The 72,089-nt window shown below is 42.0% G+C and overlaps 1 protein-coding gene across 1 annotated transcript; it reads left to right on the top strand.

The window, feature by feature from the left end:
• The first annotated feature begins 35,537 nt into the window (after positions 1-35,537).
• Positions 35,538-55,208, top strand: LOC126482729 (uncharacterized). Its single transcript, XM_050106561.1, has 4 exons — positions 35,538-35,613; positions 44,649-45,635; positions 45,730-45,930; positions 55,111-55,208. Exons 1-4 carry the CDS (start codon positions 35,538-35,540, stop codon positions 55,206-55,208), a joined length of 1,362 nt encoding a protein of 453 aa, XP_049962518.1.
• The last annotated feature ends 16,881 nt before the right edge of the window (positions 55,209-72,089 follow it).

The following is a 72,089-nucleotide window of genomic DNA, read 5'->3' as shown; positions in this document are numbered from 1 at the left end:
GGAAACCTGTGTTCCCACAGCGGTAAGGGCGGTGGCAATTCTAATATTACGTGGAGTTAACTTTCACACAAACAGTTCTCATCTTCCGCGCGTGTGGGGGTAAGAAACATTTATCTATCATATTTCAGAAGATATGACATCGTAAACAATGAGATGCGTGAAAAACTGCTGCATCATAGATAACATCTGAAATCATTACTCTTCTGCTATTAACCCTATTCGCAGTAAGTTTCGCAGACAGTATCCCCTTGTACCGCTGAATGTGCCTGCTCAAACACACAATTCTCCGACACGTAGTTCAAGAGATGTGACGTAATTAATACTGAGATACGTGGCAAAAATGCCGGGTCTTGCATACCATTTTAATTTATTACGTCTTTGCTAGTAACATTATTCGCATTAAATTCTGCAGACAGTATCCTAAGGAGATAGATTCATGTAGGTGGAGGAGAAGGAGCACAGAGAGAGGGGGAGGAAGAAATGGTCGAGGAGATGAGCGGAGGGGAGAGGATGAGATGAACATAGAGGGGAGGGGGGATGAGAAGATGAAGAGAGGGGGAGGACGTAGACTAACAGTATTGGAACACATACCCAGACAACAATGGGTACGCAACTAGTTTATATACACAGCATGATTCCATGATTTTGTTACAAACTTTCAAGCATGATGGAAATGGTAAATGTATCACTTTGAGGTAACAGACGCTGGTCCGGAAATGACTGAGTTGAAAGTTCGAAAACTGTTCTGATTCCTTCGATAGCGGAATACATGTGCTGGTCCTGCCGTTGTTAAGATTTTAGTGCAAGCAACTTTCAGAAATGGCAGTTTAAATGAAAATAAGAAAAAGTCTATTAAAATGGGCTCTAAAACGCGCACGTTAAGGACAATGAGTACTTGTTCTTGACACTATGAAATAGGTCTCTTCTACTAAGGTAAAAAATGACCAGTAAATAAGGACTCTAAATGTATTACGTTAAGAGCTATGAGCACTTATTCATCTTCGATGTGTGAAACACATCTCTTCTACTGAACAAGTGTCCGTAGCTCTTAAGGTATGCTAATGTACCTTCCACGGATCCAAAGGGAAATAACCATAATAGATGTGGACTGAATAAAAAAAATTGAACTTGTTTTCATTTAAAAGGCAAAAAATAACTTGTCACAAAACATGTAAGTGTCCGCTACACTCAGAACCATATGATAATTCTTAGACTATTGTAGCCATGCATCATAAAATAGAAAAATTATTTTATATCACATATTTATACTGATCTCATTACTGCACTGAACTGTACAGAAGTCTGGTTGTAATAATGCATTATTTGAACTTATGAGTAACGTGTACATTTCGGTTAGTTCTATTCAGAAATTCATCAAAGGAATAGAGGACGTTGACCACCAAAAAATTCCTTAGGCTCATCGTGAACCGAAATTTGTTAGTAGTTTAACTTTTTATGGTGCTGGCAAATCGCTCGAAATGTTTGTTCCTGCATAATGAACACCAAAATGTCTTTAAATCTTTGTGAAGAACATTCTCATTTCTAGTACAAATTCCATGAACTGAGCTGTTGGTTTGAAAAAGAGATCTATCTTTAATGACAAATTTCATTGAGGAATAAAAATACAGGGAAGCAGTAGTTAGTATCCCAAGTTCCCTACACAGGCCTCTGCAGGATGTTCTTGAGTTCACACCACACACAATTCTTGTGACACGTTTTTGGAAACGGAAACATTTAGCTCGGTTTGTTGAGTTACCCCAAAAAATAATTCCATATGACATTACTGAATGAAACTATGCATAGTATAATAGTGTTTTCAATTTTTATTCCACCTATGTCTGACAACAATCAAGTTACAAATAGAGATTTCCGAGACGCTGACAGTGCCTTCTCTGGGCGATAGCACTGGAAATACTATGGACGACAGCGTTGCCAACGCGGAGTTGCTAAACACAGCTTTTCGAAATTGCTTCGACAAAGAAGACTAAGTAAATATTCCAGAATTCGAATCTAGAACAGCTGGCAACATGAGTAACTTAGAAGTAGGTATCCTCGGAGTAGTGAAGCAACTCAAATCACTTAATAAAACAAGTCTTTTGGTTCAGACTGTATACGAGTTAGGGTCTTTTCAGAGTATGCTGATGCAGTAGCAACATACTTAACAGTCATATACAACCGCTCGTTCGACGAGAGTTCCGTACCCAAAGACTGAAAAGTAATACAGATCATGGCAATATTCAAGAAAGGTTGTAGGTTTAATCCACTAAATTACAGGCCCATATCATTAACGTCGATATGCATCAGGGTTTTCGAATATATATTGCGTTCGAACATTATAAATTACCTCGAAGAAAACGGTCAATTCACACACAAAAAAATGTTCAAATGTGTGTGAAATCTTATGGGACTTAACTGCTATGGTCATCAGTCCCTAAGCTTACAGACTACTAAACCTAAATTATCCTAAGGATAAACACACACACCCATGCCCGAGGGAGGACTCGAACCTCCGCCGGGACCAGCCGCACAGTACATGACTGCAGCGCCTCAGACCGCTCGACTAATCCCGAGCGGCAATTGACAAACAGTCAACACGAATTTAGAAAATATCGTTCTTGTGAAACACAACTGGCTCTTTACACACTCGAAGTGTTGAGTGGTAAGGACAACGGATTTCCAATTGATTCCGTATTTCTTATTTTACAGATATGTACTACACAAGCAGCTTCTAATGAAATTGTGTGCTTGTGGAATATCGCCTCATTTATGTGACTGGATTCGTGATTTGCTGCCAGAGAGGTCACAGTTCGTAGTAACTGACTGTCATCGAGTAAAACAGGTGCGATTTCTGGCGTTCCTCGAGGTAATTTTATAGGCCCTCTGCTGTTCCTTATCTATATAAACGATTGAGGAGACAATCTGAGCAGCCGTCTTAGGTTGTTTGAGATGATGCTGTCGTATATCGTCTAGCAAAGTCATCAGAATATCAAGACAAATTTCAAAACGATTTATAAAACATATCTGTATGGTGCGAAACCTGGTAACCGACACTAAATAAAAAAGTGTGAGGCCATACATATGAGTGCTAAAAGAAATCCGCTAAACTTTGCATGGTAAATTCAACTCAATGCCGAGGAATTAGAATTGCGAACAACTTAAATGGGAAAGAACACACAGGAAATTTTATGGGGGAGGCAAACCAAAAACAGCGTTTTATTGACGGAATACTTGGAAAATATAGCAGATCTACTCTTGTCAGTCCTCTTTTGGAGTACTGGAAGTACTGCCGCGCGGTCTGGGATCCTTACCAGGTAGGATTAACGGAGTACATCGAGAAAGGTCAAAGAAGAGCAGTACGTTTTGTTCAAATGGTTCAAGTGGCTCTAAGCACTATGGGACTTAACTTCTGAGGTCATCACTCCCCTAGACTTAGAACTACTTAAACCTAACTATCCTAAGGACATCACACACATCCATGCCCGAGGCAGGATTAGAACCTGCGACCGTAGCAGCAGCGCGGTTTCGGTCTGAAGCGCCTAGAGCCGCTCAGCCACAGCGGCCAGCAGTACGTTTTGTACTATCGCGAAATAGAGGAAACAGTGTCACTGACATGATTCAGGATTTGGGGTGGACACCACTAAAACAAAAACAATTTTCGTTGCGCCGGAATCTTCACGCGAAAGTCCAATCACCAACTTTCTCCTGCGAAAGTGAAAATATCTTAATCGCGCCGACCTACATAGGGAGAAATGATCATCATGATAAAATGAGGGAAATCAGAGATCGCACAGGAAGATGTAGGTGTTCGTTTTTTCTGAGCGCTGTTCGATTGGAATAATAGAGAGTTATTGTGAAGGTGGTTCAATGAACCCTCTGTCAGGCACTTAAGTGTGATTTTCAAAGTATACTTGTAAATGTAGATGTAGATGTAGATGTTTAGGCGATTCAAAAATTCTGATCGAGATCTTAAAAACATTTGCAGTATTTTCTTTAAATCTCGATCTCAGTACCTTATTATATGATATTTCGATAAGCTGCTGATTTTTGGAGATGTTTAACTTTTGCTTTGAATACGTTTTCCTGTCAGATGCAATCAACCATTAACAACCATTAGTCGGGATCGAGGGGAATTATTAAAATATTCCTCCTTGCAACTCAGGCAGCTGCTCCTTTGTGTGTACTATTAACTGATTTTTCCTCTTGTGTCCACCTCAACTGATGCAGTAGCCGTGTCATGAAAAGCAGTTACATCGTTGTCTCCTGTGACTGAGACGCAAAGGACGAGTTTTTTCCGAAGATACGCTGCTGTAAAGAAAATTAGTACACCCTTTCAGAGGTTTTCAATTCACTCAACGTTTATTGTTGCAACATTGCATATGGAGTATATGAAACGGCTCCATTTACATACGAGTAGCACAGGTCTTTCTGAGGTACACGATACCCATATTAGTACGTGGTGTAGACTAAACCGGCAGCAACGCAGGAGTTGACTGTGCTTTCTAGTCGATTGTACAGGTGGCGAATACTGTCCTAGGATACGTTACGGCATACCTGCTCGACCTGTTCACGTTTTCTGTTTGAGTTGTTGGCTGTTGAGTCACTTTTCATACCATCATATCCAGCAAGGCTCATTTGGAAACAAGTACAGAGAATGCTCCAGCCAGGGAGACGTCACCTGCCTGCAGGCAGAATCTGATTTCATCGCTAAAGACCACGGCGCGCCATTTCATCTTCCAAGTGATCATCTGACGGCACCAGTCGAGCTGTGTGCGTCGATGCTGTGGCGTGAGTGGAAGTCGAGCTCGAGAAATGCGTCCCCTTAGTCCCACTGGCTCGCAATAGATCGTGTTGACACGTCTGGTCCCTACTAACAGTTCTGTGGTAGCTGTACGATGTGCCATTGCTGCCTTTACATTACGACGATACTGGTGGCCATCTGTGATGTGTGGGGACCCAGAAACTCGTCTACAGGTGGGAAAACGTCTTCACACAACTGACGCAGCACGTCCAACTTATGTGGCATTTCTTCGAAAGGACCGTCCCGCCAGTCAGAAGCCCACAATATGACCCTTTGAAACTCGCCCAGATGGCTGTAGGAAGCACGAGTGCTTCTCCACATCATGGTTGCCTGCTTGCTTCATGTGTTTCCACCACAGTGGTCCTTCTTTCTTTCCCGACATGAGCGAGGTGTGGGCTTTCAGCGGATACAATTCACCGCTCCACAGCCATATGAGGGTAAAAATTCTAAAACATAGCATATAATTGGACATGGGGGCTGACAAAATGAATGTTTGACCCAATAAAAAGAAAGATAGACAGCCGCATAAGCTAATTATTGACACATATGAAATGGTAAATGTTTCATGAATTATAGAAGACGTATGTCGTCATCGGATCAAAATCTACTTTGTCTTTACAGGTCTACTAATCCATCCCGTCCCTACCTGAATTCAAAACATTGAGTTTGTTGAAAATATCGGAAAGATTCACCGGCTCGTGACACCACACGGGGCTTTAGGTATTCACAGCAATGAAAGAAATTAGTATTATTAGTTTCAAAAAATTCAAATATTGTAGTTCGTCTTTAAATTCTACAACCTTGGTAAGCACTTTTCCTCTGGAAATCCTACGGATATTGCTGTGGAGTAACAGTACATTACTTTGAATGTCAACTGATATGTCCATAATACGCTGATAAACTGTATCATTTGTCACAGATACTTGGAAATCTGTTCAACTGTTCTCGGTCCCAACATAGTAACAACCTCTTCTTTACATGGCGATAAAATAAGCTCTTCACCGATGTTATGAAGTTTGTTTCTTGACAATAATTTCAGAAATTGTTGCCAAAACAGCTTTATCTTACAGCGTTATTCGCTTTCCCATCATGACAGAAGATGGATGAATGGAAGTACATAGAAGTTGAAAATACTTTCTTGATCTTTGAGAGACGCGTTGGTAGTTTTCCAGGTACCATAGACTCATCTGACAACACTGTGCCACACAACAAACATTTCGACGTAAGCCTGCCCTATTCAACTGTCCATGTAGATCCGAAATTTATATATTCTTCTTTATAGTCACGGTCATGGTGAACCTTGCCTGATTCCGGTTTTCTGGTTTCCTGGTTAGTGGATTACGAAGGTGGGGAAGTTTTTGATCTCTTTCGAATATTAATATCTTAGGTTGGTGTTTAGCATGGTGGTACTCCGGTTGCTCTAGGTTCATGCATCGACAGTTATTTTTCATTTGTAGTTCACTATTGGTATTTGACTTTATATATTGTCATTTTGTGATTTGTAGATACTAAAATGGAGTTCCAAATGGAGAAATCGGAACATTTATGACGTATTCTTCTGTCTGAGTTCCGTAGGAGTGTGACAGCAGCGGAGGCAGCCAGAAATGTTTTCGACGTGTATGAAGGTAACTCTACTGGACACAGCACGGCAAGAAAATAGTTTTCTCGTTTTAAGGAGAATCGCTTTGATATTAGTGACTCTCCACGTTCAGGAAGACTCCGGAGTTTGATGATCCTTTAAATGGTTCTCATGGCTCTAAGCACTAAGGGACTTAAAATCTGAGGTCATCAGTCCCCTAGACGTAGAACTACTTAAACCTAAGTAACCTAATGACATCACACACATCCATGCCCGAGGCAGGATTCGAATCTCCGACCGTAGTGGTCATGCGGCTCTGGACTGGAGCGCCTAGAACCACTCGACAGCAGCCGGCGATCCTTTAAGTAAATTAATCCACAACGATCCACGTCATTGTACTAGAGAACTGGCAGCTGTGATGAACTGTGATCATTCCACCATCGTACAACATTTTAATGAAATGGGGGATTTTCAGAAATCGGATGCATGGAAACCGCATGCTCTAAGCCAAAATCACAAAAATCTGTGGTTGGCCGTAAGTGTAAGACTGCTTGCTCGTCATCAGTTGGCTCGTGAACAACTCCGACTATTCTGTATCGTTATTGGTGATGAGAACCGGTGTACTTATGCTAACGTAAGGAAAAGAAGAAAATGGCTAAGTCCAAACAAAGCAGCAATTCCCCGAAAAAAGAACTGCGCACATCAAAGAAAGATAATGTTATGCATCTACTGGAACAGCGACGGTGCGAATTGCTTCCCCGAGGGATAACCATCACTGCTGACATTTATTGTCAACAACTGAGACGTCTTGCAGGCGCACTCCGAGAACAATGACGAGGAATACTGCGTCAAGTGACGCCCATCCCAATTCTGCTAGACTGACAAAAAACTCATTGGATTGGGAAGTCATTCCGCAAATATATTACTCATATGATCTTGCTACCCAAGATTTTCACCTTTTCCGCTACCTGTCGAACAAATTCAAGAAACTTCCTTTCTAGATGAAAATGCTCTCCAAATACGACTCAACGAATTCTCGTCAAAATCAAGCGGTTTCTGCAGTCGCGTAATCGGAAAGTTACCTTAGCGTTGGCAGACAGTTGTAAAGAGTGAAGGAGAATATACTATTGGTGACTAAAGTCTCTTTTTGTGTTGTTGTTTGTTAAGCGTATGGTTAAACGCTGCGAACTTATGCACCGGCATCATATTAGTCTCCATTCTACTAAGATGTAGGAGAGCTATCAACGACCCAGGCCTTATTTTTTATGACGTCCTTGATGAAAAGGGCGCACTAGCAACCAGCAAACGCACGTCACTGCTGAAACTAATGGTAAAATTGTACCGAGCAGAGGAACAAAAGACACGCGACGACCGATTACCAAAAAATAAAATGACTGAGAAGATACGTATGTAGGATCTTAAACCAGAATAATCCAGAAACCCAATTTGAGTATCCGCTGACATTTTTTATTGACCCAGGCGACAACGCCGTTAAACCCCAAAGAAAACTGTGAACACACTGACAAAGGATGCCAACCGCCGTAAAAAATGATAATATTTTTGTTGGAGATAATTCATGGGGGCCTGGGAGATCACATAGGGGAGTCGCTGCTGAGATGCGAATACAAGAACTCAACAAGAGAGTTCTCTTAGCCTCTCTCACCTCAATTCTCCACAATCCTACCTACACATGGTGCCCCCGTTAAAGTAAGCAACCCAGTGGAAGGTTGGCTACCCTACCCCAGCGGGAAACTGGGTCAGCGAGCCGACAGCATCTACATCTACATCTACATTTACATGAATACTCTGCAAATCACATTTAAGTGCCTGGCAGAGGGTTCATCGAACCACCTTCACAATTCTCTATTATTCCAATCTCATATAGCGCGCGGAAAGAATTGACACTTATATCTTTCCGTATGAGCTCTGATTTCCCTTATTTTATTGTAGTGATCGTTCCGCCCTATGTAAGTCGGTGTCAAAAAATATTTTCGCATTCGGTGGAGAAAGTTGTTGATTGGAATTTCGTGAGAAGATTCCGTCGCAACGAAACACGCCTTTCTTTTAATGATTTCCAGCACAATTCCTGTATCATTTCTGTGACACTCTGTTCCATATTTCGCGACGATACAAAACGTGCTGCCCTTCTTCGAACTTTTTCGTCGTACTCCGTCAGTCCTACCTGGTAAGGATCCCTCACCGCGCAGCAGTATTCTAAAAGACGACGGACAAGCGTAGTGTAGGCAGTCTCCTTAGTAGGTCTGTTACATTTTCTAAGTGTCCTGCCAATAAAACGCAGCCTCTGGTTAGCCTTCCCCGCAACATTTTCTATGTGTTCTTTCCAATTTAAGTTGCTCGTAATTGTAATACCAAGGTATTTAGTTGAATTTACGGCTTTTAGTTTAGACTGATTTATCGTGTAACCGAAGTTTAACGAGTTCCTTTTAGCACTCACGTAGATGACCTCACACTTTTCGTTACTTAGGGTCAACTGTCAGTTTTCGAACCATTCAGTTATTTTTTCTAAATCGTTTTGCAGTTTGTTTTGATCTTCTGATGACTTTATTAGTCGATAAACGACAGCGTCATCTCCAAACAACCGAAGACGGCTGCTCAGATTGTCTCCCAAATCGTTTATATAGATGAGGAACAGCAAAGGGGGTACAACACTACCATGGAGAACGACAGAAATCACTTCTGTTTTACTCGATGACTTTCAGTCTACTACGAACTGTGACCCCTCTGACAGGAAATCGCAAATCCAGTCACATAACTGAGACGATATTCCATAAGCACGCAATTTCACTACGAGCCGCTTGTGTGGTACAGTGTCAAAAGCCTCCCGGAAATCCAGGAATACGGAATCGATCTGAAATCCCTTGTCAATAGCACTCAACACTTCATGTGAATAAAGAGCTAGTTGTGTTTCACAGGAACGATGTGCCGGCCAAAGTGGCCGTGCGGTTAAAGGCGCTGCAGCCTGGAACCGCAAGACCGCTACGGTCGCAGGTTCGAATCCTGCCTCGGGCATGGATGTTTGTGATGTCCTTAGGTTAGTTATGTTTAACTAGTTCTAAGTTCTAGGGGACTAATGACCTCAGCAGTTGAGTCCCATAGTGCTCAGAGCCATTTGAACCATTTGAACCAGGAACGATGTTTTCTAAACCCATGTTGGCAGTGTGTCAATAGACCGTTTCCTTCGAGGTAATTCATAATGTTCGAACACATTATATGTTCTAAAATCCTGCTGCATATCGACGTTAACGATATGGGCCTGTAATTTATTGGATTACTCCTACTACCTTTCTTGAATATTGGTGTGACCTGTGCAACTTTTCAGTCTTTGGGTATGGATCTTTCGTCGAGCGAACGGTTGTATATGGTTGTTAAGTATGGAGCTAATGCATCAACATACTCCGAAAGGAACGTAATTGGTATACAGCATGGACCAGAAGACTTGCTTTTATTAAGTGATTTGAGTTGCCTCACTATTCCGAAGATATTTAGTTCTACGTTACTCATGTTGGCAGCTGTTCTCGACTCGCATTCTGGAATATTTACTTCGTCTTCTTATGCGAAGGCATTTCCGAAGGCTGTGTTTAGGAAATCTGCTTTGGCAGCACTGTCTTCGATAGTATCTCCATTGTTATCGCGCAGAGAAGACACTGATTGTTTCTTGCCGCTAACATACTTCACATATGACCAGAATCTCTTTGGATTTTCTGCCAGGTTTAGAGACAAAGTTTCGTTGTGGAAACTATTATAGGCGTCTTGCATTGACCTCCGCGCTAAATTTCGAGCTTCTGTAAAAGGTCGCCAATCTTGGAAATTCTGGTCTGTTTAAATTTAGCATGTTTGTTTCGTTGTTTCTGCAACAGTGTACTAATGATCAGTTCCGTCGTTTGTTAGTTTCAAATGGTTCAAATGGCTCTGAGCACTATGGGACTTCACTTCTGAGGTCATCAGTCCCCTAGAACTTAGAACTACTTAAACCTAACCAACCTAAGGACATCACACACATCCATGCCCGAGGCAGGATTCGAACCTGCGACCGTAGCGGTCGTGCGGTTCCAGACTGTAGCGCCTAGAACCGCTCGACCACTCCGGCCGGCGTTTGTTAGTTTATTTGGTATAAACCTCTCAATTGCTGCCGATACTAGTTCTTTGAATTTAAGCCACATCTGATCTACACTTATATTATTAATTTGGAATGAGTGGAGATTTTCTGTGAGGAAGGCGTCAAGTGAGTTTTTATCTGTTTTTTTTTTTTTTTTTTTTTTTTGAATAGCTATATTTTTCGTGGATTTGGGGATTACAATATTCAATCTCGCTACGACAACCCCGTGTTCACTAATTCCTATATCGGTTTTGATGCTGGTTATTAACTCAGGATTATTTGTTGCTAAGAGGTCAAGTGTGTTTTCACAACCGTTTACTATTCTCGTGGGCTCATGAACTAACTGCCCGAAATAATATTCAGAGAATGCGTTTAGCACAATTTCGGATGATATTTTATGCGTACCTCCGGAATTAAACATGTATTTTCGCCAACATATCGAAGGTAAATTAATGTCACCACCAACTATTATCGTATGAATCGGGTACGTGTTTGAAATCAAACTCAATTTTTCTTTGAACCTTTCAGCAACTGTATCATCTGAACTGGGAGGTCGGTAAAAATTGTTATTTTATTCCGGTTGCCAACAATGACCTCTGCCCATACTAAATGACAGGAAGTATCCAATTTCGCGACAAGTTAAACTACTTCTAACAGCAACAAATACGCCACCGACAACCGTGTTTAGCCTGCCTATCCTTTCGGAACACCGTTAGGTTCTTCGCAAAAATGTAGGCTGATCTTCTATCTGGCTTTAGCCAGCTTTCAGTGCCTATAACGATTTGAGCATCAGTGCTTTCTATTAGCGATTGGAGCTCTGGTACTTTACCAACACAGCTACGACAATTTACAACTGTTATACCAATGGTTCCTGTATCTATGTTCTTCCTATGTTCAGCTTGCACCCTTTGTGACTGAAGCCCTTCTTGTGTTTTCCCGAGACCCTCTAACCTAAAAAACCGCCCAGCCCACTCCACACAGCCCCTGCTACCCGTGTAGCCGCCTCCTGCGTATAGTGGACACCTGACCCATTCAGCGGAAACTGAAACCCAATCACCCCTGTCAACTAGTCTGCAGCCTACATGGTCGCGGAACCGTCTGAGCGTCTGATTCAGATCGTCCACTCGGCTCTGCAGCAGAGGTCCGCAATCGGTCCTGTCGACTACGCTGCAAAATGTCAGCTCTGCTTTCATCTTGCAAGCAAGACTGGCAGCCTTTACCACTTCTGTTAGCCGCTCGAAACCAGAGAGAATCTCTTCTGATCCAAAGCGACATACATCGTTGGTACCGACGTGAGCAGCCACCTACAGTTGGCTGTACCCAGGCGTTCTAGGTCCTAGATCGTCCTCCACAGACCTCATTAGCTCTCGTAATTTTGCTGGGTGCCTGAACTCAGAAGACATGTTGTGTCTCCTTAGGAGCCGTTTAATCTTTCCCGTCACTGTACCACAAAAAGGGAAAAACGCAACATCTTTATTCTCCTCTTCGGTGGTTTTCCGAAATTTGGTTAGTGCCAAGACTGTCGGTCCCCGATCGAAAGAACATCCCGTGCAGCTGAAGAAACTTTACGTTGAACGACCAATATGTACCGTTGCTGGAAGTAACTGCTACTACAGAGAATTTCAGGTAGGGCACATGCAGGCGTACTCTCGTGCTCGTTCCGATGATGACGATGATTTTTGGGTTGTGGGGCACTAAGTGCGCGGGCATCAGCGACCGTACAAAGTTCCAATTTTTACACAGTACAAGTTGTTGACAATCCAATCTATCCACTGTCACGAATGATGATGATGAAATGATGAGAACAACACAAACACCCAGTCCTCGGGCAGAGAAAATTCACAACCCGGCCGGGATTCGAACCCAGGACCGCGTGATCCAGAGGCAGCAACGCTAGCCACTAAACCACCAGCTGCGGAATGCTCGTTCCGAGGTGACAACTTATGGACAGTAGCGCCTTCGTCATGCCCATGATCCGTCGTATTTTGTCTTAGATGTGTTCTTTAAGGCATGCATTGAGTGATATGTCATTGCCAGACATTCACGGTCTTCACCAATGAGACTGGATGGTCATTTCTGGAGAGCTCTGCTCCGATTTTGGAGGTAAAATAGATATCGGTGCATTTCTGGGGGTTTAGTTGCACTTTGTTCTCCTACACCACCTTGGTTAGAAATCTTCGAACGTTCCCTGTATTGTAGCGGCCACTGGTGGTATATTGTCAGTAAATTGGATAAACATCACATTCCAGAATGAGATTTTCACTCTGCAGCGGAGTGTGCGGTGATATGAAACTTCCTGGCAGATTAAAACTGTCTGCCCGAACGAGACTCGAACTCGGGACCTTTGCCTTTCGAGGGCAAGTGCTCTACCAAGTGAGCTACCGAAGCACGACTCACGCCCGGTACTCACAGCTTTACTTCTGCCAGTACCTCGTCTCCTACCTTCCAAACTTTACAGAAGCTCTCCTGCGAACCTTGCAGAACTAGCACTCCTGAAAGAAAGGATATTGCGGAGACATGGCTTAGCCACAGCCTGGGGGATGTTTCCAGAACGAACATCACATTGTCCATGGTCGCAATGTCGTTCATATAAAAGTTGTGGAGTATAGTGGATAAGACTGATCACTGGGGTGTTACTGCAGATCTCATCTTCAGTTCCGACCTCTGTCCCTTTACTTTCACCATAATTTGACGTTGGAGAACGAGTGTCATGATCATTCTTCTTTAACAATCTGTGCTTATAGTTCTGACGCGAAGTTTGACTGTAATCTAATGCTTTGTCTCTACACCTTATCGTAGGGCTTTTCCACACCAAGGAAATGCCCCACCGTGTATTTAACCGAGATTTTTAGGTATTTTTTTTTTAGTTTTTTGACTGCAGTTGTATTGCAGCCTAAAGTTTTCGCTGGAGCCCCATCTTATCCTATCGGAATCGTTTCACCCATCTCCAGGAGTTCTTTGATACGTTTGTGCATCTCCCTTTCAAATATTTTGTCGTGAGTGCTGAGTAAACTGATGGGGTGGTAAATGCTAGCATGAATCAGGTCTTATCGGGTTTCAGAATGGTTACAATTTGACCGATCCGCCATTTTCCCGTAAGCAGCTGTTGAAAATACTCATCGATAAGCCCAATTCTTTTGTTAGAAGTTTTATTTGTTGCTTTATCACTTCAGCAATACCCCGTGCTTTGTGTGGTCCTGGTACTACATTATGCCATTGATTTACCTGATGTCTGTCAGTTCCGGTTCGGTTGTCACAGGGTGTGTCACAATCTTTTCCATCAAGAATTTAATGCGCTGATGGTCTACCTCATCACGTTTGTTTTGACAGGGAAGTGTCAATGAACTTTGTTCTTTATAAACGGAGATAAATTTCTCTGCTTCGGCTATCACATCGTATACCAGTCCTTGGGGCAAATCCAGTGACTGTTTCGGCGTTTTTGGTTATCGAAGGCTATTTACTAGTTGCCACTTGTTCCTATATACAAGATGAATGACGATTTCGTGCGTCATTCGTGGAGTCGCCTTGTAAATTCCTGTTCCTCCCGTTTCATTTGGTGGTTTTTACGCGTGTCACTCAGTTCCTGTCATCGTTTCTAAGCTGTTTGGTTAGTGTACTGCAGTTCTTGGAAAAGCGGTGGTCAGTGGAGCTGACGGTCGTCCGATTTAGTTCTAGCAGTAGTTGGTAGTTAAGGTGCCTTTGTTAAATGGTCCACTGTGAAGACGTGCCGAGTTGGATCTACATTGTTACTTAAGTAATGGGCGAATTTCGTGGAGTCGAACTCTGTAGAGCTTGCCGCTAGGGACGATGCGAATAGCCTAGACAGTGGCAGCAGCATGGGATTGTGGTTTGATGACTTCTCCTGAAGAATAGTTAGGTCTGGTGGCTGGGCAATATTTTTCTTCGTAGCACTTCTGGCTGGTGATGTGCAGGTTTCGGGAAGTGTGTCGGTTCATTGGGCCCATACAGCCACGTTTAGCCTTCCTTCCAGCTCGAATAGTTTGATTCCCTTGGGGCTCACCATTCGTGCCATACAAAGGGCTTCTCATCTGGGTCGCCGTCGTAGAATATTTTACTATCGCCTTGAAACATGGCCTCGAAATAGTCCTATAGGAGTTGTGCTGTACGTATGTCTGAGATAGAGAGCGATAAACTTGATTTCTCCTTGCGTTGTGCTTATCGTTACTTCCGACGTTTCAAAGGTTTAGGCAGCTCTTCTTCCTTGTGGTGCACATGTTCACTAACAAAGATTTCAGTCCCTGCTCCTCCGCACCTCCTATCTGCCTCTCCTGTCACCTCTACAACTAATCAAGTTTTAAGCTGTCTTGAGGCTCTAGTCTTGTTTCTTATATGAGCAGTAGAAAGGGCTACTTATTCTTCCTTATTGGGAATTCCATACAGCTATCCGTAGGCCTTTTACCATGAACACCTTTTATTCGACTAGAAGGGCCACTCCTTCCGCCAGAGCCAGTAATTTAATTTTTTTGTCGAGTGCTTCCCTGATTTTCACGTAATTTCTACAATTCGAGTTAAAGTATTTGTCTATTTTAAACCGTCCCAGAAATCCTTGATATCTGTAATTGCATCTTCAACTTTTGTTGCGTCAGATTTTTGTAGTTGTTCCTCGCCTGGGACGTTTTCCAGTGTCCGCTGGCGTCTACCGTTTGTCCATCAGGTGTTCCGATTTGTTTCCATTGTTATCGTTTGCACTTTTTTGTATCTTTGACGGTGGGTTCTCACAGGTCAGTACCTGTTGGCTGTGCCTGTGGGTGCATCGTTGTTGGTATTGGTGCTGGTCTGACTGCAATGCATGCTTTGATGGCCCGCTGGCATTCTTTGCAGCCAAGCCACGATGCTACATGATCCCCTCGACGTAAGGAACACCTTGCTTTTGAGTCTCATGGATGGGGTGGGGGGCAAAGTCCTTGGCATCCACAGGACCTTGTCAGTGGTGCAGAGTAAATTTTCGTGTGGTCCAGCCATTTCTGGTATTTAGCCGGTACATTCTTCAGTGTGTAGCCTTCTATCAGGATTTGTGGGTATAGTAGGTAGAGTAGTTCCCATATTTCGTCAGTGTTTTTGTTCTATAGACTGACTGCATAGACCGGTAGTGGTGTTATGTTTCCAGTGTCTTTATCTTTTCTTGAGTTGGTACACATACTTTACTGTAAAGCATTCTCCTGGACAGTTGCTTTGCATTCTTTTTCTGGAATTTCACTTTGTAGCCAATTAATTATTATCTTCAGTGCTCTTGAGTTCTGGTCCTGGTGGCTGTAGAAAAGAACGTTGCTCTCATAGCAGAATTTGAACGCTATCATATGGTTTTCTAGGAACCAAATAAATACTTCTAATTATCGCCACGTTATATCGCTCTCAGACCTTCTCTGTGCACTTCCTGATTCAAAGTATTCCCGAATGATGGGTCATTATTGCTGGTACCAAGGGGCACTTTCATTATCTGATTGTTTCAGTTTCTGCCTAGTAGTGAGAAGTTCATAGTAGGTTTTTCCCCTCTTGTAGGAGAACATATATGTTACTTACTAATAAAAAGTTTCTCAGGCTTCCAGCCGTGTCAAGTGGTTTAAAATCTACGAGCTTTCAGCAGAGAAGTCCTCGGGCATTATCAAGTGGTGAATGTCTTCTGGTTGCTGCTGCCGTCCTTATGTAGCTGCGCTGCTTCCCGTGAGATCACTGGTACCCACACCGGCACCATATATGGTAATGTTTACGTTGTGCAGCCACCTTCTGATGGCCGGATCCCACGCTGTGCTTAGCTGCAGGCCACCATCTTTATTGAACGTGTTGTCACAAAGTTTTATTTCGGCTGCTTCTTTTATTATGCTGTCCCAAAAACTGTTAGTCCATGTGATAATAGACGTCTTGTCGAATGCAATATGATGACCGTTTTCTAATGCATTTCATTTTTTACTATTTAAAAATGTCATTGCACAAATTAATTCTAAGTTTAAAACTAGTATGGGAAAGGAAATGCTTAAAAACAACAGTTTTAAGATAGGAAAGTTAGGAGGTTAGGAAGGAGTTTATATTTGTTGCGTGCCACCATCGATGCTGTCCAGAAGGAGTACAATACCGCAGAAAGGCACTGAGTCTGTCGCTGCTGGGCAACTACCAGTCAATCTGCTCCTACTTGCCATCTGAGGCCGAATACCTAAATAATACTTTGAACCTCTCGCTCTCAGATGACGCGATCCTACATCTAGGTTAGATTACTCTACACCGCGTTGTGCGCTTTCCTCTATTTTTACACTTTAGTTACAATCTAGGCTTACTATTTAATGAACAATTTTTTTTCTTTACACGGCAATGACTATACATTTTGTCCTTCATCTACACTGCAATTCACTCTTAAGTGCTTCGCAGAGGGTTCATCTTCAGACTATTTCGCTGTCGGTCTCCATCATTCTCCACTGTTCTACGCTTATCCGTCTTATAAACCTGTGCCACTGTCATGTGATCTGCTACCGCTGCTACTGGTACCTGTCTCACTAGAATTGTCCGTGGAATTTTTCGCTGCCTGTTCTCCTTGCCGTCTGCACATTCCCTGAGACCACTCCACAAGGTCTGGTTTCTGAGTAATTGTATAATGCCGTTGTGTGAGTGTGCTAGGCATCTTTCCTGTGAATGACATACAGAAATATATTTCTTGACGTCCCTCTCTTTCCACAGGCACAATCAGCCTCCTGACCGAGGTTTACACATAACAAATGCATGTGGTATCGTCATGTCCGATTAAGAAGTGAACCATTCTCCCGGCTATGACTGACATTTTATCCCCAGTAGTTCCCTAATGTTCTGGGAGAATGCATAATACCTACTGGCCTTTTCAAGGTTGGCCCATCTCCAAGTTTTGGATTTTCTCGAGGTCTGCATTTTCTCCCCTAAAAGAACTCTCGAACACCGTGTCTGGCCTGCTCGTTTTCGACCAATATGTTGCCGCCGTCGGTTGGTACATCGTAGAGATGACGTTTGGCAGTGTCTGGCAGCGAGGGCGAAGCCTCGCAGTGACGACAAGGAATGACTGCGAACGTGGTCACTGGTAGCAATGGCGATGACGAAGACGCGACGGCGAGGCGAAGAAACTTTTTCCTCCAAAGTTCCAACTCTGATAAAACCCTGCACAGTTGTTTTCCCAAGGGGAAGAGGGGTTCCAATCCCAGGATGCTCTCCGTTATGCAGATTCCTGAAGAGAATGAAACGTGTAACACCTTTAATAAACCCTTCTCAAGTTCCCTCGATGAACAACCCTAACTAAAACACTGAACGTTTCTGAAACGTTCGGATACTGCATGCCATTTAACATTTTTTAGTTGTTTTGTCATATGTAAAGTATACACAAAATTCCTGTGTTGTTTCCTAATCTCTATTCTCCTCTTTCTCTCTAACTAATGCATTCTGGATCTCTGGATCTAATAAGAAGAGTCTCATAATACTACATGGCAACCAGAACTTAACTATTTCAGTTAACTGTTTTATTCATGTCCTGTCTTTTAAATGATTGCAATGGTTCCATTTCTTATAATACTATGTAGCAACCAGACTTTATTATTTCGGTTAACTGTTTTATTCATCTACTGTCCTTTAATTGATTCCAGTGGTTCCATTTGCTGTAACTATAAGGTAAAAGAAATGAATGTGGGCATCTATGATGTTCTCGTATTTACAAATAAGATGCCTAAGTTGTAGAATAGTTTAAGCCTCAAGTATTATCTTTCTTATATAGCTTATACTTTCATCTTTGCAGTTTTGATACTTATATGCAGAGGTTCTGTCTTGACTGCTGTGTTAAAGAACTGTGGTGATGCGTAAGTGTGGACTTGATCTCCATTAATTATTACATATCATGCCAAACTGAAATGTCACGAAAATAGTGTCACGCGCAGTTATGTTTACTACAACAGCTATGTTTTTAAGAAGGATGGCGGGGGAATCTGAGCGTGATCTTACTTCATTTTTGTCGTGTATAACACCGATGGTATTGTTGTAACAATTTATATTTCGATAGTGCCAGTTACTATCCTTGTCCACGGAATACGCAGAAAGAAAAAGAAATGCCTTCCCGTCCTCACATTCATGTTGTAAGTAGGCTGTTTATGTTTTCTTATTGGCAACGTAACGTAGCGCTCTGTATGAAAATCACTGGCTGTGCTGCGTGCAGTCTGTGGCTAGTTTGCATTGTTGTCTGCCATTGTAGTGTTGGGCAGCGGCAGCTGGATGTGAACAGCGTGTAGCGTTGCGCAGTTGGAGGTGAGCCGCCAGCAGTGGTGGATGTGGGGAGAGAGATGGCGGAGTTTTGAAATTTGTAAGACTGGATGTCATGAACTGCTATATACATTATGACTTTTGAACACTATTGAGGTAAATACATTGTTTGTTCTTTATCAAAATCTTTCATTTGTTAACTATGCCTATTAGTAGTTAGTGCCTTCAGTAGTTTGAATCTTTTATTTAGCTGGCAGTAGTGGCGCTCGCTGTATTGCAGTAGTTCGAGTAACGAAGATTTTTGTGAGGTAAGTGATTTGTGAAAGGTATAGGTTAATGTTAGTCAGGGCCATTCTTTTGTAGGGATTTTTGAAAGTCAGATTGCGTTGCGCTAAAAAATATTGTGTGTCAGTTTAAGCACAGTCACGTATACAATTGTTCAAAGGGGACGTTTCAATGTTAATGTGTAAGATAACAAAGTTCACACACAGAGCTTATCTGTCCAGACAGATGTATTGATGACATGTTCGTCTCATTGCGTCGTCGCAATCAGTTCCGTGCTTAGTCAAGCTAGGAGAAGGGTTGGCTGTGTGATTAAGTTGGTACTGAGTTGATATCATGGCTACAGCTTTCACGACCTGTCGTATGATGAACCATTTCATTATATGACGTTTTCAACTATCGATCGTCTGAATTTGCTGCTCTCGTAGTGGCTATGTTTGCAAAAGTTTTCACTTATTGCCTGATTGCCATGTTTACCCGTACTTTCATAGTGTTTACTTTTATTTTGCTTTATGCTAGGTCAGTCGCGAACCACCCATTAAATTATGCGACAGTAACCCAAAACATGTGTGTTTAACGGGTTAAACACTGTAAGCGCTATGTTTGTTCTGTCGTATACTGTTTATTTGCCAGTCGCTATAACCAGTGATTGCTTTCTACCTTGCATTAAAATTACGTTTCTCAAATAGGTATGCAGCTGTTTGAAAATGGATGCACCGATGGAAGAAAATACGATTAATGTTAAAAAAATAAAATAGATATAGAAAACAGCCAATGCAGGAAACTACTCTCCGTCAGCATCTACCGTTGTCGACATGCGATATCATAGCGTCACGGGTAAAGGCAAGCAAATGGATCCACCGTTTCTAGGTTTTCGTCACAGACGCAGAATTAGCTCCAGTGCGAAACTGGTAACTACCTAAAGAAATTTATTTATTTCGGGTATCAAGCCCAGTTTGCGAAGGCCTTGAACGTTCTATGACACGCAAAAAGTATCATGTTATTTACAGATAAAGGCACCGCCAAGGACAGATAAGCTCTCCGTGTCATCTTTGTTATCTAACACATTAACATGAATGTGAGGAAGGGAGGACATTTTAGTTTGTGCGTATTCCGTGTACAAGTATCGTAACTGCCACTATCGAAATATAAATTGTTACAACAATACCAATGTTGTTGGAAATAGGACTTTCCATAACTGGGTTCTGCCTTCACTACGGAATCCTGCATTTGTGTTTTCGCAATGTCCTAAGGAATGTGATTTACTATTATTTAAATGTGTATTCAGATGTGTGTTTACATTATAGTAGAGGATGGAAAACGTTACACATCTTTCAGATTCGAAGTAACTTACGACTACTGCCGACACGTTGAGCAAAATTTGAAAAAATTGAAATTCGTCATAATCTTCTTCAAGGATATGACCTTTTGGACGGTACCGCCTCAGAATTGTTCATGCCATCTGTTTATGGGACATCTAACGGTTGTTTTTCCTATTGGGTTACGTAGTACTGCAGCTTCAATTGCTCTGTTACAAGGCAAGCGTTGGACACGGTCTTTCCAGTGCGTATTTTTCAATTTCAATTGTAATGAGTTTAACATTTAGTTCTTGTCTAGCAACGATTTTTCTCTTGTGATCCGCTACGAAGCGGAGGCAGTTCATGTCTGATGATTCGGTTCGTCGTAACTGATCAGCTTTCAGGGACTAACATTCGTTACCATACAGCAGCAAAGGCGTGATTATTACTTTGTAATTACTGTTTCTTTCGGTATCGTTGTGTTCTAAAGTAGGTTGCGTGGTTTCGAATAAATGTTGGGGTCTTCCCAATTTTAGCTCAACATCAGTTTTGGTCTATCTGTAGATATTCTCATTCCGTACTGAAAGCAGGTTGACTCAACTTGTGTACTGCAATTTGAACTTTCTCTTCAGATTCTTCTGTCATAATTTGATCATTAGCAAAAAGTTATGCTCAATGTGTCGTTTAATATAATCAGCCGTTTATAAACGATATAGTGAACACAAACATTGACAAGGGTGGAACACAATGGACTGCTTTGAGTAATATCGGCAGATTGTTCCATTACCTACAGTACGAAACCTTATTTTATTGTTGTTTTATAATGTCTTAGCGTAATCAGACGTATTTTAACTCCCATTTTTTCGTCTTTCCCGAAGCATTTTCTGTTTAACCTTGTCAAACACCCGTTCATAATCGATAAAACGTAATAGGATGGTAATATGAAATCTTTTCTTTCCACAATTACTCGTCGCAAAGTTAAAAGAGGATCAGAACATGATCTACCTTTTCTAAAACCATGTTGTACCTCTGACGTAAGCACTTCCTTTATTGGTACTAATCTCTTGTTTATAATTTTAGCATATTTTGGCATATGGTTTCTAACAGGAATTTAGCAGCCTTGTATATAGGGCATACAACAGCTTCATTCGTTTTGTTTGGCACACGTCCGATCACCCAACAAACATAAATACAATGTAGAAGTCTATGGTTTGGTTGATGAGAAACACATTTAATCAGTTCCATGTTTACGTTATAAGCACCCAGTGACTTTCTGTTTTTTTGTTTCTTGGATCACTATTTCAAATTCTTTCATTGTTGTCAGATCTATAGCATCTTTGGTATTGATGTTTATTTAAAGTTCTTTTCATTATCCATTCATAACCACTTAAAGGACTTTAACCATTCCTTTTCAATTGTAAAGTAACTCTTTCCTGTTTATTAAAATGCTTAATAATTTTGTATGCTTTGTTCTCTTACGTGAATATCATGTTCTGTTTCATTTACGTATCGAGCCCAACTTCCCCGTTAAATTTTTCGTGTTTATTTGTTAACTAAAGCAGGTTTACTTTTACACTGACGAGCCAAAGAAATTAGTACTCCTGCTTAATATCGTGTAGGGTTCCCGCGAGCACGCAGAAGTGCCGCAACACGACGTGACATGGACTCGACTTACGTCTGAAGTAGTGCTCGAGGCAACTGACACCATGAATCCTGCAGGGCTGTCCATAAATCCGTAAGAGTACGAGGAGTTCGAGATCTCCTCTGAACATCACGTTGCAAGGCATCCCATATATGCTCGATAAAGTTCATGTCTGGGGAGTTTGGTGGCCAGCAGAAGTGTTTACACGTTCGTGGAGCCACTCTGTAGCAATTCTGGACGTGGGATGTCGCATTGTCCTGCTGGAATTGCCCAAGTCCATCGAAATGCACAATAGACATGAATGGATGCAGGTGATCAGACAGGATGTTTACTTACGTGTCACCTGTCAAAGTTGTTTCTCCCCTCTCATTCCAAATGCACACGCCCCACACCATTACAGAGCCTCCACCAGCTTGAACAGGCCCCTGCTGACACGCAGGGTCGATGGATTCACGAGGTTGTCTCCATACCCGTTCACATCCATCCGTTCGGTGCAATCTGAAACGAGACTCGTCCGACAAGGCAACATGTTTCCAGTCATCAACATTCTAATGTCAGTGTTGGCCGGCCCAGGCGGGGCGTAAAGCCTTATGTCGCGCAGTGATCAGGGATACATGAGTGGGCCTTCGTCTCTGGAAGCCCATGTCGATGATGTTTGGTTGACTGGTTCGCACGCTGACATTCGTTGATGGCCCAGTACTGAAATTTGCACCAATTTGCGGAAGGGTTGCACTTCTGTCAAGTTCCGGCCGCAGCGATGTCGGAGATTTGATGTTTTACGGGATTCCTGATATTCACGGAGCACTCATGAAATGGTCGTACGGGAAAATCCCCACTTCGTCGCTACCCCGGAGATGCTGTGTCCCGCGCTCGTGCGGCGACTGTAACATCACGTTCAAACTCAATTCAATCTTGATAACCTGCAGCTGTAGCAGCAGTAACCGATCTTACAAGTGCGCCAGATACTTGTTGTCTTATATAGGCGTTGCCAACAGCAGCGCCGTATTTTGTCCGTCTGCATATCTCTGTATTTGAATTTGCATGCCTATAACCGTTTCTTTGGCGTTACTGTGTGTAATCCTGTCTGTAAGTTGCATTATTAGGTAATGACAAGTTTTTTAGATTCGCCTCCTTTTTGTCTTTTATAGGTTTGGTAAGGGGGTCGTTGAAAATCGTTATCTGTATTTAGAACATTTCTTTTTCCTCGTTTCTAATGCTCCACCGGCTGCATGCGTTAAATAGTTTTCCATTCCTCATTCATGTTGTTACTTGGTGGTTTCATTTGACATTCATCAGTTAGTCTCATATGATATAATTTTTTGATACTATGTCCGTGGAGTAGGTGGCGTGCTCCTTATAAGTTCTTACATGTCAGTGAGTGTTTATACGTAGTTTCTTCCATATTTTTAAGGAAGCTATATCGCCTCTTACTAAAAAGTGATCTGGTGATACATCCAACCCTCTGTAGGCTCTTGTGTGTTTTATTCTTATCCATGCCTTTCTCTTTGCAACAATATAGTGCATTGCTGAAGTTGTAGCTCGACCTATCCATGTAAATTTATCAGTACCACAGTAAGGCGTTTGTTATTCTTAATTCATTATGTTTGGAAAACTCTACTAGCTCCTTTCCATTGTTATTCAGTATATTTTCACTCCGTATATGTACTATATCCGTAATATGTCTCCTATCCACTAGGGTGTTTTAGTTACGCATTAGAAGTATACAACGATTTTTATTTATTTTTCCAATAGTCATCTATAGAGGTAATAAATTTCGTTATTGTAAGTTCCTTCTTCCTGCAGAGCATACAGAGACAATATGGAGACGTAACCTGCCTCAGCTTTAAGACGTAGTACTAATATTCTTTCATTTATAAAAGTGTAGAGTTGTATTCTGTTCTTTAATGCTTTCCGCACACGTGTAGATACTGCAGCAGCAGCTTTGTGTTCTTGTGGCACTCTCAACAGAACATCACATAATTCTGAAATTCGCCCGTTCCCTGTAATTTCTGTTTCCTTTCAATGATGGCAACATTATCAATTTTGAAAACCTTAGTAAGATTGTATTGCTCTTTTTGTCAGTAATCCTCACATTTTTCTGTAAGCATATGCGTCCTTGCATTACGTTGCCCTTGTTGGCATTTCAGCGGTACAGCTCCCATCTGCATTAAGGACGTTTCCTAAGAGAGTGAAAGAGAACTTTAGCACAAGTAACTGAGAAACGAGACTTTAGACGACCATCCATTTGTGTTTTATCGATTATGAGAAGGCGTTTGATAAAGTAAAACATAAAATGAAACTCGCTGGCAGATTAAAACTGTGTGCAGGACAGAGACTGTCATGAAGTTTCATATCAGCGCACACTCCACTGCAGAGTGAAAATCTCATTCTCAAAACTGAAAATGCTATAGGAATCATGAAACGAAACAGGATTTCCAGCGCATTACCGCAATACAGTCGTTACGCAACAATAGTAAAGTAAGGATCTGTTCTGTAAGAAATGGGACAGAAGAAGCCTAACCTCGTTCCCGTTCTGTTTGGCTCTGAGCACTATGGGACTTAACATCTATGGTCATCAGTCCCCTAGAACTTAGAACTACTTAAACCTAACTAACCTAAGGACATCACACAACACCCAGCCATCACGAGGCAGAGAAAATCCCTGACCCCGCCGGGAATCGAACCCGGGAACCCGGGCGTGGGAAGCGAGAACGCTACCGCACGACCACGAGATGCGGGCTCCCGTTCTGTTTCTTCATGTGTCAGACCTCATACATATCAGGCCGATATTTTGAACATTTCTCATGTCTGATTTGTCTTTACTCTTTACCTTTCTCTTCACTGGTAGGCACATGATCAATCCGATGTGAGGGGTTTTTTTTTGGGAGGGAGGGGGGGAGGGGTATCAGTCTGAGTTTCTTTGGCCGCGTTGCTGAACAGGGTCAAGACAGTGGTGGGGTTGTCACCCTTAAGTTTCCGTACCAGCTGATTTTATTTCAGGCTTGAACTGGCTAAACTGCCTTCTCTAAGGCTTTGAGATATGTGCTCCCCTTACATTAACATCAAACGTGGAATAGTTAGCAGAAACTGTGGAAACAGAGCTCAAAAATAACAGTCAGTTTAATTCTGTGAGACCATGCTTACATATGAAAGAGAAACAGAGCCTGACTGAGAAAAGGAACTTACAAAAAAGGCACAAGAATTGGAACTTTTCAGAAAAGAGAGTATGGGAACGAAGAGGAAACAATTAGAGAAGAAATACAAAGACAGTCTCAGCAATGGACCACAAATGGTTGATGTGGAATGAATGTCTGGAAATAATAAATAATAAAATATCAACCCTAACACACGCTTATAAGTCTCTTTACAGAAAAGAGTGGGCAGATCACGAGGCAAATTGATACTGTAACAGGTTTTATTGAGTAGTATTTGAAAGAGAACAACACGAAGGAGAAAGATGGTCATCACAACTACGTTTCTGCATATTGCTCTTTCCGTGATGTCTTCAGTCAAACAGCAATAAAATGGAGACAATCATACAAATTATTCCTCTAGAAGAAGAAAATGTCGAAACCGATCGCAATAACGGTATGTAGAATCTTTAAAGTACATCTGAGATACAGTACGCCTTAGTGTAACTGGTAAAAATGGGAAGAATAATTTCACTAAAGGATGACGTTACCTTGCCCCATTGTGAAAGCTATTTTAACTTTTTCGCCGGGGACCAGCTGAGTTCTTCGATGAGCCACTCCCAGCACCATCTGGCGGCGAACTCTGAAACGATTTGCCTGTGCGCTTGCGTGATGGATTAACAGGTGGTGCTTCTGTCGTTTATATCTTAGCCTTGTTTCTGCAGTTAACGACTGATTTCTCTAAACATCTTATTTGCGCATCTTGAAACTTGAATTACAGTAGAATTTAAAGAGTTTTTTAAGTTTCCTCAGACTGCCGTGGGGGCACGCATCTGTTTTGCGTGTATATAATCCTATCCGACCACTGACGGTAAGGAAACAGTACCGCCGACGTTGTCATTTTTGCATGACTGGTATTTACCACTACGCTTCTAACTCAGTTCGAGGGAGAAACGGAAACCTGACTCAATATAGGTACTATAGAAGATAAATTTCACAGTACGCCGTAAAGAGAGAACTGACTAAAAAGACATAGTCAAAATATTACAAAGAGTATTGTCACTATGTCACTTTACATCATGGAGTTACATATTTTTGCCTACTATGTACTAAAAGCAAAAAACTTCATAGGAAATAACGTCTTACCACAAAAGAAATAAGGAAACTACTCAGTGTTAAAGAGAAAAGAGCGGTGTGAGCCGAGTGCAGAAGGATCCATTGAAAGTGTAACCTTCAACTGCAGTTCTCAGCTATGGAACTAGGGTACTACATGTTGCTAGAAATGCTGCAGAAACAATACTGAATGAACAGAACACATAATCACATGACAACTAGGAAAATGAAACTGAACATGTTAACTCTTTCACTTAATTGGAAAGAATATTGAATGCAGATGGAAGCTGTGTCGGTGAAGTGAAAACAAGGACAACATAACCGAAGAACGCATATAGAAAAAAGGATTACTGACAAGAAGTGCAACACAGACTGATCGAGATTTGCAAACTTATATGTACGGAGAATTCTTACATGTGGTCCAGGAATTTGAACATAAAGGCAGATAGAGAAGTGGTATTTGACAGGCTCTGAAATATGGCTGTGGAGAAAAATGAAGGAAGCAAATGGCAAGACTGAGTAAGGAAGTGGAGAGGTAGTAGGCCATTCTGGCCAGCCATCTCTCATCTTACTTTTTACACACCAGATTATCGTCCATGTTAACTACCATTCACTTTTCGATTTCGTTCGATTTGTCAATTTGAATGACCACAGGATGAATGTATCAGGAAAATAGATTAATGATTCCTTACTACTCTTTCTCGCAAGACCTTCAAACTTACTACAGTCATTACCGTCATATTATTCAGACCTTAATGCTGCTTGAGGAGAAAATACAGGATGAGATTTTGCATGCAAGCGTTTTGGGAAGTCCTTTAGCGCCCACTGCTATGCCGACGGCGGAAGCTACTTGTGGTGGTAACCACTAATACTCTCAGAACTGTCAGCTGGCTCAGTCACCAGGGTATGGTACTGTCTGTGAGTAACTCTGCTCTATGGCTAAACGTTCCGTTAAGTAGGAACTGTTTCTGCTGACCTGGGAAGTTAGTTTCTGGAAGATGTGATAACAACTTCCAAAACGTTCTTGGGATGGCTCAAATGGCTCTGAGCAGTATGGGACTTAACATCTGAGGTCATCAGTCCTCCAGAACTTAGAACTACTTAAATCTAACTAACCTAAGGACTCCACACACATCCATACCCGAGGCAGGATTCGAACCTGCGACTGTAGCAGTTGCGCGGTTCCGGACTGAAGCGGGTAGAACCTCCCGGCCACCGCAGCCGTCCGTTCTTGGGAACCACAGCCCAGATTTTCCACGTGCTTGTTACCTATTTAGCGCGCTCGGTACATTCTGGAGTGAGTGAGAACAGAGTTTCAGGACCTTTCCACTTGCGCAAGCCTGTGGATTGGCCGGTCCAGATTTTACAACTTGGTGGGAACAAAAGTTCATATTATGATTCTGTCATTGGAAGGCCATTCGTGCCGTGTCCTGCGATAGGCCGAGGCAACAGGGAGAGACTGTCTCAACAAAGTTTAGGAGAAAAGTTAAGGGAAATTCTAGACAGCACTCTTGGTTCAGACTTCTTTCAGTTGACACTCTGTAGCTCTACTCTTGGTCCGGGTCCGGTGCCGCACTTGCCCAGGGCTCAGAGTTCCCCGACTTTTGCGAGTCGTGGAACTATGGTGTACATCAGCTCTGTCGCCACGAACGTTACGTGAGTGTTTTATACGACTGCAGCGCGATGGTAGCAACAGCGGGGAACGTTCTGATAGTTTGGTTACGTCAAGCTGGCAAAGTTCACGTTTTTGGAGCATCTGAGATGTGCGAGAGGCTGGGGGTCGTTCACACGACCTCTGTGTAGTGATGCAGAAGGTCATTAGCATTGTCGCATAATCTAAATGCAATTCGCAATATTTTGATCTTGTTTCGTAACAATCTTTCGCTCTGTCGATTTTGATTTATTTCGGTTTTGTCTCTGATTTTCTCCCTGTTATATTTTCGTTTTTTTTTTGTTCTTACTCTATTCCTCATTTTGTTTCCATGCAAATCCCATTACCCACTTTTTCTAAATTAATGTAAAGTCTTATGTAACGTCGTACGACTTCAGTCAAATGATGAATTTTCCAGCGATATCTCACAGGTGGCGATCCAATTTTTTTATCCCTCTTCCTTTATATTATTTTTGTTATTCAATTTTAAAATAAATCCTACTTCAGTCGTGTTACCTAACATAATTTATTTTGTATTAGCGTTAGTAAATTTCATATTTGCCAGATCATTTAATAACTAGAAGTTTCCCCTATTCAAATATTAGTAACAACTTGTCTCACTCACAAACCGATGTGTTACGGCCACAGTAATGTAGTAGGAGTGGTATCCAACTCCTAAACAGTGTGGAATCGCTCAGTAATCGTGAGGGGTGCCTTGTTTCAATAGGTCTGGGGTAGCAGGGATAGCATAAGCTATTTTGTCCGTCCGCGAGATACCTCACAAGGAAGGTGACGCGTGACAGGTCTTAGCCAGCATTTGACACGGTTCACACCAATATTTACATACGCGTGTTCCGGCATCTCGCAAAGTGTTCGAAAGAGTAAAAGAGACAAGAACATCTCTGACGTATTCCAGAAAGAAGGGCGTAAACGGGTTCAGACACATACCAGTTCCCAGAAACTACAACAGAAGGGTAAAGAAGCAGACACAGTACAAGATGCTGGCTGATTTAAGGGAAGAAATATGCTAACAAAAACTAAAGGAAACAGCAAGGAATACTATATGTTGGAGAACGAAGTTGAGCTGAAACTGTGTTTGACAGGTTTACGTAACGAAATGATAGTCTTAACACGAACGCAGTAAAAATAAAAACGTGTAAAATCAGTCTACAAAATGTCATTATTAAACTATTCGCATTTGGACTGTTTGGAAATGAAACACTGAGAAGAAAGATAAACAAGAACTAAAGCACAATGTAATTAAGAAAACAGATATTCTTACTACATTTTAGGGAGAGAGAGGAGTGAGAGAGAGACGTTCTATATCGTAGCGTTTGTAATTGGGCTGTAGGTTTATCAGATGAAAATGAGACCTACTACCTGTCATTGTTTCCCCGTCAAGAGATAAAAAGAAACTCACCAGCGCTTGTGAGACACCAGTTTTCATCACTTACAGCAGGGATAAAAGCAGATAAACGGAAAGCAGTCCAATGACAAAGAATGTAATTTAGCCAATCCACAATTCTTGGCTACTGTAGGACAACATAAACATACATCGAAAAGAACTGCAATCAAACGAGAAACAAAGATAACTCGTCCAGTCCCTGGAGACGGTAATTATCGGCAAAACTGATCCAAATTTTTGGTAAATGAGAATCACCGAAGAAAGTAGTTAGCTTGATAATGGAGATGATGGTGATCATAATGATGATGATGACGATCATCATGACGATGATGATGACGATGATAAGGTTCTGAGGACGCACGACAGCAAGATCCTTAGCGCCCGTATTAACCGTGAAGAATAATGTAATACAAACACGTAGACAGGGGCAATGCGACAACGCTTACCGCCTTTCCATTCACGGAATCGTAGTGCTGGTTGATACCGGTGTAAATAACGTATTTGCATCTTAATCAAGGTCGAAGTTGCTGGAGCGCGGAGTAGCCGCGGTTCACGCGGCTCCCACTGTCGGAGGTTCGAGTCCTCCCTCGGGCATGGATGTGTGTGTGTGTGTGTGTGTGTGTGTGTGTGTTGTCCTTAGCGTAAATTAGTTTAAGTTATATTAAGTAGTGTCTAAGTCTAGGGACCGATGACCTCAGCAGTTTCGTCCCATAGGAACTTACGACAAACTTACAATTTCGAAGTTGACACGAACATTCTACCACGAAACATCTAGATTGAAGCAGATAGAATCTACAGGGTGTCGATAATTAAAGTTCCAGTTTCAAAACGCTTTAGAATGAGAACCACTGCTCGGAATGAGGTCGAATTTGAACAGCATACAAGTATTATTGATGTAGCGGGAAACATTATGGAGCAAAGAAAAATTAAACCGGTAGATGCTAATGTAAGTGTCAGAACGTGCAGACCAACAGACGCGCGGCACACGGCTGTTCCTCAGTCTGCGTCCGAGACGCCCGTCATGAGTGTCTCCATGGGGGATCGCGTGCTGCTTGTAAACTCCATTGTACGAACGGTGACAGTGCACCAGTTGCCCTGTAGAAGTTGTAAGTAGGCTGGTTAGATTTTTATGTTGGTAACGCCATGTAGCGCTCTATATGAAAATCACTGACTGTGCTGTGTGCAGTCTGTGGCTGGTTTGCATTGTTGGAATTTGCTATTGTAGTGTTGGGCAGTTGGCTGTTAACAGCGCGTAGCGCGGAGGTGAGCCGCCAGCAGTGGTGGATGTGGGGAGAGAGATGGCAGAGTTTTGAGAGCGGATGATCTGGACGTGCGTCCACCAGAGACAGTAAATTTGTAAGACTGGATGTCATGAACTGATATATATATATTATGACTTTCGAAAACTATTAAGGTAAATACATTGTTTGTTCTCTATGAAAAATCTTTCATTTGCTAACTATGCCTATCAGTAGTTAGTGCCTTCAGTTGTTAGAATCTTTTATTCAGCTGGCAGTATTGGCGCACGCTGTATTGCAGTAGTACGAGTAACGAAGATTTTTGTGAGGCAAGTGATTCATGAAAGGTATAGGTTATTGTTAGTCAGGGCCATTCTTTTGTAGGGATTTTTGAAAGTCAGATTGCGTTGGGCTAAAAATATTGTGTGTCAGTTTAGTGTTGATCAGAATAAGTAAAGAGCGAAATGTCTGAGTACGTTCAGTTCTGCTCAGCTGTTTGAAAATCAAATAATGCAAGATGTTTAGCAGCACAGTAATTCATTAATTTTTCTAAGGGGACGTTTTAAAGTTCCAGACTCTGAAGGGTACGGAAAAGGCAATGGGTCCGATGTCTGCTAACGGTCTGGAGAAAATGATTACATAATTCGAAAAGACGAGTTCTTTTGAAGTGCAGTCTAGCAGACGAAGGGAAGCAGTTGATCCGACATCTGACGAAGAGGTGGCCACAGCACTGCAGGCGGAGTCGAGCGGTGGTGCACAACCATGCAGTGCACGGGGAGTTGTTCGAGCGCAGGACATGCCTGCGAGGGCGGTGCATAAAATCCTACGAAACATCCTGAATTGCTATCACCCATGTTCAGCAGTTGCTTTCTGCTGACCTGCCAGCAAGGAACACGTTCGCTCTGAAATTTCTTGATTTCTTACTCTCATGGAAGTGGACCATGAATGGCCACGGAACATTATGTGGACAGATGAAGGCCATTTCCATCTCAAAGAGCACGTCGATACGCAGAATTGTAGAATGTGAGCAACGGGAAATCCGCACGCACATTAACCGGTACCACTTCATTCTGCAAATGTAACTGTATGGAGCGGATTGACGACATCGTTTATCATAGAGCCTTATTTCTTCGAGGAAGTGAGTCCTGCGGGTCCTGTTACCTGTACCGTCAATGGTAGACGCTACGAGACTCTTTTGCGCACGAACGTCATCGATCAACTGCGTGGAAGTGTGGATAGGTTCACTTTTAAGCAAGATGGATTTCCTATGCACATTGCACGACCAGTAAACAGCTGCTGTACAGACATTTTGGATATGCTACCATTATCAGCTGTCGTTTCCCTACAGCCTGACCATCCAGATCACTTGATCTTAATTCGTGTGACAATTGGCCGTGGTGTTATCTGACAGAGGTTGCGTTCAGCGCTTCAATTACGAACATAGCTGACCTGAAGGCACTCATTGCGTAGCGTATTCTGAACGTGACCCCCGAGACCTCCGACCTCCGATCTGTTGTGGAACATGCTGTTTCTCGATTTAAACTTGCGACAGAAAATGGCGGGCAGTATGTTGAATGCTTCTTGCATCAGTCTCGAGACCATTACAACCTGATGTCATTTTGATTTTTATGCAGTTCTTGGCCCCAGGACAATTAAAAACCGATTTTTCTCGTCCGATGTGCAATAAAATAACAACTCCGGCACTACTACTAATAAAGAAGTGAAGCCGACTCAGAACTGTAACGAATCGGAATGGAAGAGCGTCTCTTCACAATTTTGTAACCTCGGGTGCAGCCCAGCAGTGTGCCTCCTCCAATGGAAAACGGATCTCTATAGCCAACATGACTGGGAGTGACAGCGCAAATGGTGGCTATCAATGAACCGATGATTATCTAAAAACTGCGAATCCTCGATTGGAAACGTGATTTTGAATTAATTCTCATCTCTCTCTTCGTAACTGCACTGGACTGGACAGCTGTTGAAGCCTCTCCGCGTGCTATAGACCCCCCAGAGAAGTGTCTGGGTTACAGAGTGTATGCTAAACGCAGAGGAAAATCTGGATATACTTACGGAAACGGTTGGTGCACCCCCCGTGAGTTCTAAAATCACGTCATACCCTCAAATGTTTCGACCGTTGTGACTTTATCGACTGACACTAGTCGTGTGCTTTTCGCTAATCAGATGGAGTAGTTGAGATGTTATTTGTAACTTTGTTCTCTCCCCTGTAAAACTAATGAATGACTTGTGAAAGGCAGTTCTAGTTGCGACAACCCAGCCTCATTAATTAATGTAAAGTTTACAATATAAGCGTAAATATTTTGCTTCATACTACAACACCACATAACCTAAACATTAATTCTAAAGTTCTGAACATCAATATTGAACCAGAAAGGGTGAAAAATATCACCAGTTATGGCAAAAAGCGAAGCTGGAACAGATCTCGATAGTGTCCTTCAAGAACAAGAAAACAAAGGGAATATTACGCTGTAGGAAACACTGCGACCAGCCACAAGTTTTCTTGAAAATATTTTATTATACCACTACTAGCTTTACATTTGTGTCTTCCTGGCAAGCCCTCAGTTACATTTTTAATGACAGAGGTTTGATTTTCTTTTACATTCCATACTGATCAATGAACTGAACTAAAAACAGTTTGAAGTGTAAAAGAAAATCAAATCTCTTTCCTCTGATACGTAAATAAGGGCTTTTCAGGAAGACACAAATGTGATACATGAAGAGAGGTCAACGCTAACATCTGACGATGGGATCATACCCGAAACTAGTACTGGCATAATAAAATCACTCCAAGAAAACTTGTGGCAGGTTGCAGTATTTCCTACAGTGTAATGTAGAAAAATCACGGCAGAAAGTGAGGCGACATGGATTAACGACAATTTACGATGATTTATTAACATAAATCATTCATTACTTAACTTGAGTTTGAAGAGGGTGCTTGGCAGCGCAGTTCACTTGCGCTGATCTGCCTTCGGACACTGGTGCAGTCCTGAATGCAATTAATGATGACTAACATTGTAGAATGTCCAGTTGAACGCTTTTGGGTGACAACTGTGTTTGCGGTACTGCTGAGGTGTTCTCTAACCAAAATGGATAAAAGAAGGATAAAATTAATTTTACAGTGACTGCTGTGACTGACAATGTCGCTCTTTTTTTTTTTTGCTTTGTGGCAGTTAAAAGCAGGTGCACAGTGTAGTATGAACCAGCATTTTTGAATGCACTGAGTCGACAGTGACTGTGTGTTTGGATATAAGAACATATTCTGGTGACTAACAACTTCACTACACAACTTCTCCTTATTTGTCAAATACTAACTACGAAAATTTCTTCCAATAACATTCAACGTTGTTGACTGTCGTGGCTGATGATGCGACGGTCTTATATAGCTCCAGTACGCCGGCCAATCGGAACCTGTCCATCGGATATGCCACGTAGTTCAAAATGTTTCGAGACTGGATTAAAAGAAAAATAGAAAACCATTAAGATTGAGGTTTTAATGCTTCAGGTCTTCTATAAAGTTGGCCCCTCCCCCATCTGAGTGCAATGTGCACGACTTTCATATGACCGTCAGAAGTTGTCAGAAAAGTTCTTCTTTAGAATGTAGTTTAACTCGCAATCACATTGACTTGAATAACGATTATATCGTCAGACCGTTGACCCTTCTTGTGAATTTCTGCATTTTGTTTTTTGTGGCAGGTTGTGTTGATAACATTGTCCGTCACCTGTCATGATTTTATCCAGAAAATAATAGTCCGCGTTCTGCATTTCAACCATATCACGGCAGGCTGCCACGGTGTGTGCGTCACAAACCTTGCACGCTCTTTTCTCGCCTTCAAAACATACTGGAGAATGTCTTGAACGCTTGATTTACATGTGTTGCTCCATTGCGATTTGTGACACAACAACGTTGACATAGTATCGTCGCACGTCCGCTTCTTAACACTGCCTTCTCACAACCATCTGCTCGAAAGCACGTCTGCAGTTTACTGTTGTTGGTTCAAGCTGCCACCGTAGTTAGTGTACTGACGCCGCCGGTACACCAGGAATGAAATCAGTGTCGGAACTTTTTGGACGGGTCGTTTATGAGGCTACCACAGTAGCAGCCACGGAAATCAGTGGCTCCTGAGGAAGACGATGTTGGTAACAGTTAGACGTATGAGGTTTCACCCAAGATTCACGCGACAAGAAGTCCGAGAATGTTTTATACAGGAGTGTCTCCGCCAGAAACATCATTCTCGCACATGTTGCTTGTGTCACACAAAGAGAAAACTACGTAGTTGGAAAAATTGTTTACAATATTTCTCTATCGAGACAATTGAAATGTTGTGCCAACCTACGAATAGTATCCGAATATCCTGCTTACCGCTAGCAGTCGTGTCTTAGCAAATCAAACTATCTGAGCACGCCACAAAATCCGACTGAGGCTTACAGTCATTGATGTCTCCAACATATTACTTCCTAGGGATTCTGCATGGGGTGTTGCAGAACAGTACCACAGAGGAAACGGCTTTTGTGGAGGAGCTGGTCTGCACCACAGGCCCAAGGACGTCAATATCCACGGAAATAATGAGATAAAACTTGTTAGTGATCATATTTCATAACTTTGTAGATACATATTTGGTATGAATTAGGTATGCCTTGAATTATATATGAATTAGGTATTCTCTCAAAATTGCATGAATCCTTAGAAAGAGTCAAAGTAGCTTTTAAAAGCGCCTGCATCAAGTGGAGCTGCCAGATAATCGGAGCTCCTGTTGAGCGTACTTGGCAATAAACTGTGTGGTACACTTGCTACTGTGTGTCGTTACAAATTCTTTTGTTGCAATGGAAATAGCCCATAAAGTATCTGCCACAGTAGCAGCTGTTCTTTACACAGTTACTGCCAGGCAGCAGCCTCTCCTCTAAGCAGCGCACCGCCGGTGTAGCACAGCTACGGAGCGGTGTAGCTGCTTAACGGCAACCATTACAACGAAACGAGCGAATAAAGCTCGGGCAGTGGTGAGACTGAACTAGCGGAGGACTCATACGGCCGTGGAACCCGTGTCAACATGCAACACCTCTGCAACCTCTGGATCTGGCTGTTTGTAACCGCCCTCCATCACACAGCTCACACACGTGTGCCCGGTAAGCTCAGTGCAACTTTTTGTTAGAACAGACTAGTGTCCAAAAGTCGAGCGGCATGAACAAGAATCGAAGTGTTACAGAGCAAGATAAATATTAATTCCAAGACATTTGTCGTACAACAATGTCAACACCTCTTAGGCTAACTGCACCACATGCTTAGTGGCACGTGAAAGAAGTTGTCCACTACGCCAATCTGATAAAAACGGACATTGTCATGTATGAGGCATGAATCTACCTCACCTCCATCAGGAGGGGCATGTGGCAACAGTACCTCATCTCTGTACGCCTGAACCCCAAAAGTACTAAGATGTGAAGCTTCATACGGGCGTTCATCATGATTCGTCCCTACACCAATGCCTCATCACAACTAAACTGGTCTTCATCCACTACGTTTGCACTGGCTGCCATTTGCTCTCCTGACGAATGTACGACAATAATCACATTAGACACATAAACTGATAAGTGCATTCATACGTTCAATCATGGTAGCACTTTGATGTAGCCTAATGCACAATAAATTTGCCAGTCTCTACACTGCTGCGAGACCGACATGCAACTGACTGGACGGCTGCGAGGTTGTCAGCTGTACCTCTTCATACAGTTGCTCTACGGACATGGTATGACTTAGTGTTACAGTGAACGCCTGATATTTGTGCTGATCCCTCTTTTTTGTCATCAATACTCTGACTGGTTTAATAGAGCCCGCTAACACTTCTTCGTTTGCGTAGCAGTTATATGCAACATCCTCAGTTATTTTTTCCATACATTCAGCCCACTCTGCTCGCATGGAAGCTGTCACCATTCAATAGTCGTGTAGTAGGACCCATCTGACGTTCACCTGTAATGATTCAGGGTAACGACAGAGAAGCTCAATTGGACGTTTTGGCCATATTGAGAAAACTAGATTAGGAAGTGAGTCGTTTGTGAGTTTACCTGTCTCTGTGGCAAAATACAGGGTTATTACAAATGATTGAAGCGATTTCACAGCTCTACAATAACTTTATTATTTGAGATATTTTCACAATGCTTTGCACACACATACAAAAACTCAAAAAGTTTTTTTAGGCATTCACAAATGTTCGATATGTGCCCCTTTAGTGATTCGGCAGACATCAAACCGATAATCAAGTTCCTTCCACACTCGGCGCAGCATGTCCCCATCAATGAGTTCGAAAGCATCGTCGATGCGAGCTCGCAGTTCTGGCACGTTTCTTGGTAGAGGAGGTTTAAACACTTCACCATTAAGAAAAAATGTTGCTTCATCACTGAAAACAAGTTTCCATGAGCTGTTGCAACCGCGCCGAAAATTCAAAGCGTTTGACTTTGTCATCGGGTGTCAGGGCTTGTAGCAATTGTAAACGGTAAGGCTTCTGCTTTAGCCTTTTCCGTAAGATTTTCCAAACCGTCGGCTGTGGTACGTTTAGCTCCCTGCTTGCTTTATTCGTCGACTTCCGCGGACTACGCGTGAAACTTGCCCGCACGCGTTCAACCGTTTCTTCGCTCACTGCAGGCCGACCCGTTGATTTCCCCTTACAGAGGCATCCAGAAGCTTTAAACTGCGCATACCATCGCCGAATGGAGTTAGCAGTTGGTGGATCTTTGTTGAACTTCGTCCTGAAGTGTCGTTGCACTGACTGACTGATGTGAGAGCATTTCAAGCACGACATACGCTTTCTCGGCTCCTGTCGCCATTTTGTCTCACTGCGCTCTCGAGCGCTCTGGCGGCAGAAACCTGAAGTGCGGCTTCAGCCGAACAAAACTTTATGAGTTTTTCTACGTATCTGTAGTGTGTCGTGACCATATGTCAATGAATGGAGCTACAGTGGATTTATGAAATCGCTTCAATCATTTGTAATAGCCCTGTAGTTGTTGTTGTGGTCTTCAGTCCTGAGACTGGTTTGATGCAGCTCTCCATGCTACTCTATCCTGTGCAAGCTTCTTCATCTCCCAGTACCTACTGCAACCTACATCCGTCTGAATCTGCTTAGTGTATTCATTTCTTGGTCTCCCTCTACGATTTTTACCCTCCACGCTGCCCTCCAGTACTAAATTGGTGATCCCTTGATGCCTCAGAACGTGTCCTACCAACCGATCCCTTCTTATAGTCAATTTGTGCCACGAAGTCCTCTTCTCCCACATTCTACTCAATACCCCCTCATTACTTATGTGATCTACCCATCTAATCTTCAGCATTCTTCTGTAGCACCACATTTTGAAAGCTTCTATTCTCTTCTTGTATAAACTATTTATCGTCCATGTTTCACTTCCATACATGGCTACACTCCATACAAATACTTTCAGAAACGACTTCCTGACAATTAAATCTATACCCTATGTTAACAAATTTCTCTTCTTCAGAAACGCTTTCCTTGCCATTGCCAGTCTACATTTTATATCCTCCCTACTTCGACCATCATCAGTTATTTGCTTCCCAAATAGCAAAACTCCTTTACTACTTTAAGTGTCTCATTTCCTAATCTAATTCCCTCAGCATCACCCGACTTAATTCGACTACATTCCATTATCCTCGTTTTGCTTTTGTTGATGTTCATCTTATACCCTCCTTTGAAGACACTGTCCATTCCGTTCAACTGCTCTTCCAAGTCCTTTGCTGTCTCTGAAAGAATTACAATGTCATCGGCGAACCTCAAAGTTTTTATTTCTTCTCCATAGAATTTAATGCCTACTCCGAACTTTTCTTTTGTTTCCGTTACTGCTTGCTCGATATACAGATTGAATAGCAACGGGGAGAGGCTACAACCCTGTCTCACTCCCTTCCCAATCACTGCTTCCCTTTCATGTCCCTCGACTCCTATAACTGCCATCTGCTTTCTGTACAAATTGTAAATAGACTTTCACTCCCTGTATTTTACCCCTGCCACCTTCAGAATTTGAAAGTGAGTAGTCCAGTTAAGTTGTCAAAAGCTTTCTCTAAGCCTACAAATGCTAGAAACGTAGGTTTGCGTTTCCTTAATCTTTCTTCTAAGATAAGTCGTAGGGTCAGTATTGCCTCACGTGTTCCAATATTTCTACGGAACCCAAACTGATCTTCCCCGAGGTCGACGTCTTCCAGTTTTTCCATTCATCTGTAAAGAATTCGCGTTAGTATTTTGCAACTGTGACATATTAAACTGATAGTTCGGTAATTTCCGCATCGGTCAACACCTGCTTTCTTTGTGATTGGAATTATTATATTCTTCTTGAAGTCTGAGGGATTTTCGCCTGTCTCATACATCTTGCTCACCAGATGGTAGAGTTTTGTCAGGACTGGCTCTCCCAAGGCTGTCAGTAGTTCTAATGGAATGTTATCTACTCCCGGGGACTTGTTTCAACTTAGGTCTTTCAGTGCTCTGTCAAATTCTTCACGCAGTATCATATCTCCCATTTCATCTTCATCTACATCCTCTTCGATTTCCATAATATTGTCCTCATGAACATCGCCCCTGTATAGACCCTCTATATATTCCTTCCATCTTTCTGCTTTCCCTTCTTTGCTTAGAATTGGGTTTCCATCTGAGCTCTTGGTGTTCATGCAAATGGTTCTCTTTTCTCCAAAGCTCTCTTTAATTTTCCTGTAGGCAGTATCTATCTTACCCCTCGTGAGATAAGCCTCTACATCCTTACATTTGTCCTCTAGCCATCCCTGCTTAGCCATGTTGCACTTTCTGTCGATCTCATTTTTGAGACGTTTGTATTCCTTTTTGCCTGCTTCATTTACTGCATTTTTGTATTTTCTTCTTTCGTCAATTAAATTCAGTATTTCTTCTGTTACCCAAGGATTTCTACTAGCATTCTTCTTTTTACCTACTTGATCCTCTGCTGCCTTCACTATCTCACCCCTCAAAGCTACCCATTCTTCTTATACCGTATTTCTTTCCCCCCTCTGTCTTACCATTATATAATCTATCTGAAACCTTCTAGTATCTCCAGGTTTTCTTCCATGTATACAACCTTCTTTCATGATTCTTGAACCAAGTGTTAGCTATGATTAAGTTATGCTCTGTGCAAAATTCTACCAGGCGGCATTCTCTTTCATTTCTTAGCCCTAATCCATATTTACCTACTACGTTTCCTTCTCTCCCTTTTCCTACTCTCGAATTCTAGTCACCCATGACTATTAAATTTTAGTCTCCCTTCACTACCTGAATAATTTCTTTTAGCCCATCATACATTTAATCAATTTCTTCATCATCTTCAGAGCTAGTTGGCATATAAATTTGTACTACTGTATTAGGTATGGGCTTCGTGTCTATCTTGGCCACAATAATGCGTTCACTATGCTGTTAGTAGTAGCTTACCCGCACTCCTATTTTTTTATTCATTATTAAACCTACTCCTGCATTACCCCTATTTGATTTTGTATTTATAACCCTGTATTCACCTGACCAAAAGTCTTGTTCCTCCTGCCACCGAACTTCACTAATTCCCACTATATCTAACTTTAACCTATCCATTTCCCTTTTTAACTTTTCTAACCTACCTGCCCGATTAAGGGATCTGACATTCCACACTCCGATCCGTAGAACGCCAGTTTTCTTTCTCCTGATAACGACGTCATCTTGAGTAGGAGATTCGAATTGGGGACTATTTTACCTCTGGAATATTTTACCCAAGAGGACGCCATCATCATTTAACCATACAGTAAAGCTGCATGCCCTCGCGAAAAATTACGGCAGTAGTTTCCCCTTGCTTTCAGCCGTTCGCAGTACCACAACAGCAAGGCCGTTTTGGTTAGTGTTAGAAGGCCAGATCAGTCAATCATCCAGACTGTTGCCCCTGCAACTACTGAAAAGGCAGCTGCCCCTCTTCAGGAACCACACGTTTGTCTGGCCTCTCAACAGATACCCCTCCGTTGTGGTTGCACCTACGGTACGGCTATCCGTATCGATGAGGCACGCAAGCCTTCCCACCAACAGCAAGGTCCATGGTTCATAGTTAAGAGAATATAAAACAAGAACTGCGTTTCTGCAAATAAATAAATAAAAAATAAAAAAAATAAAAATAAAAAAATAAATATTTCTTAACGCTGAACATAAATTTATGTGTTACTGGATGGTTATAAATAAGGTGCACCTACTCACAGAGGTCCAGTGTGGGCTTTAGTTAGCGTTTAGCAGCGAAATTCGGCAGCTATTCTAATACGTTAATGCGATAACGATTTTGCTGGAAAAAATTTAGTGCCAAGTTTGGCTACCAGGTGTAAAGCTGGAGCCGTGTAACATCTCGTCGAAATTTTCGGTGCTCATATTGATCAAACTGTGTAAGTTTGCTTTCTCACTTGTTTGATATTTTTGCCCACGTCGCATTCGTGATCCACTACATATTACCATGTTTCGCTGTCGTACGATGTACACAACCGACACTGGGACTCTCTATGTAGCAACACCCTGTGGAAGTCTGGATTTGTAGCCTTGGTCAGAAGTACTATCTGGACAGAAGCTTTTCAAATATACACAATAATGCTGAAGGGTAGATTGGTTGAAGGGATAGTTAAGAAAGAAGCATTGAACTGAACTTGTTAGAAAACAGTTTTATGGCACAAATTGACTGAAACAAGGGATAGGTTGGTAGCGCACATGTAGAGGCACGAAGTAAACGTGAATTCCGTATTCGAAATTTGGAAGAAAAAAATTGAAGACCAAGATTTGACAATACCAAGTAGTTTCAAGTGGGTGTAGGTTACAGGTGAAGTTATTTTCGAATGCCGTACGCCTTATTTCACTTTCTTACAAAGTTCCTAGAGCCCATTTGAAAAATTGCATGTTGTTGTTTACCAAGGGAGTTCCCCTAATTTTCAGTGATTTAGTACAAATGACGTTGTACAAGATAAAAGTATTACATTCATTCTGGAAGAGACTTTAATTACACCCGCAAGACCGGTTTTTGATATAGCGTGGCAGATTCTCAAGATAGGTATTTAAGTTCATCAAATTAAAGACGACTGCTTGGGTTCCCAGGGTTTCCCCGGAAAAATACAGAAGTATGGTGCCACGACGTCACCAGGTCACTCAAGGGAAACACGAAGTGTTCTCTGTATGTACATCTTTCCAGAGATAGTTGCAGGACTCTGCTGTTCGCTGCAGGATGTTAAATCAAACACCTTTCAGCTGTCTAGTTTCCAAATTATTTTTATTTTATTTGGCTACCAGTTTCGTCGATTTAGTACGCCATCTTCAGGCCCCTTCCCGACGTATTGGAAGATTCCATCTCGGACCGGTCAAAACATGCACCAACATTCAAATACTGGTATCTGTAGATTTCTGCTTGCTATAGCCATCACTTCAACCATCATCTTCCGACTGTTAGATAAACATTGAATGTTGAACCGAGGTGGAATCTTCCTACACGTCAGTCACGGGCCTGAAGATGGCGCACTAAATCGCCGAAACTGGTAGCCAAAAAAAATAAAAATAAATTTGGAAATTAAACGACTGAAATGTGTTTGATTTGACATCCTGGAATAAAATGTTTGTGACTTCAGATAGCATTTTGTTATGTGTCCTAAAGTAAGCAGTTTTGTGTATAGTAACCACATCCATAGTAAGTAGAACTTTACTTTTCTGTTTGGTGAAACTGCAGTACGACGTAGAACGAAACTTCCATAAGTAAAAACAAAAATTCTGATTGCAAACTTAATGATTTAGTCGATAGAAAAGATTTTATCTGGTGTAATTACTTTCTCAGCATCTGAGCTATACAAATGCTCGTCTCCTTCTTGCAGTAATCTGAACATTACTAGAAAGTCAGTGACCGAGAGCAAACCACACCCTATTGGCGGATTCCGAGATGGTTAAAATTCTACTCTGGTCATGATACTAAAGATCTAGGGTAATAATATTCTTTCGACACAGCCTCAATTTCCCATACCGCTTCCTTCTATCCCTCTGATCTGTTAGTAAAAGTTGACATGGATCTAACGGAGGGTATGTAGATTCTTGCGATTAATTAACTGTAAATAGTGATGTACAGAGGGTATATAATTATGCACTGGCTTATTTCTTACACTGTAATGACCAGATTTGGAGTTCTACACTTTCTATAACGTTGTGAGGCCAAGCTAATGAAGTTTTACCTCTTGTTTCGGCTCCAGGCGGAATGGAAAGGTAGTTAATTTTCTGCTTTATTTCATCGCTAATAAAGTTGAAAGTGCCACTCTTCATTTTGTCTTTCCGCAGTTGCCCTTTAAGCAACAGGATTTGTAGAAAAGTGCCTCTAGAAGTTATATTCCTTCACCTTTCACCACACAACAAGCAAACAAGTTTACTCTTGTACATGATAAATATATAGCCTCCGCCCATTTTTCATAGAACTGGCAACGTTCAGCATCTACTTTTCTCTTCTGAATGCCAAATATCTTGCGAATAATTAGATAAGATGAAATTAATGTTCCGTTCCATAGATTCGTGCTGAGGAGATCCTCGTGGATGTGGAACTTGTCAATATATTTTTTAAGCTGAATTAAAAAACCTAATAGTATGAATATATAAAATACATCATTTGTTTCTATTAAAAAATTCGTCAATGGAGTAGAAGGAGTTGGCTATTTAGTAAGTCTTTCAGGCTCCTTTTAAACTGATCTTTATTTGTAACTAAATTTTTTATATTTGCTGGCAAATTATTGAAGATGAGTGTTCCTGGGTAGTGGACACCTTTTTGAACTAAAGTGAGTGTTTTTAAGTCCTTGTGCAGATAATTTTTGTTCCTAGTATTGTGTGTATGAACTGAGCTGTTTGGTGGAAAACGAGATATATTATTTAGGACAAATTTCATTAAGGAGTAAATATACTGAGAGGCAGTAGTTAGTATACCCAGTTCTTTGAAGAGGTTTCTACAGGACGTCCGTGAATTTACTCCACAAATAATACGTATCACACGCTTTTGGACTCTGAAAACTTTTGTTTCACTTGAAGAGTTACCCCAAAATATTATACCATATGACATTATGGAATGAAAGTAGGCAAAGTATGCAAGTATTTTCATTTTTATGTCGCCTATGTCAGCTAACACTGGAATCTTAGCAGAGATGCACGTAAACACTTGCGCGTAATTAACATACAACTAGCACTGAACTTTAGGTGTGAGCCAATAACAGATAACTAATTTCTTCACCAAGCTATGGATCCGGTTTGTGTTATTTAAACAGGCGCATTTCGTTAGGAATCGGCGTATCATTGTGAAGCACAGATGTGGGCAGTAAGCAATAAATAGTGAGTGTGTGTGTGTGTGTGTGTGTGTGTGTGTGTGTGTGGGTGGGTGGGTGGGTGGTTTGTCAGCACTGATCTAGAGGCGAAAATACTTTTCCCCTTCCCCCTTCTAGAGTGAGCTGTTTTTCCCATTCACCGCACGCACATAAGCACGTGAGCTACAACTTCGCGCGCAGACTGGAAACGTGTTTCCTTTAGTTGTTCAAATCAAGCAGCGGTGAAATGGTACTACACATGCGCGGAGTATGAAAATTTCACTGATCTGTGACATGAGCAGCGAGCCCGAGGCAAACCGAGCTTCGCCAGAAATATCCGAAATTGTGTCCTGGAGGGATACAATGTGAGCACATCGCTTTCTCTCTCATGAATTTCTTCTTAGGGCAGCCGGATGGGATGCTGCTGACATCTCTGTATTCTGGATGAATCTAAACAGCAAGTACACAATAACAATTGTGGGTACCACTGGAAAATACATAGACCAGTATCTCCTCAGAACGATTCCAACACCTGTTTGAGTCTATTCCTCGGTACATCACTGCACTTCAGACGACTTGCGGGGGAAATAGTGGAGGAACTTCATATTAACAATAGATCCAGTGCCTTCCTACGGCTTTTGGCCTCTCAGTGTACTCGTATATCTGAGGGGGTTACGAATCCTGACGATAATGTATCACTTTATGTGTAAAATCACGTTCTAAGCGTTGAAGGAAGCCTAGATGACTAAAAGTCAGCAACTAATGCACTGTTAGATTCAAACAATTGTTGTCTAGTTGCAAATCTAAATTTCTCCAGTTATTGCACAAAATTATTGTGGATCTTATTCTTTCGCAGGTCTGACGAGAGAGAGAGCGTTCGTCAGCGGCATTAATACTTCACCTCTGTTGAACGATGACCGCAACGAAGTGGACATCTTGCTAGACTTTGTGGGAGAGCCTCCTCTCCCGCCCACCTCCGTGTACACTAAGGCATTCAGCAGTGCGACAAGTTCGACAACATCGACCTCTGTAGACCGGCCGAGCCGCCCTCAAGCTGATCGCAGTCTCGTTGGTTCGATGGCCTCAAAGACACATCCGCAAGATCACTCAAAAGCCGGTAAGAGTAGAAGACTGTCGACAGACGCTGTTGTGGACAACGTCCTGCAAGCGTATAAAAGAGTTCTCGACAAGACTGTACGGGGCTCGCTTCAGTGCAAAAACGGCACCACCTTGCTACTTAGAGCTTTGTGTGCGCTCTGGGCTCGGCAAGTTGTGGACAGTGTACGCCATTGTAGCGCACCACCTTCCACAAGGAAAAGTTTAGCGAATTACATCGTGAAGAACGTTTTGTCCGAGGAGCACCTGTTTGTCCCAGAGAACGACTGGTCTGAGCATCTCGAAGACGTCCTGTGCACCTGCTACTATGCCATAGTGAAAACGGTCACAGACACCACCCGCTGCCACGAGTGCGAAGTAATTATTGACGAGATTGTTTTTGCATTTCTAGTAGAAGACCTGCTGACAGACATTCTGAGTTCTGAACAAAAAACATACGTCACTGACGCAGTCGGAAGGCTGTTGGACCTGAGTGGGATTTCGAACAAGAAGCAGAGTGTCTGGGAAGCTTTGTCTACTGGAAAGCAAAACCTGCGCGTTAGCAAAAAGATTCATATTGACGGTAAAAAAACATCGGAACAAAGTCTACATTCAGAAAGGTCATTTGTGGCTGCCATTTTCGGCGATACGGTGATTAATGGTGGTGAGAAGTCGAGGTGGGAGCGAAGTCCCAGTCATATTGTCAGCAAAGGGAATGAAAAACGTTCCATTCCTTTTGATTATGAAGGTGAGTGGAATAAGCAAACAGTTGTTGTACAAGGTGCCAAATCAAATTTCGTCAGTTGTTGTGTAGTATTAATATGGATATTCTTCTTTCGCAGAGTTCCTTCCGTTTGGGGAGTCAAGGCTACCAACACACTTTTATGAGTATGAAGCTGAAATTTCTCATGAGTCTTTCGATTTGGAAAAAAATGGAAAGCAAAGCTCTTTAGAACAGAGTTACCGATCGTTAGAAACAGCTGGCGGCGCCCATATCGAAGAATATTCAGTTGAAGACTCTGAAGATCTCCTGTCAACGGAACGTGAGTATTTCGATCAGCCCGTTTCACCTGTGAGGTACGATGTGACGTTCACGTCTGCCGATTATCAAGAGTTGACAATGATAATCTGGATGAGTCCCAGCGAAGACGAAGACAGAAGAGCATTGAAATGGAGAAAAAAGCGTTACCAGCCCCAATTAACGGAAAAGAAATCCGAATTTGACCATGAATCTCGCACGAAGGAGATGAAAATGTTGAAGGGTCACAAGACTAACGACGGCAGCAATTTTAGATTTTCGTTAAACCAGGAACCAAAGGGACAGAATAAAAATAAGAGCTCACTGAAGGAAGGAAAGTATGATGAGGGTGACAGCAAAAACGTTCATGTCAATTTGTTCACTGACTTGGAAGGGTCACCTTTTGTCAGAGCCTTAGGAAGATGGACACAATTTCCGGAGACGATAAAGGCCTCAGGTCGGGTTGCAAGTACTCTCGGATCAAACACGGACACACCACACGTTAACAACACGAACAGTAGCAGTGCAAGCAAATTACCCTCGAGCGAAGGTAATCAGCGTACAGCAAAAACTGCAAGACCAGGTGACCCACGTTCGAACCTCATAAGAAAGAGTAGGCAAGCAGCCTTGCACAAAATTGCACTTCTGGACATTTTTAACGAGTTGGGAAAGAAGGGCAATGTTTCCCAAGGAAACGAAGAAACAGGGAACGAACAGGGAGCAAGTTGGTCAGCGCCCCCGGGCACGAACAGGACATCTGAAGAGCACGACGCTGGAGACCAGTACGAAACGTTTCTGGGCGGCCTCGTGGGCGCTGTCGTGGATTTCCTCTCTAAAATACCGAAAAATATTGCGGATTTGGGATTGTAAATCAAGTCAAAATTCGAGATGTGCGGCAAACCATGTGATTTAGGCGTTTAGATATAAGCAGAATTAACAAATAGTGAACGAAAAGACTGTGCTATCAGTCTATGCATTTGACATATACTCAGCTGGCAATAAAACTCGTTCCATAAAAGCAGAAAAGTCTACCTCACAGTCATCGACCTCGTACATGACACCTATACAGTAGAGGGAAAACAGTATGATCACCGCCCACCATAGGATTGAACATCGCCCGGTTGTGTTGCGCGTAGGTGACATGGTAAGAGATGCACGTAAGCAGAGCTGATACCCATGAAGAACCATTCTAGCGAAGATGTGGGCTGCAAAGTGTGGAGTACAGTGATGTAGGCGACGTTAATAAAGGGCAGATCGTTAGGTCTCGGCGCCTGGGAAAGAGCACCTCAGAAAGGGCGAAGCAGGTTGGCGTGAGGCACGACAGAGTCGTGAGCATCTGTAGAAACTGGCTTATGGACGGCGAAGCAACAGGTATGCGACGGGGTGATAGGCGCCAACGCCTCGTCAAAGAAAGTAGTCGGAGGCTTGCCTGCTAGTTAGAGCAAGATGAGCAACTACCTGTGACAGCTCTGTCGACAGAGTATAACGCAGGTATTTGCAAAACTGTTTCGGAACACACTGTTTAGTTAACATTGTTGAACATGGGGCTCCGCAGCATTACTAACCAACGTGTTCTCACGTTAACCCACGACATGTTCAGTTACGATTGCAACGGGCGCAGTATAATAGAGACTGGACCACGGATGAATAGGAACGAGTCACCTGGTCGGATGAATCACGTTTGTTGTTACACCAGGTAGATGATCGTTTACGGATACGCTGTCGTCTTGAAAACGGTTCCTCGGTACATACACTGCCAGTGAGATCAGTGTCGTGCTATAGGGACACCCATCTCGGCTTCCATGGGACCTGTGGCAGTACCATGACATCATCCTTTACCCGAAGACGATGTCTCCTTCCACTGGGATAACTGCCCATGTTACAATGCCAGAATCGTCTAACATTGGTTTGAGGATCAAGATAGTGATCTCACGTTGACCTGTTTGCCATGAAATTCAGCTGACCTGAAACGTATCTGGTGGCATCTACATGTCCACAAACCGACAGCCCTTAGTGTATCCGAATTGTGTGATCGGGGCGAAGACATCTGGTACCACAAACCTACGGACACTTTTTAAGGATTTGTAGATCCATGTCACACGGAATGGTTGCTGTATTTCATTCCAGAGGTGGACCAACAAGTAATTAAGGAGTTGGTTACGTAGTTTTGGCTCATCTTTGTAGAAGGAGAACCGAAATAGTCGTCCACAGAGAATACGTAGTTACGGGAAGGAAATGTCACATCTGATCTGAATTCAGAAAAATCTGAATGTAACTTAGGACATCGTGGTCGTTAGAGACACACCTCTAAGTTATCTGGATAATGATCGTGAACATCTTAAAGGAAACATCACGACATTCACGTGAAGTGCCCACAAAAATTTACAGTGCGATGACCAGGAGGAGTTTGGACTCCTACCCTCATAAAGAAAAATCTTGTAGCGTAACAACCGCACAACCACTTCCAGTACATCACAAGGAACGTTCAAACCGACAGTCCTACTGAAAGACTTGTCCTCCAATCGACAGTTATTTGGAGAGTCTAAAAACATGACACTAAACTAAGCAATTTGTTTGAACGATTTAGTGCCGCCTAAACAAATGATTGAGCTACATTACTAATAACACTAACAACAAAATTCAAAGACATCTGACAAAATCTTTTTCTCATTTAAAGCCAGTGTAGGGACACACATTTTTTTTTTTGTTTTAAGTAGAAATACGTTCGGCTCCACTTTTCTTACATGGTCTTCCATGCTATCAGGAAAATTGTAGACACCTATCCACGATTGTGAAATTGTAGGAAGTTCGCCTCTTGAAAATTAATGAAAATAAATGCAGCTAAACTCTGTAGAGTTACATTTGTACGAAATTTTACAGCCGTAGTTATTATACAACGATTTCTCTAAAGGGTTAATTCCATGTTCACAAAGCAATCCGATTCACGTAATTTTTGAAATCATCTCAGGAAAGAGAGAATTCCGAATATTTACTTCAGCTGTCAACAACTGATCACATATTCAAAATTCCGTCTAGACAGATAGACTCTGACATAACGTCCCACAAAACGTTTAATTTTGTGCACTCTGGGTTTAAATCTGTTAGTCGCTTTTCTTTTTAGTATAACATTACAGCAAACATTGTTAATTAAACGCTCTGGTACATACTATCATTTACAATCAATTCAAGAGAGTTTGTTCTTTTATTTTGTTTTCAGTTTTCATCCCAGCAATTTTCTATCCTTTATAATGCGAGTTTACGGTGTATAGCTCTTTTACTTGTTTTTGACTGACTACTTGACAACATTGAACCAGTTTCCCGGCACCTTTAGCTTATAACCTGCTCATGTAGCGTAGTGCATACTGGGTTTCCTTTCTTGTATAAGTAATATGAACGACGAAAGAAATTCGTAACTGGTAATTTATTGTATGTCACTTTCGTACATGGGTTGCTGCTTGTGTTTATCAATACTCTGGTTTCCCCATCTGTCTCCACAGTAAAGCATACAAATATATATCATCCCACCTTCATAGCCTTCTGATACATACTGAACAAAGCGATCGTCTCTTGGTGATATATTTGAGCCATTGTTGTTGAACATAATGAAATTCCTACGTTTAATTTTATAATTTACTTACTTTGGTTAATTACGTCTTGCAGATGATGCTGACAAAAATCATAACATGAAATTTAGTTTGACTTAATGACGACCCAAAAGTGAAGGAGGTAACGAAATGAAACTTCACAGTTTTAGAGGATATGTGATGTTATTTCAGGGATTACAAAATCGAGTCTTATTTATAATGAAACTGGCAGTATGAGACCACTTGTGAATATTTCACTTCCTTCTGGAATGGATTTATGCCGTAATTAGGTTGTGAAGGGCGTCATGAAGTCTTTGTAGCATCTCCTGAGGCAAACTAGCCCACAACTGTTGTATCTGGTTCTTGATGTAATCGACACTGTCATGGGGATGGAGTTGCGGTCCGAGATGGTCCTACACATGTCCAATCCATGACAAATTTTGGAATTTTGCTGGCCACAGGAGCAAATATCACGCAGATGGGCCACAGAAGCAGTTGCCATATGTGAACGAGCATTGTCCTGTTGAAAAATGGCACCACGATACTCTAAACACCATGTGATGCAAAATCATCACCAGTCCTTGTTTCCCGGTCACAACACCACTCCAGACAAAGCCATTTGTGTTGTAGTGTTAATCGCAGCCTGTGCATGAGATGCTAAGTCCCTTATCTGGCTATTGGTGTCCTTCCACCAATGGCACAGGATAACACTGAATGTTGCAAGGGATTCATTACTTGTTCTCAGATGGCATGCAGAGATGTGAATGTGTTACTGTGTACCTGGTGCACAATATGGCATCCTCCTTTGCCGTGGTCATAAGTGGTCGAACGGAATGTTGACGACGAACGTAAGAGAGTGAGGCCAAATCGCAATCTAATCTCAAGGCTATCTCCCACATCTCTTGGGCGGTTGTATGTAATACATTCAAGGTCAGCTTGTAACTTGATACCTATCAGGTGTCAAGATAAGCTCCCCACATCTGATCAATTGTGTCACATGAAAATGGTGGGAAAATAAAGGTCACTGTGCTGATTATGGCCCCGAAGCTATGGACTCTCTCCTCTCAATGTTTTAGGCCAATAAGACGACTTAAAAACGGTGGGTAAACAGTTCCGCTCCCTTCCATTTTCTCTCTCTAGGCGAACAGAATTACTTTAAAATGGCGGGAAAATCAAGTTCCCTTGTTCCTCCTCTCACTCGCCCAATTTCTCTGAGTTCCGTCATTTATAGTATCTACTCTGTACTGGAAAAATGATGATCATGAAGTACCGTCAAGCATCAGCAACCACCAGTCGACAGGAGAAAAATCATAACAAGACTTTCACATTCAAATGCAAGAATTAGTTCAGCTGTCAGGCTCATTATTAATAATTCATAAATATTCTATGTGTTTTTTGTGAATACTTGTTTTTCTTTTTCCCAACAGTGAAACAACTCCCAACACTCTCTGATGTAGTGGAGCAGGGCTCAGCACTAGCTGAAATGATTGACCAGGGCATGCAGGTGTATGAGTTTCTGTTCTCTACACCACTGCAGCATACCACAGTCAACCTACTGATTTATCAGATCTTTTTTTCAAGTATCTTGTGCCACAACAGGAGCTAACACTTCAACTACGGGATCAGGCAATGCAGATGGCCTATTTGCCCCAGCAGCTGCAGTACACAATGATGGGCTATCCGAGTTTCATCGAACTGCTGAGCTCCTGTTAAAAGGCTCCAAATTACTGTTCTTTGCCAATACTTGTCATGTGACTGCAGGCAGACTGAAATGGAGGAATCTAGTCTTAGCACCTGGAATAGACTTTAAAGTTCGAGTAGATGTAGAGAATGTTGAACGCATTGGTGCTAAAATTCAGTATACCTGGTATGAGCGGCGCTGTTTATGGAGCATGACGCAGAATATTGATAAGATGATGACCAAATAAGTGTACTACTGAAAGTTACTAAATCAAAAAACGAATTGCGCTAGTAAAAATCTAAACTGTAAAAATTTGTACTTTTTGTATGATACGATGCAGTTCTAAGCTAAACAGGACTGCAGAGAGACCATCACCCTGTTTCACTCCATCCTCAAACTGCCTGGTCATTCTGTTATTCACTTTTACTTTTGCTTTTGTATCAGTCATTGTTAGCTCGATTAACCTCTTCAGTTTATCACAGATGTCCAATTATTTCAGTCCTTTATACGATTCTGGTCTCTTAATACTTCCAGAAGCTTGTTTAAAGTCAGTGAACAGGAAGTTGAGATCTATATCATATTCATAAAATTTTTCCATTATTTATCTAACAACAAACAACTGGTCAGATGTACCTCTGTTTGGTCAGAATCCGCATTGGTATTCTCCGAGTATCTTTTTGGAGCACTTTTTTATTCTTTTGTTCAGCACTCCAGAGAAAATCTTATATTCTGTATTCAGTACTGTTATACGTCTATAGTTTTCACAATTGAGCTTTTCTCCTTTCCTATATATATTGGGCATATTTTTCCAGTATTCCACACCTCCAGCGTGCTTTCATTTACCCATATGTTGTTTATTAGTTTAAATATTTCACATCTTTGAGGTTGCCCCCTGATTTTATTAGCTCTGACACGGTCCCATCTTCGTTGGGTGCACAGTTCTTTTGTAGTTTATTTATCACTGTTTCCACATCCAGCATTGTTACGTTTTGTGCCTCATCCCTTTCAGTTTCTCTTGTATCTGTGTTGTCTTCCTGTTCCTGTGTACCTCTTGGGCCCTGATCTGAGTTTTGTTGAGCATATCTTCAAAGTATTTTGCCCACTCCTGCAATATTTCTTGTTCATCTCTTATTGTCTCGCCATTCCTGTTTTTGCATTCATTTTGTTTCGGTTGAAAATGTTTTCTCATCTTTTCATGTCATGATAGAATTTCTTCGTTTCATTCTGTACCCTTAATTCTTCTATCTCTTTAAACTTTGATTGCAGCTGTTCCTTTTTCTTTTTCTTGCATAGTCTTTGGGCATTGGATCTTAATTCTTTGTATACCTCCACGTTTCTTCTTGTTTCTCTGTGTATCATTCTCAGTCTTGCTGCATTTTTACGTTCTATTACTAGCCTGCATTCATCAACAAACCACTCATTTCTTGCATTTCTTCTCATCCGAACTATGTCTTCTACTCCCTGTTGTAATAAGTGAATGTCTTTGAAAAAGACTTGCAATTTGAACTCATAAGAGAGACAGACAGTAAATGTTAAATTTTGTTAGGTCGGTGGAAAGCGAGACTGATATTGTTGATGAAACTTAGAAAATGTAACTACTTTTGTTACCATTTTGAGTTAGAGAATTGTTAATCACTTAAATCAGTTTTTCTGACAAATTGCAGTATGTAAATCATTTCAACATTGTTATATAATTTTGAAAATTTATCAATATATCGTGTAATTCTTGCTTTTATACTTTCAGCATTGCTTGTTTCCATATTGTTGATTGTGATGTATGTATTGATCATCCATTGTGTTTCTGGTAATGGTCACTGACACCTGAAAGCAGTTTACATTATAGTGAAATAACATTTTTCTATTACTGCTGTGTTACAGATCATGATTAATAAAATACTTTTATGATGTATATATGCAGACTGAAGTGACAAGTGAATGGCTATGACTGGGAACAAATTTTCATTCGTCGCTTCAGTCTGCACATATACAACATAGATCTTTCAGACCTGAAAAAGTATTAATTAAAGGACTTCTGGTAGTGAATTATTATGAAGTGTTCAGTGTGATGTTAATTAACTTTCATACCTTTTATAAGGACTTGCATTTTCAGCTGAGCTAGTGGGCATACTCTGCTTGTTACCATGTATATAAATTTCAGTAATTGTTTCTTAAATTCACATTTCATTCAGAATAATGAGTTTCATTACTTTACTCAAACATGGGTAGGGAAAAATATAATTTCATGAAACAACTTCATTTTTGTTAAGTACCAGCTCCAAATTAATAACATACCCATTAACAATTCCCAATAAATTAATACAAATACAAATTTTTACAGTTTCGATTTTTACTAACGCAATTCGTTTTGTTGACGCAGTAACTTTCAGCAGTACACTTATTTGCACTCTACTGGTACAAAATTCTTTAGAATAATGCCCCTTCTAAAAATAACAGAACATTACACACACATGTGATTCACGTCCAATGAGTGTGGATAGATTACTATGTGCAAACGTTAATATGTATAAAACAGAAATAAAAACGACATGACAGACAATGCATCTTAGCCCAGAGGGTTCAGTATGAGATCTATTAAGCTTCTCAGGGAGCCAAGTTTTGGATATGAATTCCCATAAAATTTGCAAACAAGCATGACCAGTATATATGTTACTGGTTAGAATGATTTATGTTGAGTGCAGTACCACAGTGAATCCTTTTCTCAATGACAGATTAATTCAAACGATCTGCAGGTTTTTCTCTACAGTGAAACCGAGATATAAAGTACCAAGCAACCCATATACCTACCAGTGACTGCCTGCACATTGGACCATCCCAAGCTTCATATTATCTGCTGAATCTAATCAATTTTTGAGGAGAGGAAATCGTGATCTAAACATAGATTACTTATGAAGTAGCGTGGGTGCAAAGGAATAAAACCAATGCACACATATGTCAGTACACTCCATTCCAGGTGAAGCACACCATGTTAACATGGGAAAATTACGAGTTAATTACACTGATATAATTGAAAACGTGAAATAGTTCACTTGATATAACACCTAGAGTTCAGTATTTCTCCCACAAACCTTTTGCTTCAGAAATACCTAACTTGAATATCCAATTCGATACACAACATACAGACAGACTATTCAGCTAGAAATATCTTCATTCATTATGCTGGAGTTGTAGGAAGGGCAATCTGAAAAGGATTCCAGCATATTTGACAGTTTTAAACTAACCAATGTTAAAGTGTACTTGAATTCTGAATTTTAACAATTGATAATTTGTAGCTTGAATGGGGTAATAATGTTCTTGGCCTTGGCCTATGGCAGGTATGCAAGATTTCGCTTTTTTTACAATGAGAGCAATGAATGTGGGTGCATGGTGGTAACAGACATTCACATAGAATTCAAAAATTCAGATACATTCACGTAGGCACTGGAGCATACTCCTTTTGGTTACATGAACATATGATCAATTATTCTACATTCACTGAAACTTTGCATGAAATTGTATAAATTAACAAGTGTAGTGCCATATCTACTGCATATCATGATGAAACCTAAGAGTGAAAACATCATCATAGTCACACAGGCCTTCTACAATGACTGTGCACTGTTTGTTTTTTAAGGATATCAACTTCATGGAATTCACAAAAGTTGGACATGAAATAAGGGTGTTTTCCACAAATGTAGAATCGCCGCAGGCCGCCGTGGCCGAGCAGTTCTAGGCACTTCAGTCCGGAACCGTGCGACTGCTACGATTGCAGGTTCGAATCCTGCCTCGGGCATGGATGTGTGTGATGTCCTTAGGTTAGTTAGGTTTAACTAGTTCTAAGTTCTAGGGGACTCATGACCTCAGCAGTTGAGTCCCATAGTGCTCAGCGCCATTTGAACCATTTGAGCCTTCTACAATGACTGTGCACTGTTTGTTTTTTAAGGATATCAACTTCATGGATTCACCAAATTTGGACATGAAATAAGGGTGTTTTCCACAAATGTAGAATCGCCGCAGGCCGCCGTGGCCGAGCAGTTCTAGGCACTTCAGTCCGGAACCGCGCGACTGCTACGATTGCAGGTTCGAATCCTGCCTTGGGCATGGATGTGTGTGATGTCCTTAGGTTAGTTAGGTTTAAGTAGTTCTAAGTTCTAGGGGACTGATGACCTCAGATGTTAAGTCCCATAGTTCTCACAGCCATTTGAACCATTTTTGTAGAGTCGCCAAACCATTCAGATATATGGAGGGTGCCAAGACTGGAAAAACTGCATCATGGTTAGCCTGATTTCACCTTGGATTTCACCTGTGATGATCATGGAATGCCTGACAAAAGTAAGTGATATCGCTCTGAATATTTGACCATTTAGATACTACTGTATTCATAAAAGTCACAGAGAACGATTTGCGGATGCATGAGATTTACAAGAATTATTCTGTTCATGATCTGGAATCGTACATGGAGCAGTGGTGATCTGGCTGAGGAGTGGAAAGCTACTGGGACCACAGAATGAACTCTGCTATAACAGTAATTTATTATCATTGTCAACGATAAAATCCGCTGCAGCTGTAAAAATTATTTATTTCCAAACAGGAAAGTCCTACCCGGTTTCAGGGCATATGTCCAAACTTCAGTTGCATATTAAAATATGAATCAACAAGGATACATAACTAAGGTTAAATAGGTTAAAATATGTTAAAATAGTGAATCCCTGACACATAGCATGCAAGAGAATATTTTCTTCAAACTTAGATCTGCCAGAAAGCCTCTCACAGAGGAGGACAATGATCCAAGCAGACAGTGCGCCACACAAGGATCTGCATGAAGACAAATGGATGGGCTTTCGAACATAGTGCTTCATAGACACCTGTACGATCAGTGTGCCCACAACCCAAAGTTGTTTTCAGTCTGCATACCACGCACCAGGGATGCACTATTTTCAAATATTTTAATCTGTTTTGACCTTAGTTATGCATCCTTGTGGACTCACATTTTAATGTGGATGTGAAGATGGGATGCATATCGTGAAACCGAGTAGTGCGTTCCTTTTCTGAAATAATTAATTTTTAGAATTGTTGTAGATTTTATCATTAACAATAAATAACAACTGTAGATGTCCCACGGAAAGAAATGTGTGTAGAAATTTATGAACCAAAACATTAAAGTTTTTGCAGTGAAAAGTACAGAGTTAAGCATAACCCCTGAAATGCATGAAAATTAGCTGATGATTGATAATGACACAGGTTGCCCTATGTTGGAGTGTAAAAATTAAATTATCAAATAATTCTAGTACTAAACAGTTGCTACAAAATTATTGTCATACAGTATTTCTCATTAACAGATCATTTAAGGACATCAACTGACTACATTTAGCAACTGCACAAATGACTCAAGATCCAAATATAATTGTGTCTCATGAGGGAAAAAAAGGATTTAATGTTTTAAGTACCTGCAGTACAAATGTTTAACAAAGAGTTACAGATCAGTACCAATCTAAATTATAACTGACAAACGGATTAAGGCCCAGAATTAACTGTCTACCATATTGACGCCAATTCAAGTAATACAATTTTACTACAATTTCTACTGAAGAACACGTTTCCTCAGCAATAAGAACACTTAACCAGTAACACTTACCAAACTCAACTGAACGAAATTACACTTCAAAGAACCTTAATAGCATTTACGACAGATAGTGGGATAACAGAATTAGTGGCCAGTGGCCATGTAACAACTTTACAGTTGGAGAAGACTTTTCAGGATTTACAGGAACTAGTAACTATTTTGGAGAAGTTTAATTTTAAATACAGAGAGCCTTACAGTGGAAAGGCCAAGAAAAACTTTAAATTAAGGTTTAATTTAAACTTATACTGAAGTCGTTCTCTAGATGGTGTCACTTAAGTTTATCCAGACAGGATTTGTTAGAATGAAGTCGCATTATATCCTCTACAATTGACGTACAAAACACCAAAGCAAGCAAGCCCTTGATATCAGATGTTTCAGAAAAATAAACAATGGATATAGCTGACTAAATATACAGATGCAATCAACAAAACATGGTAGGCTGCAATGCCAAATAAACAAATGACAAACACACATGTGACTAACATAGATGATAGAAAATGACAGGTAATATGAACTTGGTGCAACCATTCCCACAGGTGCATTACAAAATCATTTTGTGGATGCCCCCATATCGACCAAAGCATACAATGAAACTCTTGATACACAATGAATTAAATAATGGCTACTTTGTCCTATAACACACGCATATAGGCAGAATTAAACACTCGTCTTGTTAAATATGAAACAAATGCATCAGGTAAATTTGACAAGCACCGAAGACTTAAGTAGTATTCTGATGAAACACAGGAGGCCAAAGAATAATCCAGACTGGCAAGAAATAAGCGTTGACCACGATTTTACTCTAATGCTAAAAGCATCAATGAGTTACAGGCTGATGAACATTGAGTAGACACTATTTTCATTAATCACAAGACACTTAATAATATGTGAGGAAGGTAGTTCACGGATAATCTTAACAGTAAGTACCTTGAGCATTAATTTAATAAAATACAAGACACTTTAAAGAAGGTTATCAAGTATGACAAAAAACAAATCAAACCAAGTAAACTATAGAATGATACGAAACAAAGCGTATCTTCTGTGTACAAAAAACCAGCCACACTACACAGTAACGTGCTGAGTGGATAACAAATTTGAAATTTATTATATACGTTCACCGAAAACTCCGAATACCTGTCCAGAAAGCTGGCCACATAGAGTCAGTAGCAAAAAACAAACGAGTGCTTTTGGCTCTCTGTATTACACAGAGGGAATGACACAATAGCAAGTATGCCCGAAAGAAACTAGGATGCAATAGTTCACACGTAGTCTGAGATCAAAGTTACTAATCATTTCCAAAAGGCCCCATCGTACAGTCCACAATATGATAATGCAACATTTTTCTGAGCACACTTGCTTCCTTCAGTGGTAGAGATTCTGGTACATAAACTCCAACTGGCGTGTTGGCGCCAGCCACACTCCACAAGCCAAACCTTCAGCTTCCAGCTATGTTCAACTCAACAGAGCATTCACACAAAACACAGAACTCCAACTGCTCTCTACAGCCAGCAAGTCACTTTCCCATAGCTAAGCGAGCACGGCCCTATATCCGCATCGGCCACCACTTACACACACCTTCTCATGCCCGGGTGGAGACGAACACAGTATGAATGCAATCCATACTAGAGCACCAAGGATGTTGCATCCTACGTCACATTCATATGTGCATCTATTCGACAGCTCATGCATATGTATGAACAAGAAAATGTGGTTTTATGTGAGCTTCTGATAATACATAATTACTTTTAAGTTAGACTACAATGAAGTTAGATTTTTTAAGGAAAACCATTGAGGTTGCCTATCAACAGAAGGAGTTACAATTTTAGTCGTGTCTCCTACATGTCTTTGGAATCGACAGTGATCATGTGCCGCTGGTTTCCAAAGATCCATCGATGCTGCTCAGTATGCAAACTCTATCAGAATTACAGAGCGATCTGAGTTGCATTCGACTTAAGCAAATTATACTTTCTTCGTAACTGAGCTTATGTTTGGTAAACCACCTGACGTATCTCTCTTGTAGTCTTTCATTCTAAAGTAGCACTGAACGAAGATTCACCACTCATGGAATTTGCTGTACCGCTTTCTCGAGATAAGTGATGCTGAAGGTATACTCCTGGCTGCCTGATTTGATATCATTCAGCAGGTGTACGCTGACCGTTAGTAGAAGTAATACACGACCAGCACTTTGGTGACAGTTATATCTGATTTGGTGTTCTCACAGCAGTGGAGATACTGAGAAGAACTGCACATGGAGGGAGGAGTGGATGTTAACTTATCGAGAGCATTGCAAGCAATCCAAGTTGTTGAGTGGAATTGAGTGAGTCCTGTCACCTAACCAATCCCAATAAATACTAGTTTTGGGGTCAATTAAGATCAAGATTTGCTTTGGTGATTTTATGCGGAAATTCCCAGTCAAGGTGGCCTGTAATCCATCTGTGTTGGCTGCACTGGTTGTATTTTTCATGCGCACCCCCCTCCCCTTTTCACTCCATAAGGTTTTTACGTTTTGTAAGCATATAGTGAGCATCTACATTCTTCCAGTGGTCTACACTGGAAGAACGTAGACTCTGATGACACCATCCATGATCTCGCACATGTGCCATCTGAACAGAGGGGGCAGACCGTAAAGCTATGACGAGAATTTAGTGCTGGCCGGTGTGGCCGACCGGTTCTAGGCGCTGCGGTCTGGAACCGCGAGACCGCTACAGTCGCAGGTTCGAATCCTGCCTCGGGCATGGATGTTTGTGATGTCCTTAGGTTAGTTAGGTTTAACTAGTTCTAAGTTCTAGGGGACTAATGACCTCAGCAGTTGAGTCCCATAGTGCTCAGAGCCATTTGAACCATTTGAACCAGCCAACAGGCAACTACAGACAGGCCTCAGAAATAAGGTAGCTAGATTCAACAGTTTTCACTGCCTATAAAGTACAATTCGTAAGTCAGAAGAATTACATCTGCATTCTGTACCCTTAGATTCTAAAATCATTTTGGGATAGTGACAGCCACAAGCCCCCACAAAAAATGATTCAAATGGCTCTGAGCACTATGGGACTTAACATCCGAGGTCATCAGTCCCCTGGAACTTAGAACTACTTAAACCTAACTAACCTAAGGACATCACACACATCCATGCGCGAGGCAGGATTCGAACCTGCGACCGTAACAGTCGCGCAGTTCCGGACTTAAGCGCCTAGAACCGCTCGGCCACCACGGCCAGCAAGCCCGCACACATTGACGGAATTTAACTCTAGTAGTACCAGGCAAAACCTTCATAAATAACGCCTTTGTAGCCACCACACGACACCAAGTGATGTGCACACTAATCGGATGTTCACAGTGATTTCTCGTAAAATCCAGCGCCCATTGACAAACGCTTGCTTAGGGAGCACCGAGAGAAGGATGTAATGAAGATGATTCGTAGTCGGAAACCCACGGGTATCATCCAGCAGAGGCCACCGCGTCCAGTACTCGCAAAGGTCACGCCGAACTCCAATCCGGCAGCACAGTGGACACAAACTGCTTGCAACTTCAATAACAGAGGACACGCCAAATTCTGTGCGTCCTGCCGGAGTAGCTTTCAGCAATCAATGCTCACGATGGCGACCAACACTCGGCCCCTCCAAACCCACATTCAGCAAACGCACCACTCTAGCCAACGGACCACGGCAGACGCTAGACCACGCCGCCTCACTTGAGTTCTTCGTCGCCCGTGTCACACTCTCGTCTCTCTAGGTCGCCGCAGCCCTTAACTACCTTCTCCTCCCACATGCCCTCTACCGGCGACAGTCACGCTCCATGCGCTCTTGCGGCCAGAGGGATTCCAAATCCGTGGTAATTACTCGAAATTAAACACGGGCGCACGGTACTCATACCAAACATGTAATAACTGTGAACATTATAACTTCAATGGCACCACATCACCCTTTAAACTTTGGGCATACCTAGATATGAGTGGCACATCTGGATAGAGCATTTCCCATTTACAGCAAGAAGGAAGAAGAAAACATGCCAGAGGAGAAGCACAACGTGCAGAATAAAAAACCTGTAAACTATGAAGTCGTCAGACCCCTCTACTTTTCCAAAGTACCCGAATGTTGCCCCGAACATGTAGATTTTTTTGTTATTCTAAGAAGGGGAGAAACAGTATTGCTTCTGGATTTAAAAAAAAAAAAAGCATGTTTAGCTTACTTACATTTCAACTGCCAAAACATAATGGTGCAAAGAAATTTTGTTCTAGATATTTCAAATCGTTTACTTCAAGCGAAGGACTAGGAAAGCATCTAGCGACAGCTGTAGGCAGTAATGATACGTGTGGAAATATCTAGTGAGGTAAACAATTTCTTAATGCTTAAGCACTGAAAGACCTTAGTCGAAACAAGGCCCCGGGAGTAGACAACATTCCATTAGAACTACTGACAGCCTTGGAAGGGCCAGTCCTGACAAAACTCTACCATCTGGTGAGCAAGATGTATGAAACAGGCGAAATACCCTCAGACTTCAAGAAGAATATGATAATTCCAATCCCAAAGAAAGCAGGTGTTGACAGATGTGGAAATTACAGAACTATCACTTTAATAAGTCACGGCTGCAAAATACTAACACGAATTCTTTACAGACGAATTGAAAAACTAGTTGAAGCCGACCTCGGGGAAGATCAATTTGGATTCCGTAGAAATACCCGAACACCTGAGGCAATACTGACCCTACGACTTATCTTAGAAGCTACATTAAGGAAAGGAAAACCTACGTTTCTAGCATTTGTAGACTTAGAGAAAGCTTTTGACAGTGTTGACTGGAATACTCTCTTTCAAATTCTGAAGGTGGCAGGGGTAAAATACTGGGAGCGAAAGGCTATTTACAATTTGTACAGATACCAGATGGCAGTTATAAGGGTCGAGGGGCATGAAAGGGAAGCAGTGGTTGGGAAGAGAGTGAGACAGGGTTGTAGCCTCTCCCAGATGTTATTCAATCTGTATATTGAACAAGCAGTGAAGGAAACAAAAGAAAAATTCGGAGTAGGTATTAAAATCCATGGAGAAGAAATAAAAACTTTGAGGTTCGCCGATGACACTATAATTCTGTCAGAGACAGCAAAGGACTTGGAAGAGCAATTGAACGGAATGGACAGTGTCTTGAAATGAGGATATAAGATGAACATCAACAAAAGCAAAACGAGGATAATGGGATGTAGTCGAATTAAGTCGGGTGATGCTGAGGGAATTAGATTAGGAAATGAGACACTTAGAGTAGTAAATGGTATTTGGGGAGCAAAATAACTGATGATGGCAGAAGTAGAGAGTAGAGAGGATATGAAGTGTACACTGGCAATGGCAAGGAAAGCGTTTCTGAAGAAGAGAAATTTGTTAACATCGAGTATTGATTTAAGTATCAGGAAGTCGTTTCTGAAAGTATTTGTATGGAGTGTAGCCATGTATGGAAGTGAAACGTGGGCGATAAATAGTTTGGACAAGAAGGGAATAGAAGCTTTCGAAATGTGGTGCTACAGAAGAATGCTGAAGATTAGATGGATAGATCATATAACTAATGAGGAAGTATTGAATAGGATTGGGGAGAAGAGAAGTTTGTGGCACAACTTGACTAGAAGAAGGGATCGGTTGGTAGGACATGTTCTGAGGTATCAAGGGATCACCAATTTAGTATTGGAGGGCAGCGTAGAGGGTAAAAATCGTAGAGGGAGACCAAGAGATGAATACACCAAGCAGGTTCAGAAGGATGTAGGTTGCAGTAGGTACTCGGAGATGAAGAAGCTTGCGGAGGATAGAGTAGCACGGAGAGCTGCACCAAACCAGTCTCAGGACTGAAGACCACAACAACACAACAATGCTTAAGAATGCCCACCACCTGGATCGCTTGTTATATATGCCGATTCAGAGTGACTCCTAGCTCCTGTGGCACAATGTGGAGGTGACCCCACAGCCCGCCATAGCACCTGCACAGAACGAGAGGTGGTGTATCATGTTTTACGCTCATGTGACTCAAATGTCAGTCATTGCGATTCATACATCAGGGATAATACTGAGAGATGATTGCTCTCTCAGCTTGAAAAAATTGCAGCGTATGTGAATCAGTTTCGCTGCACCAACTTTCCTGTGGCCAAATCGGATGAGAATGACGAAGTGTACAAGAAGGCAGTTTATTGTCACATTTTTGGTCTCCTATCAGACAGAAAAGTTGAACTGCACATAGAGACCACTGTCATCTAACAGGGAGTCCCACAGTGCAGACCACAATGCGTACAACTTGAAATACAAACTGACATGAAACATACCCGTTTTATTCCACAATTTGAGCGGATTTAATATTCATTTTCTTGTTGATAACGGGTGATTTTGTCCTGAGAAATGATCAGATTAGTGTCTTTCCTGATAGAACTGAAAAACTAAGTTTCATCCCCCAGGCCAATCACGCCGAGAATTACCCCCTGTTTCCTAGATGCGGTTCTATGTATGTACACACCACTTTAGAAACTAGCTGTAACAATGCATCAAGAGGACATGCACATCACTAGAGCTACATACACCGATAATGTAGAGATTCAGCTTGTGGCGAAGAAGGGAATCTTCGTACACGAATAACAGGACTCTATGGACAATCACGGAAACCATATTGCAAAAAACAACTGCCATGGGAAAAATACATAGATTTCTTTTTAGTTTTTCATTTTCAAATTGTATTAGTGGCTATGAAATTATAAAATACATATAAAAAGTAATATCTATATGTATATACACTCCTGGAAATGGAAAAAAGAACACATTGACACCGGTGTGTCAGACCCACCATACTTGCTCCGGACACTGCGAGAGGGCTGTACAAGCAATGATCACACGCACGGCACAGCGGACACACCAGGAACCGCGGTGTTGGCCGTCGAATGGCGCTAGCTGCGCAGCATTTGTGCACCGCCGCCGTCAGTGTCAGCCAGTTTGCCGTGGCATTCGGAGCTCCATCGCAGTCTTTAACACTGGTAGCATGCCGCGACAGCGTGGACGTGAACCGTATGTGCAGTTGACGGACTTTGAGCGAGGGCGTATAGTGGGCATGCGGGAGGCCGGGTGGACGTACCGCCGAATTGCTCAACACGTGGGGCGTGAGGTCTCCACAGTACATCGATGTTGTCGCCAGTGGTCGGCGGAAGGTGCACGTGACGGCGACCTGGGACCGGACCGCAGCGACGCACGGATGCACGCCAAGACCGTAGGATCCTACGCAGTGCCGTAGGGGACCGCACCGCCACTTCCCAGCAAATTAGGGACACTGTTGCTCCTGGGGTATCGGCGAGGACCATTCGCAACCGTCTCCATGAAGCTGGGCTACGGTCCCGCACACCGTTAGGCCGTCTTCCGCTCACGCCCCAACATCGTGCAGCCCGCCTCCAGTGGTGTCGCGACAGGCGTGAGTGGAGGGACGAATGGAGACGTGTCGTCTTCAGCGATGAGAGTCGCTTCTGCCTTGGTGCCAATGATGGTCATATGCGTGTTTGGCGCCGTGCAGGTGAGCGCCACAATCAGGACTGCATACGACCGAGGCACACAGGGCCAACACCCGGCATCATGGTGTGGGGAGCGATCTTCTACACTGGCCGTACACCACTGGGGATCGTCGAGGGGACACTGAATAGTGCACGGTACATCCAAACCGTCATCGAACCCATCGTTCTACCATTCCTAGACCGGCAAGGGAACTTGCTGTTCCAACAGGACAATGCACGTCCGCATGTATCCCGTGCCACCCAACGTGCTCTAGAAGGTGTAAGTCAACTACCCTGGCCAGCAAGATCTCCGGATCTGTCCCCCATTGAGCATGTTTGGGACTGGATGAAGCGTCGTCTCACGTGGTCTGCACGTCCAGCACGAACGCTGGTCCAACTAAGGCGCCAGGTGGAAATGGCATGGCAAGCCGTTCCACAGGACTACATCCAGCATCTCTACGATCGTCTCCATGGGAGAATAGCAGCCTGCATTGCTGCGAAAGGTGGATATACACTGTACTAGTGCCGACATTGTGCATGCTCTGTTGCCTGTGTCTATGTGCCTGTGGTTCTGTCAGTGTGATCATGTGATGTATCTGACCCCAGGAATGTGTCAATAAAGTTTCCCCTTCCTGGGACAATGAATTCACGGTGTTCTTATTTCAATTTCCAGGAGTGTATATATATATATATATATATATATATATATATATATATATATATATATATATATATAGTGTGTGGGGGTGGGGGGCGGTGGGTGGTTGGTTGGTGGGTGGTTGGGTGTGGGTGTGGGTGTGGGTGTGTATGCATATCTGTACAAAAAGTTTACTAGTATTAGAACAAAAAATATTATATATATATATATATATATATATATATATATATATATGCTACTGATGTATCTAGTATCCATGCACAAAAAAGAATATGTACCGCAAACAACTGATAGCAAAAGAGAACTATTATGTCTGCATACTGTTAATAAACCTGAAATTACAGTATTATGAAAAGGGTAGATTGCTACTCACCATATACAGGGCATGTAATGAGGATCATCTACTTTAGAACGAAGCTTACATGTTTAGCAGTCTTTTTGTTGTGCCTCTCTGCAGCTCAACATCTCCCTATATGGTATGTAGCAATGCACCCTTTCTATAATAGTATCCTGTACACAGTTTTTCACTGATTGATTGAACATACTATTAGTATACCACAAACATCCCTTTATTATTTACAAAAATAACTCCAAACCCAATCAGATTTTTCTGCAGCTGGTCTGCCCGATAATTCCTTCATTGTGGTACGCACACCTTAAATGCTGAGGCTCACAAAAGTGGAATAGAGAGAGAATTGTGGAAGGGGAAAATTAGTATCCCGCCATTTTCAAGCCATCCTATTGGCCTTTATCAATGCGCTGGGTGCGAACTAGATTTTAGGGTCATAGCTAACACAGTGAGTGGGTGAGCTTCATTTTCCTGTAATAACTGATCTACAAACACGAGTGGCGGAATTGGGGATTTATCCTGACAGGGGAAAGATTATGTTACTTCTGAATACCACACGCAGTTGCCTGATAGGCGTGGGTGATGAGATTAGATCATTATCTGGCCTCGTTCTCTCTTCCTCTTACAAGAAAGCCTTCCTTCACGTTCACATGCAGCCCAGCATTGGACCACAGTCACGTCCAAATGCCCCACGAAGCTTGATAGTGCAGAATTCGACCAACTGGGTAAATAGGGATCCACAAGGAGCCCTCTTTCAAACTCTTTCTGTTGGTGATTAGGCTGGCTCACAGTAGTATGCTACATCTTAATGCCCTTCAAAATGATCACACAGCATCGTACGATGTTCACGCCCCTTTATATGAACTGCCAGGCCTGGCAACAACACTAAACACGGACAACACTTACGCTCTCCGGTAGCCGTTCCACTTGTCACAGAGAACTTCAAGTGGTTCAAAATGGTTCAAATGGCTCTGAGCACTATGGGAATTAACCTCTGAGGTCATCAGTCCCCCTAGAACTTAGAACTACTTAAATCTAACTAACCTAAGGACATCACACACATCCATACCCGAGGCAGGATTCTAACCTGCGACCGTAGCAGTCAAGCGGTTCCAGACTGTACCGCCTAGACCTGCTCGGCCACCCCGGTCAGCAGAACTTCGAATGTAATCATTTACATATTCGCCGGAGGTGTGTATGTGTACGAAGTCACATTGACATTCTGCCTCGTCTACCGGGTGTTACACTTTTTTCAGTACACAGTTTTGTTTCTGGGTAAATTTTACATACATCGTGGCATACAACAGAAAGTGTAAGAAACGCAGTGCAATGCAGCCTATCTGTGCGAAACTTAGATTGCGTGGGGGTTGGTCTAACATATTTCGTCAACGAAGCTTGACTTCCAGTAACATAAGTAGGGACTTCGGGAAGTAAAGGGCACATGTCGTCCCACGCTAAAACCAATACGCGACAGAAATGGCGCATTGTTAGAAGAGAACAAATGCGCCGGTTGTCCTGCAAAAATAGCTCTGCTGCAGTACGGGTAACAGATGCGACTGAATTGTGACAGGAACCGGAAACGTGCTCGAAACTGAAGTGAGCGAGACAGTACGATTCTTGTGGGCAAATCGTCTGAACTGCATACAGATTAACCATGATATTCTGTATACGAGCAATCGGATATGGCCCAAATGCAACGTCTAGTTTAGCCGTAGTGAAATGCTGCCGACAATTTGATCAAGACCACACAGATTTTCCACCATGTGATCTCCATCTTTTAGGCAAACTGAAAGAACATCTGGGGAGAAAAATTTTCCAACGATGAAGACGTTCTCATGGCAGTTCTCGAATGGCTACGGGGCCAAGGGGACCATTTCTGTAGTCAGGGAACTGATCGATTGGTAGAACGTCCCGACCTTGTTTACAGAGACTTGTTAACTATACTGGAATGCAGTGTCATTTATTTGAGTAGTTTGGAAGTGCAGAGCAGCATCAGTAAGTTACTTGCCCTGCCAACGTGTAACTTACTTTTTCAAGTCGCCTCGTACATATGATGTGAAGTTGCTATCTCGAGAAGACTATGGAGTTCAATGGGAAGCTTGAAAGTTATATTCCGTTACATTTATTTATTGATCACAGGAGTTTGTTTTTTACTAATGCTTTTACAGTTTTCCTTTCTTAGCTTACGCTATCACCTCCAGAAACACTAACGACCCGGAATTCTTAATTCGCTCTCAGAGACAACCACTGCATAAATAACCCACGTTTCAGAGAAACGCTTTACCCGGCCTCCACGAATCTGTCAGCGCTGATACTGTTTTGTTTGCTTCAGATAGTACAGAAATAGATAATGTTCACTGTAACGCATTCAAATTAAACTCGATGATCTACCAATATAATCTTATCAACATGTAATTATTAACCTTCAGCACTAAATTTGTTAGGTAGTATCATGTGCTGCTTGCAAAAACGGTAAAGTAAACGTTGCTGAATAGCCTGTCAGAATCAGAGTGTCAGTACAGACGAATCGATATGCGCCAGTAGTCATCATTTAGACTTTATTATTGCAAAACATCCCATGGTCAAGATTAAAAAAATGACAAAAGCGAACAAGATTAACATTTGGATTCCGATAACACCCCAATTACAGAAACCCTAATAAACAACCCTTTGTTGTAAAAGAAGTAGGAAAATTAGTCATCCTGACAGTGACAGCAGCTACTGACGACAAAATTTACACTTGTGGTAATTTGATGAACTGGAATGTCATGTGAATAATAATATTTATCCTGAAATAGAGACTAGATGAAAGGATATGATAGGATACGCAACAAAAACATCAAAGAAAGAATTGCAAAATAATTATTAACGATGGTTGAAGCCCAGATGGTAAATTGACCAAAGATAACATTTACCATAGAAGAGATTTGTAGCCGCATCGAAAGGGAAGTTCGATGTGATTATAACGTAACTCGGAAATGGAAATGTTAGCTTCAGTTGCTATCTAGTCTCTCTCTCTAGTACTATTGCGATCGTAGCATGCATTTAAGCGCTGCTAGACTGTTTTAAGCTAATCGGAAGTTTTGCGATGTAGACTGAAGCATTATTCAAAAGTCATATTAAAGCAAAGTCATCTTTACCGTTAGCAAGATAATGGGATACGGAGATTCGCGACGAAATTAAATCGTGTGAGATTTGTGATGGGACTTAGCCTTCGTGATACTGAATAACCACGAACTTTCAAGGAAACTGAAAAAGAAAGATCGCCGACAGAAAAACAATTATTAGTCTCGAGTAGGTAACATACAAACGCCAACACGAAGAACGTACAATTGCGCCGAGTTGTCAGAAGTTGTCGTCAACAACAGGATTGCCGGCCGAAGTGGCCGCGCGGTTCTGGCGCTGCAGTCTGGAACCGCGAGACCGCTACGGTGGCAGGTTCGAATCCTGCCTCGGGCATGGATGTGTGTGATGTCCTTAGGTTAGTTAGGTTTAACTAGTTCTAAGTTCTAGGGGACTAATGACCTCAGCAGTTGAGTCCTATAGTGCTCAGAGCCATTTGAACCATTTTTGAACAACAGGATTACTGACGCAAATGGAAGCAATTCCCACAGTTCGCGCTCAGGGACAATTAATTACAAGTAACAATAAAATTGGATTCAAACTTTAATTCTTCGTTTCGCCTACATAAGTGAATAGACATTATCATGTGTGTAGTGTAAATTAATTGACTATTAAAATATTATGAAGTGATAAGTGAATTCATATTATTTAACAGTGAACAGTCATCGATTTGTCCCAAGATTACGACGCATTATGAACATTGCTGAAGTATATGTTTTCTCTGGGGTTGTGTCGTGTAGTTATTGAACACGTGACGTAGCGACGTCTTGACGACAGAAAAACAATTCATCAACTTAACATCCTCGCAATTCAATAATGTGGCCACGACTTGGGTGATGAATTGAAGATTCAAGACTTAATATTATTAATATTCAACGTCCATTATCTAACCGGGCATAATAAAAAGAAGAACTACAGTTAGCCATTTCGCGCAAGCTGAAAAGGCTGTCGCGAACTCACAGCAACGGAAAACCACGCGAGGAGTTTGTGTTATTCTACTAGTTAGAGGGTGACGTTGTCGTGAGCGACGGACACCGTTCCACGACATACCGACTGGAGCAACCATCACCTCCGTGTCGTGTCAACTCTAAGGAGACACAGACGCCACAATACATAAAGATTATTAAAGATTAGTGCGATACGTAAATTATGAATTGCATAGCAGTGACAAAGAAGAGGGGAGAATTTATGTAGACTAAAATATTTGCGGAAACTTACAAATGCTATGGAATTAATAAATGTCTAATTTGACAATGGTAGAGCGGTGGACGTGAAAATTATTATGTCTGGCAAACATTTATATATGTAACGTGGATTACGGAGAATCATGGAGTGAGAGGTCACGAAAATGGCAGACTACAAAGAGAGTAATCGGATGAGTACATGTACTAAGACAGAGTGAACGGCGAGAACGAAACTGGAATCGGAGATGTTGAATGCTTGGGAAAGTATACGATAGCAGGACATTATACTATGAAGTGCCAAAGAAACTGGTACAGGCATGCGTATTCAGATACAGAGATAAGTAAGCAGGCAGAATAAGACACTGAGGTCGGCAACGCCTGTCTAAGACAACAAGTGTCTGGCGCAGTTGTTATATCGGTTACTGTCGCTACAAAGGTAGGTTATCAACATTTAAGTGAGTTTGAACTTGGTATTACAGTTGGCGTACGAGCGATGGGACACAGAATTTTCCAGGTAGTGATGAAGTAGGGATTTTCCCGTACAACCATTTCACAAGTGTACCGTGAATATCGGGAATCCGGTAAAACATGAAAACTCTGGCATCGCTGCAACCGGAAAAAGATCCTGCAAGAACGGGACCAACGACGACTGAAGAGAATCGTTCAACGTGACAGAAGTGCAAGCCTTCCGCAAATTGCTGCATATTTCAATACTCGGCCATCAATAACTGCTGGCGTGCGAATCATTCAACCAAACATCATCGATATGAGCTTCCGGAGCCGAAGGTAGGACACAAAGCTTTACGCCTCGCCTGGGCCCGTCAACACCGGCATTGGACTGTTGATAACTGGAAACATGTTCCCCGATCGAACGAGTCTCGTTCCAAATTGTCTGGAGCGAATGGAAGTGTACGGATGTGGAGACAACCTCATGAATTCATGGACCCTACATGTCAGCAGGGGACTGTTCAAGCTGGTGGAGGCTCTGTAATGGTGTGGGGCGTGTGCATTTGGAGCGATATGGGACCCTTGATACGTCTAGATACAACTCGGCAGGTGACACGTACGTAAGCATCCTGTCTCATCACCTGCATCAATTAGTGTCCATTATGCTTTCCTGTGGGCTTGGGCAATTCCAGCAGAACAATGCGACGCCCCACACGTCCAGAATTGCTACACAGAGGCTCCAGGAACACTCTTAAGACTTCCATGGCCGCTGAATTCTCCAAACATGAACATTATTGAGCATATCTGGGATGCCATGGAATGTGGTGTTCAGAAGAGATCTCTACCCCTCGAACTCTTACGGATTTATGGACAGCCCCGTAGGATTCATGGTGCCCGTTCCCTCAGCACTACTTCAGACATTAGTCGAGTCCATGCCTCAACGTATTGCGACACTCCTGGGTGCTCGCGAGGGCACTACACGATATTAGGCAGGTTTACCAGTTTCTTTGGCTCTTTAGTGTAGTCACTAATTTAGACTTTGAGCGTTGAGGAAACTGCGCAAATCCCATTCTGTTTTCCTGTTAAAGATGCTAATTCCTAGTAAAGACGGTTGGTCGCCGTACACATCCAATCTGCTGTGAAGTACCAGATTTGTTTCTGCACAGCGTAGACGACAGTGACAACTGATTCGTAACTGTCTTATATTTACGTTGTTATGGATGAATGTCGTGTTTACGTTGTTACGTGTGAAACTATTGGCTCACAGATAGCCTGCTCGTCTAGAGTAATTCCAAGCAGGCCGACCTGTTTGACGCCTTCCCATTTCTCCGAACGCAATACAAATAACAGCGTAGAATTCTCTCTCTGTATTGTGTGTGTGTGTGTGTGTGTGTGTGTGTGTGTGTGTGTGTGTGTTCGTGTGTGGGGGCGGATGTCCGTGTTGATGGTTGTTTAGGAACTGGATTTATCTCCAGTCCCATCATCGCCATTAAAGCAGCAGTCAGATATCTCGGTTACAGAGAAATTTCTAATTCCATAGCAGGTATGCCAAATAAACTACGATGTTACCTAAGTACTTTGAATATTGGCTGGTACGTGCGGTTTAAGCAATAGTGGAGTGCTGAGGTCACTGTTACAGATAGCCTTCCTAATCCAGCTATGTTGGCCACTGATGCAGCGTATAGATGGATCGTGATAACCCCTCCAGCAACAGCTACGGCCTGAAGCGCCGAAACTGGTAGCTACATAATAACGAAGATCCTAAGGACGGCTGTAGGCGTTCCATTTTCTTACAGTAGTGAACGGCCGTGTTCCCCAAGACCTCCAGTCAAAAGGATGGCCACACACAAAAAAAATTGAGTATTTCTTTGTTTCGCCGATCATCTAAAGCATTTCAACCGTTACCCAAGGTTTCTTCGCAGTTACGTTCCTAGTAACTCTGTCTGGCTTTCCATCATCTGTGATTGCTCTTTCTAGAGGTCCACTCTCCTCTTCAGCTGATTGCCTACTGTGAAATTCCTTACCGCAGCAGCCAGATCCTTAACGTAC

Source organism: Schistocerca serialis, chromosome 1 (assembly GCF_023864345.2).
Source record: "Schistocerca serialis cubense isolate TAMUIC-IGC-003099 chromosome 1, iqSchSeri2.2, whole genome shotgun sequence".
In the NCBI taxonomy this organism is placed as follows: Eukaryota; Metazoa; Arthropoda; class Insecta; order Orthoptera; family Acrididae; genus Schistocerca; species Schistocerca serialis.
Note: the sequence above shows the minus strand (reverse complement) of the source record. Positions and strands in the feature narration are given on the sequence as shown.

Bases quoted from the DNA above. Each gene is read 5' to 3' on its own strand.
- LOC126482729 (XM_050106561.1), top strand. From the start codon at position 35,538: ATGCAACACCTCTGCAACCTCTGGATCTGGCTGTTTGTAACCGCCCTC. The intron at 35,614-44,648 runs GTAAGCTCAGTG...ATTCTTTCGCAG, and splicing joins AGCTCACACACGTGTGCCCG to GTCTGACGAGAGAGAGAGCG. The intron at 45,931-55,110 runs GTGAGTATTTCG...TTGTTTTTTAAG, and splicing joins AGATCTCCTGTCAACGGAAC to GATATCAACTTCATGGATTC.